At 44.7% G+C, this 72,089-nt stretch overlaps 2 protein-coding genes and 1 long non-coding RNA gene across 4 annotated transcripts; 1 reads left to right on the top strand and 2 right to left on the bottom strand.

Moving 5' to 3' along the window:
- Positions 1–45,246: 45,246 nt before the first annotated feature.
- LOC125520406 (ribonucleoside-diphosphate reductase large subunit) lies at positions 45,247–49,990 on the top strand. The gene is made up of 17 exons (XM_048685324.1): positions 45,247–45,557; positions 45,657–45,718; positions 45,810–45,897; positions 46,152–46,415; positions 46,496–46,736; positions 46,822–46,898; positions 47,232–47,402; positions 47,480–47,572; positions 47,671–47,820; positions 47,901–47,987; positions 48,061–48,225; positions 48,305–48,424; positions 48,633–48,835; positions 48,912–49,061; positions 49,146–49,293; positions 49,401–49,493; positions 49,592–49,990. The coding sequence occupies exons 1-17, from the start codon at positions 45,330–45,332 to the stop codon at positions 49,709–49,711; spliced, it is 2,460 nt and encodes an 819-aa protein (XP_048541281.1). The 5' UTR covers positions 45,247–45,329; the 3' UTR covers positions 49,712–49,990.
- A 2,962-nt stretch (positions 49,991–52,952) lies between these two features.
- Positions 52,953–60,860, bottom strand: LOC125523143. 2 transcript variants are annotated; one of them, XR_007290115.1, is made up of 8 exons: positions 60,481–60,860; positions 60,248–60,410; positions 55,920–56,260; positions 54,826–54,942; positions 54,602–54,710; positions 53,971–54,061; positions 53,425–53,557; positions 52,953–53,331 (listed from the first exon to the last, which is right to left on the bottom strand). It is a non-coding gene; the product is annotated as an uncharacterized LOC125523143 (long non-coding RNA). The 2 variants fall into 2 exon arrangements; XR_007290116.1 differs by having other exon boundaries at positions 53,971–54,056.
- A 1,112-nt stretch (positions 60,861–61,972) lies between these two features.
- LOC125522308 (CASP-like protein 1C1) lies at positions 61,973–62,796 on the bottom strand. The gene is made up of 2 exons (XM_048687378.1): positions 62,549–62,796; positions 61,973–62,470 (listed from the first exon to the last, which is right to left on the bottom strand). The coding sequence occupies exons 1-2, from the start codon at positions 62,701–62,703 to the stop codon at positions 62,137–62,139; spliced, it is 489 nt and encodes a 162-aa protein (XP_048543335.1). The 5' UTR covers positions 62,704–62,796; the 3' UTR covers positions 61,973–62,136.
- Between the last annotated feature and the right edge of the window lie 9,293 nt (positions 62,797–72,089).

Genomic DNA, 72,089 nt, shown 5'->3' with positions numbered 1-72,089 from the left:
AAGATCACCATGACTCTTATGCAATGTAGGAGATAAAAGTAAAAGATAGGCCCTTCGCAGAGGGAAGTAGAGGTTGTCATGCGCTTTTATAGTTGGATGCACAAAATCTTAATGCGAAAGAACGTCACTTTATATTGCCACTTGTGATATGGACCTTTATTATGCAATCTGTCGCTTTTATTTCTTCCGTATCACACGATCGTACAAAGCTTATTTCTTCCACACTAATAAGTCATACATATTTAGAGAGCAATTTTTATTGATTGCACCGATGACAACTTACTTGGAGGGTCTTACTCAATCCATAGGTAGGTATGGTGGATTCTTATGGCAAAACTGGTTTAAGGGTATTTGGAAGCACAAGTAGTATCTCTACTTGGTGCGATGAATTTGGCTAGCATGAGGGAGAAAGGCAAGCTCAACCATGTTGGATGATCCATGACAATATAATTTATCTCAGATGTAAGAAAACATAACCCATTACGTTGTTTTCCTTGTCCAACGTCAACTCTTTAGCATGTCATATTTTAATGAGTGCTCACAATCATAAAAGATGTCCAAGATAGTATATTTATATGTGAAGACCTCTCTTTCTTTATTACTTCCTATTAATTGCAACGATGACCAAAGCTATGTTTGTCAACCCTCAACAACTTTTATTCATCATACCTTTTTCTATGTGAGCTCATTACTCTCCATAAGACTCACATGATCTCTTTGTTTCTTTTTCTTTCTTTCTCTTTTCTTTTATTCCCTTAGGATCATGGCAAAATAATCAAGCCCTTGACTCAACACTAATCTTTATTATATAGCTCATGGACTCGATTACATAGAAGGATTATAAAGTAAAACTCACAACTAGATCATACTAAGAACTTTTATTCTACTGGATCAAGATATTACCAAAAGGATCGAACTAAGAAAAACGGTAAAGATAAAAGTGATGGTGATACGATACCGGGGCACTCCCCCAAGCTTGGCAGTTGCCAAGGGGAGTGCCCATACGACCATACCCATGTGATTATGTCTCCTTTGTTGGCGAAGAAGGTGGAGTTTTTGATGATGGATAGTCGCACATCGAGCATAGGAGGTCTTCTAACTTGCGGATAATACCCTTGAGTGCGATGATATGCTCCTTCAACAAAATATTTTCACGTGTGAGATACTTATTTTGTATACGAGCTAACTCGATCATCTTGAAAGCTTTGATCTCAGTTGGGGTAAGAAGATTATGATCAAGTTGAAGGATATCTTCTATGGCCAGAGCTTGGTCCTCCGTGGCCTTCTTGATCCCTCCATCCTTGTGGGTCTCCATGGGTTTTTCTCTCTTCAGCTCTATCTTCATTAGCCAAGCATCGTTGCCCTCATTGTTGGAGGAGGAGGGAGACGACATGATGTTTAGCTTCGGTAACCCTGGCAGAAAATAGCTCGAAACAAGAACGAGAGATTTTTGCGTGATACGGTGGTCAAAACCCCTGGGAGATTATATAATGAATTTTAACCGACCAAAATACGTGTCGTGTACGAAAACGGAGTCCGGGGAGCGCACAAGGTGCCCACGAGGTAGGGGGGCGCGCCCTCCACCCTCGTGGAGCCCTCATGTCCTTCCCGGACTGCTTCTTATTTTCTATTTTTCTAAATATTCCAAAACAGAGAAATATTGCCTTAAAAACTGTTTTGGAGTCGGTTTACTTACCGTACCACATACCTATTCCTTTTCGGAGTCTGAAACGTTCCGGAAAGTGTCCCTTATGTATTCTCCGGGGTTACGGTTTCAATAACATTGGTTTCAACATTTATGGGATTACCCGAGATATAATGTTTGATTCTTTGACCGTTCACCACCTTCGGATTTGTGCCTTTGAAGTTGTTGATTTTTATGGCACCGGAACGTTAGACCTCCTCGATAACGTAAGGACCTTCCCATTTAGAGAGAAGTTTTCCTGCAAAAAATCTTAAACGAGAGTTGTATAGCAATACATAATCACCTATATTAAACTCACGCTTTTGTATCCTTTTGTCATGCCATCTTTGAACTTTTTCTTTAAACAACTTGGCATTTTCGTAGGCTTGGGTTCTCCATTCATCGAGTGAGCTAATATCAAATAACCTCTTCTCAACGGCAAGTTTGAAATCATAATTGAGTTCTTTAATAGCCCAATATGCCTTATGTTCTAGTTCTAGAGGTAAGTGACATGCTTTTCCATAAACCATTTTATACGGAGACATACCCATAGGATTTTTATATGCAGTTCTATAGGCCCATAATGCATCATCAAGTTTCTTGGACCAATTTTTTCTAGATCTATTAACAGTCTTTTGCAAAATTAATTTGAGCTCTCTATTACTCAATTCTACTTGACCACTAGACTGTGGGTGATAAGGAGATGCAATTCTATGATTAACATCATATTTAGCAAGCATTTTACGGAAGGGTTAATTATCATTTTGTCCTTAGTGGTGTCCATGTACTCAGTTTTGCCCTCAGATGCGAATTATGCTCAGTTTTGCCCCTAGTCCGTGCGCACCGACTCGTTCCGTGAACTCTTCCGTCTCCGTCGGGTCAACCTTTTGACTCGGCCCTTACAGGTGGGACCAGGCGGCAGAGACGGCCAATTTTATTCAGACCGTTGCACGCCTGGCTTGTGGGACCCAGCAGAGAGCCATTGAGTAGAGAGCCGTTGGCGGGTGTGCTATATAAGCGGGCGACAGCGGCGGTGACCACGGCGACAGAGAGCACGGCGGTGACCACGGCGAGAGAGAGAGAGAGAGCACGGCGGTGGGAACTAATACGTCTCCAACGTATCTATAATTTTTGATTGCTCCATGCTATGTTATCTACTGTTTTGGGCAAAATTGGGCTTTATTATCCACTTTTATATTATTTTTGGGACTAACCTATTAACCGGAGGCCCAACCCAGAATTGCTGTTTTTTGCCTATTTCAGTGTTTCGAAGAAAAGGAATATCGAACGGAGTCGAAACGGAACGAAATCAACTGGAGAAGTTATTTTTGGAAGGAAAGCTACCGGATGGACTTGGACCCCACGTCAGGATCCAAGGGAGGTGCTCACGAGGGTGGGGGGCGCCCCCCCCCCTAGGGCACGCCCCCTGCCTCGTGGGGCCCCCGTAGCTCCACCGACGTACTTCCTACACCCATATATACCTACGTATCCTAAAACTTCCAGAACAGACAATAGATCAGGAGTTCCGCCGCCAGAAGTCTCTGTAGCCACTGAAAACCAATCTAGACCCGTTCTGGCACCCTGCCAAAGGGGGCAATCATTCTCCGGTGGCCATCTCATCATCCCGGTGCTCTCCATGACAAGGAGGGAGTAGTTCTCCCTCGGGGCTGAGGGTATGTACCAGTAGCTATGTGTTTGATCTCTCTCTCTCGTGTTCTTGAGGTGATATGATCTTGATGTATCGCGAGCTTTGCTATTACATTTGGATCCTATGATGTTTCTTCCCCCCTCTACTCTCTTGTAATGAATTGAGTTTCTCCTTTGAAGTTATCTTATCGGATTGAGTCTTTAAAGATTTGAGAACACTTGATGTATGTATTGCCGTGCGTATCTATGGTGACAATGGGATACCACATGATTCACTTGATGTATGTTTTGGTGATCAACTTGCGGATTCCGCCCATGAACCTATTGTTGGGGAACGTAGTAATTTCAAAAAAATTCCTACGCACACGCAAGATCATGGTGATGCATAGCAATGAGAGGGGAGAGTGTGATCTACGTACCCTTGTAGATCGACAACGGAAGCGTTTGGTTGATATAGTCGTACGTCTTCACGGCCCGACCGATCAATCACCGAAACTACGGCACCTCTGAGTTCTAGCACACGTTCAGCTCGATGACGATCCCCGGACTCCGATCCAGCAAAGTGTCAGGGAAGAGTTCCGTCATCACGACGGCGTGGTGACGATCTTGATGCACTACCATCGCAGGGCTTCGCCTAAGCACCGCTACAATATTATCGAGGACTATGGTGGAAGGGGGCACCGCACACGGCTAAGAATATGATCACGTGGATCAACTTGTGTGTCAAGGGGTGCCCCCTGCCCCGTATATAAAGGATCAAGGGGAGGAGGCCGGCCGTCCCTCTATGGCGCGCCAAGGAGGAGTCCTCCTCCTAGTAGGAGTAGGACTCCTACTAGGAGGGGGAAAGAAGTGGGGAGGGAGAGGGAAAGGGGGGCGCCGCCCCCCTCTCCTAGTCCAATTCGGACCAGGGGGGAGGAGGCGCGCGGACCACCTTTGGCTGCCCCTCTCTCTCTCCACTAAGGCCCATATGGCCCATTACTTCTCCCGGGGGGTTCCGGTAACCCTCCGGCTCTCCGGTTTTCTCCGAAATCACCCGGAACACTTCCGGTGTCCGAATAAAGCCGTCCAATATATCAATCTTTATGTCTCGACCATTTCGAGACTCCTCGTCATGTCCGTGATCACATCCAGGACTCCGAACTAACTTCGGTACATCAAAACTCATAAACTCATAATATAACTGTCATCGAAACCTTAAGCGTGCGGACCCTACGGGTTCGAGAACAATGTAGACATGACCGAGACACGTCTCCGGTCAATAACCAATAGCGGAACCTGGATGCTCATATTGGCTCCTACATATTCTACAAAGATCTTTATCGGTCAGACCGCATAACAACATGCGTTGTTCCCTTTGTCATCGGTATGTTACTTGCCCGAGATTCGATCGTCGGTATCTCAATACCTAGTTCAATCTCGTTACCGGCAAGTCTCTTTACTCGTTCCGTAATACATCATCTCGCAACTAACTCATTAGTTGCAATGCTTGCAAGGCTTATGTGATGTGCATTACCGAGAGGGCCCAGAGATACCTCTCCGACAATCGGAGTGACAAATCCTAATCTCGAAATACGCCAACCTAAAATGTACCTTTGGAGACACCTGTAGAGCACCTTTATAATCACCCATTTACGTTGTGACGTTTGGTAGCACACAAAGTGTCCCTCCGGCAAACGGGAGTTGCATAATCTCATAGTCACAGGAACATGTATAAGTCATGAAGAAAGCAATAGCAACATACTAAACGATCGGGTGCTAAGCTAATGGAATGGGTCATGTCAATCAGATCATTCACCTAATGATGTGATCCCGTTAATCAAATAACAACTCCTTGTTCATGGTTAGGAAACATAACCATCTTTGATTAACGAGCTAGTCAAGTAGAGGCATACTAGTGACACTCTGTTTGTCTATGTATTCACACATGTATTACGTTTCCGGTTAATACAATTCTAGCATGAATAATAAACATTTATCATGATATAAGGAAATAAATAATAACTTTATTATTGCCTCTAGGGCATATTTCCTTCAGTCTCCCACTTGCACTAGAGTCAATAATCTAGATTACACAGTAATGATTCTAACACCCATGGAGCCTTGGTGTTGATCATGTTTTGCTTGTGGAAGAGGCTTAGTCAACGGGTCTGCAACATTCAGATCCGTATGTATCTTGCAAATCTCTATGTCTCCCACCTTGACTATATCCCGGATGGAATTGAAGCGTCTCTTGATGTGCTTGGTTCTCTTGTGAAATCTGGATTCCTTTGCCAAGGCAATTGCACCAGTATTGTCACAAAAGATTTTCATTGGACCCGATGCACTAGGTATGACACCTAGATCGGATATGAAATCCTTCATCCAGACTCCTTCATTTGCTGCTTCCGAAGCAGCTATGTACTCCGCTTCACATGTAGATCCCGCCACAACGCTTTGTTTAGAACTGCACCAACTGACAGCTCCATCATTTAATGTAAACACGTATCCACCTTTTACGATGAGCTCTTTGTCACCTCCATATATGAGAAACATATCCTTAGTCCTTTTCAGGTATTTCAGGATGTTCTTGACCGCTGTCCAGTGATCCACTCCTGGATCACTTTGGTACCTCCCCGCTAGACTTATAGCAAGGCACACATCAGGTCTGGTACACAGCATTGCATACATGATAGAGCCTATGGCCGAAGCATAGGGAACATCTTTCATTTTCTCTCTATCTTCTGCAGTGGTCGCGCATTGAGTCTTGCTCAACTTCACACCTTGTAACACAGGCAAGAACCCTTTCTTTGCTTGATCCATTTTGAACTTCTTCAAAACTTTGTCAAGGTATGTGCTTTGTGAAAGTCCAATTAAGCGTCTTGATCTATCTCTATAGATCTTAATGCCTAATATGTAAGCAGCTTCACCGAGGTCTTTCATTGAAAAACTCTTATTCAAGTATCCCTTTATGCTATCCAGAAATTCTATATCATTTCCAATTAGTAATATGTCATCCACATATAATATTAGAAATGCTACAGAGATCCCACTCACTTTCTTGTAAATACATGCTTCTCCAAAAGTCTGTATAAAACCAAATGCTTTGATCACACTATCAAAGCGTTTATTCCAACTCCGAGAGGCTTGCACCAGTCCATAAATGGATCGCTGGAGCTTGCACACTTTGTTAGCTCCCTTTGGATCGACAAAACCTTCTGGTTGCATCATATACAACTCTTCTTCCAGAAATCCATTCAGGAATGCAGTTTTGACATCCATCTGCCAAATTTCATAATCATAAAATGCGGCAATTGCTAACATGATTCGGACAAACTTAAGCATCTCTACGGGTGAGAAGGTCTCATCGTAGTCAATTCCTTGAACTTGCCGAAAACCTTTTGCGACAAGTCGAGCTTTGTAGACAGTAATATTACTGTCAGTGTCAGTCTTCTTCTTGAAGATCCATTTATTCTCAATTGCTTGCCGATCATCGGGCAAGTCAACCAAAGTCCATACTTTGTTCTCATACATGGATCCCATCTCAGATTTCATGGCTTCAAGCCATTTTGCGGAATCTGGGCTCACCATCGCTTCTTCATGGTTCGTAGGTTCATCATGATCTAGTAGCATGACTTCCAGAACAGGATTACCGTACCACTCTGGCACGGATCTCACTCTAGTTGATCTACGAGGTTCAGTAGTATCTTGTTCTGAAGTTTCATGATCATCATCATTAGCTTCCTCACTGACTGGTGTAGGTGTCACTGAAACAGTTTTCTGTGATGCACTACTTTCCAATAAGGGAGCAGGTACAGTTACCTCGTCAAGTTCTACTTTCCTCCCACTCACTTCTTTCGAGAGAAACTCCTTCTCCAGAAAGTTTCCGAACTTAGCAACAAAAGTCTTGCCTTCGGATCTGTGATAGAAGGTGTATCCAATAGTCTCCTTTGGATATCCTATGAAGACACACTTCTCCGATTTGGGTTCGAGCTTATCAGGTTGAAGCTTTTTCACATAAGCATCGCAGCCCCAAACTTTCAGAAACGACAACTTTGGTTTCTTGCCAAACCATAGTTCATAAGGCATCGTCTCAACGGATTTTGATGGTGCCCTATTTAACGTGAATGCGGCCGTCTCCAAAGCATAACCCCAAAACGATAGCGGTAAATCAGTAAGAGACATCATAGATCGCACCATATCTAGTAAAGTACGATTACGACGTTCGGACACACCATTGTGCTGTGGTGTTCCGGGTGGCGTGAGTTGCGAAACTATTCCGCATTGTTTCAAATGTACACCAAACTCGTAACTCAAATATTCTCCTCCACGATCAGATCGTAGAAACTTTATTTTCTTGTTACGATGATTTTCAACTTCACTCTGAAATTCTTTGAACTTTTCAAACGTTTCAGACTTATGTTTCATTAAGTAGATATACCCATATCTGCTTAAGTCATCTGTGAAGGTGAGAAAATAACGATATCTGCCACGAGCCTCAATATTCATCGGACCACATACATCTGTATGTATGATTTCCAATAAATCTGTTGCTCTCTCCATAGTACCGGAGAACGGTGTTTTAGTCATCTTGCCCATGAGGCACGGTTCGCAAGTACCAAGTGATTCATAATCAAGTGGTTCCAAAAGTCCATCAGTATGGAGTTTCTTCATGCGCTTTACACCGATATGACCTAAACGGCAGTGCCACAAATAAGTTGCACTATCATTATCAACTCTGCATCTTTTGGCTTCGACACTATGAATATGTGTGTCACTACTATCGAGATTCAACAAAAATAGACCACTCTTTAAGGGTGCATGACCATAAAAGATATTACTCATATAAATAGAACAACCATTATTCTCTGATTTAAATGAATAACCGTCTCGCATCAAACAAGATCCAGATATAATGTTCATGCTTAACGCTGGCACCAAATAACAATTATTTAGGTCTAATATTAATCCCAAGGTAGATGTAGAGGTAGTGTGCCGACTGCGATCATATTGACTTTGGAACCGTTTCCCACGCGCATCGTCACCTCGTCCTTAGCCAATCTTCGCTTAATCCGTAGTCCCTGTTTCGAGTTGCAAATATTAGCAACAGAACTAGTATCAAATACCCAGGTGCTACTGCGAGCATTAGTAAGGTACACATCAATAACATGTATATCACATATACCTTTGTTCACCTTGCCATCCTTCTTATCCGCCAAATACTTGGGGCAGTTCCGCTTCCAGTGACCAGTCTGCTTGCAGTAGAAGCACTCAGTTTCAGGCTTAGGTCCAGGTTTGGGTTTCTTCTCTTGAGCGGCAACTTGCTTGCCGTTCTTTTTGAAGTTCCCCTTCTTCTTCCCTTTGCCCTTTTTCTTGAAACTAGTGGTCTTGTTGACCATCAACACTTGATGCTCCTTCCTGATTTCTACCTCCGCAGCTTTCAGCATTGCGAAGAGCTCGGGAATAGTCTTATTCATCCCTTGCATATTATAGTTCATCACGAAGCTCTTGTAGATTGGTGGCAGTGATTGGAGAATTCTATCAATGACGCAATCATCTGGAAGATTAACTCCCAATTGAATCAAGTGATTATTATACCCAGACATTTTGAGTATATGCTCACTGACAGAACTGTTCTCCTCCATCTTGCAGCTATAGAACTTATTGGAGACTTCATATCTCTCAATCCGGGCATTTGCTTGAAATATTAACTTCAACTCTTGAAACATCTCATATGCTCCATGACGTTCAAAACGTCGTTGAAGTCCCGATTCTAAGCCGTAAAGCATGGCACACTGAACTATCGAGTAGTCATCAGCTTTGCTCTGCCAGATGTTCATAACATCTGGTGTTGCTCCAGCAGCAGGCCTGGCACCCAGCGGTGCTTCCAGGACGTAATTCTTCTGTGCAGCAATGAGGATAATCCTCAAGTTACGGACCCAGTCCGTGTAATTGCTACCATCATCTTTCAACTTTGCTTTCTCAAGGAACGCATTAAAATTCAATGGAACAACAGCACGAGCCATCTATCTACAATCAAGCATAAACAAGCAAGATACTATCAGGTACTAAGTTTCATGATAAATTTAGGTTCAATTAATTTACTTAAAGAACTCCCACTTAGATAGACATCCCTCTAATCCTCTAAGTGATTACGTGATCCAAATCAACTAAACCATGTCCGATCATCACGTGAGACGGAGTAGTTTCATTGGTGAACATCACTATGTTGATCATATCTACTATATGATTCACGTTCGACCTTTCGGTCTCCGTGTTCCGAGGCCATATCTGTATATGCTTGGCTCGTCAAGTATAACCTGAATATTCCGCGTGTGCAACTGTTTTGCACCCGTTGTATTTGAACGTAGAGCCTATCACACCCGATCATCACGTGGTGTCTCAGCACGAAGAACTTTCGCAACGGTGCATACTCAGGGAGAACACTTCTTGATAATTAGTGAGAGATCATCTTATAATGCTACCGTCAATCAAAGCAAGATAAGATGCATAAAAGATAAACATCACATGCAATCAATATAAGTGATATGATATGGCCATCATCATCTTGTGCTTGTGATCTCCATCTTCGAAGCATCGTCGTGATCACCATCGTCACCGGCGCGACACCTTGATCTCCATCGTAGCATCGTTGTCGTCTCGCCAATCTTATGCTTCCACGACTATCGCTACCGCTTAGTTGATAAAGTAAAGCATTACAGCGCGATTGCATTGCATACAATAAAGCGACAACCATATGGCTCCTGCCAGTTGCCGATAACTCGGTTACAAAACATGATCATCTCATACAATAAAATTTAGCATCATGTCTTGACCATATCACATCACAACATGCCCTGCAAAAACAAGTTAGACGTCCTCTACTTGTTGTTGCAAGTACGTGGCTGCTACGGGCTTAAGCAAGAACCAATCTTACCTACGCATCAAAACCACAACGATAGTTTGTCAAGTTGGTGCTGTTTTAACCTTCGCAAGGACCGGGCGTAGCCACACTCGGTTCAACTAAAGTTGGAGAAACAGTCACCCGCAAGCCACCTGTGTGCAAAGCACGTCGGGAGAACCGGTCTCGCGTAAGCGTACGCGTAATGTCGGTCCGGGCCGCTTCGTCCAACAATCCGCCGAACCAAAGTATGACATGCTGGTAAGCAGTATGACTTATATCGCCCACAACTCACTTGTGTTCTACTCGTGCATATAACATCAACATATAAAACCTAGGCTCGGATGCCACTGTTGGGGAACGTAGTAATTTCAAAAAATTTCCTACGCACACGCAAGATCATGGTGATGCATAGCAACGAGAGGGGAGAGTGTGATCTACGTACCCTTGTAGATCGACAACGGTAAGCTGTTTGGTTGATGTAGTCGTACGTCTCCACGGTCCGACCGATCAAGCACCGAAACTACGGCACCTCCGAGTTCTAGCACACGTTCAGCTCGATGACGATCCCCGGACTCTGATCCATCAAAGTGCTGGGGAAGAGTTCCGTTAGCACGACAGCGTGGTGACGATCTTGATGTACTACCGTCGCAGGGCTTCGCCTAAGCACCGCTACAATATTATTGAGGACTATGGTGGAAGGGGGCACTGCACACGGCTAAGAATATGATCACGTGGATCAACTTGTGTGTCTAGGGGTGCCCCCTGCCCCCATATATAAAGGAGCAAGGGGAGGAGGCCGGCCGGCCCTATAGGCGTGCCAAGGAGGAGTCCTCCTCCTAGTTGGAGTAGGACTCCTACTAGGAGGGGGAAGGAAGTGGGGAGGGAGAGGGAAAAGGGGGCGCCGCCCCCCTCTCCTAGTCCAATTCGGACCGGGGGGAGGAGGCGCGCGGCTCACCATTGGCTGCCCCTCTATCTCTCCATTAAGGCCAATATGGCCCATTACTTCTCCCGGGGGGTTCCGGTAACCCTCCGGCTCTCCGGTTTTCTCCGAAATCACCCGGAACACTTCCGGTGTCCGAATATAGCCGTCCAATATATCAATCTTTATGTCTCGACCATTTTGAGACTCCTCGTCATGTCCGTGATCACATCCGGGACTCCGAACTAACTTTGGTACATCAAAACTCATAAACTCATAATATAACTGTCATCGAAACCTTAAGCGTGCGGACCCTACGGGTTCGAGAACAATGTAGACATGACCGAGACACGTCTCCGGTCAATAACCAATAGCGGAACCTGGATGCTCATATTGGCTCCTACATATTCTACGAAGATCTTTATCGGTCAGACCGCATAACAACATACGTTGTTCCCTTTGTCATCGGTATGTTACTTGCCCGAGATTCGATCGTCGGTATCTCAATACCTAGTTCAATCTCGTTACCAGCAAGTCTCTTTACTCGTTCCGTAATACATCATCTTGCAACTAACTCATTAGTTGCAATGCTTGCAAGGCTTATGTGATGTGCATTACTGAGAGGGCCCAGAGATACCTCTCCGACAATCGGAGTGACAAATCCTAATCTCGAAATACGCCAACCCAACATGTACCTTTGGAGACACCTGTAGAGCACATTTATAATCACCCATTTACGTTGTGACGTTTGGTAGCACACAAAGTGTTCCTCCGACAAACGGGAGTTGCATAATCTCATAGTCACAGGAACATGTATAAGTCATGAAGAAAGCAATAGCAGCATACTAAACGATCGGGTGCTAAGCTAATGGAATGGGTCATGTCAATCAGATCATTCACCTAATGATGTGATCCCGTTAATCAAATAACAACTCCTTGTTCATGGTTAGGAAACATAACCATCTTTGATTAACGAGCTAGTCAAGTAGAGGCATACTAGTGACACTCTGTTTGTCTATGTATTCACACATGTATTATGTTTCCGGTTAATACAATTCTAGCATGAATAATAAACATTTATCATGATATAAGGAAATAAATAATAACTTTATTATTGCCTCTAGGGCATATTTCCTTCACCTATGCATTGGGGTTAGCACACGTTTTTGTCGTGATTCTCCGGTAGAAACTTTGGGGCACTCTTTGAGGTTCTATGTGTTGGTTGAATAGATGAATCTGAGATTGTGTGATGCATATCATATAATCATACCCATGGATACTTGAGGTGACATTGGAGTATCGAGGTGACATTAGGGTTTTGGTTGATGTGTGTCTTAAGGTGTTATTCTAGTACGAACTCTAGGGTTGTTTGTGACACTTATAGGAATAGCCCAACGGATTGATTGGAAAGAATAACTTTGAGGTGGTTTCGTACCCTACCATAATCTCTTTGTTTGTTCTCCGCTATTAGTGACTTTGGAGTGACTATTTGTTGCATGTTGAGGGATAGTTATGTGATCCAATTATGTTATTATTGTTGAGGGAACTTAAACTAGCGAAAGTATGAACCCTGGGCTTTATTTCCTATCATTGCAATACCGTTTACGCTCACTTTTATCACTTGCTACCTTGCTGTTTTTATTATTTCAGATTACAAAAACTATTATCTACTATCCATATACCACTTGTATCACCATCTCTTTGCCGAACTAGTGCACCTATACAATTTACCATTGTATTGAGTGTGTTGGGGACACAAGAGACTCTTTGTTATTTGGTTGCAGGGTTGCTTGAGAGAGACCATCTTCATCCTACGCCTCCTACGGATTGATAAACCTTAGGTCATCCACTTGAGGGAAATTTGCTACTGTCCCACAAACCTCTGCACTTGGAGGCCCAACAACGTCTACAAGAAGAAGGTTGTGTAGTAGACATCAGGAAGCTAGCTGTGGAGGGCGCGGCGGTGGGAAGCTAGCTTTGGAGGGCGCGGCGGCGTTGAGATCCCCTTCGGCTCCGAGCTCCATGTCTTCCTCAAGCTCCCACACCACCTCGCGGATGCAGAGCCGGGCGCGTGTGGACATGCCTGTCTTCGTCTGTCCGCGGTGCCGGGCGAGCGTTGATCGGAGGGTTTCTCACACACCGATGAACCAGAATCGTCCGTTCTACGTGTGCAGCGAGAATGGGGTAAGAATCGGGGCAATTGCACCATTTTCGTGGTCGGGATCTTTGAGCAATGGGTTGATCTGTTTTGGTGTTCATGCAGGTGACATGCTTCTTTCTTTGGGTCGATGCTCTGGCCAAGACTCTGATGAATGAACTGCAAGAAGAGCATGAAGAATGGTTGCGCATGCTGCCACGAAGAAGAGATGGAGGGTGAAGCACACACTGACAGAGAGCTAGCTGTTGAGCTTAGGATGTTGAAGAAGAAGGTTAGGAAGCTTGAAGATCAAACACTACCAATACCCATTTACAAATACTTTTGTGCATTTGTAGGTATGGTAATCGCACTGGTTGTAATGTTGAAAATGTATGGAAAGACATGAATTATGGAGGAATTTGTAATCTTGAAATTGTATGAGAAATTCACCTAGTTTAAATATTGGTCAGAGTTGTTTAAATGTTGAAAAAAAGAGAAGAAGTGACCAACATTTAAATATGTTGAAAAAAGGAGAAGAAATGAGGAATTCAGAAACTTTTGATCAATGAAATGCAGCTCTCTGCTCTGCCTTTCTGTCAAAAAAAAGGTTGCTCTTGGGCCATATTCATAGCGTAGAGCCAAGTGCAAGCTAGACTAATGGGCCAACTGCATCCAATTAGGCCAATTCGGGGGTTCTCTTGCGTATTTTTCTGTTTTCTGTTCTGATTTAATTTAGGCAGTAAATCATAATGCTGAAACTTTTTGTGGAAGCTAATTGAATTATTCCAGAGCCAAACAATTAAGGTTAGAAATTTTTTGGAGTTGTTAATTAATCCAATTCAAATACACCGTGATTTAAATCAAAGACCAAAATGTCATGGAAAATGTGCCTCAGCTCTGGTAGAGGTTTACACCTGGTGCCAAAATAAATGAACATTTTTTAAGGGCATTACATTGAGAAAAAAAATAATTTGTCTAAAAAATGAAGGTGGAAAATGCACAAAAAATTGGTGCGGCTGGGGACTCGAACCCAGGACCGCCGTGTGGGTTTGTGGTGTTTAGGGCTGCGCTGGTAATCGCTAGGATAGATGGCAAGACTTTGACATGGGTAGGGAAGGAAGGTATACATAGTGAGACTGTGAAATTTGTCAAAAAATAGTGAGACCGTGAATGTTTGCACACGCGTGAGAGTGGTTTTCCTTTGTTTTGCACTGAAATTTTGGAGGGTTGGAAGGTTGAAAACGTATGTTTGCACTGCCACATGATTTTGGTTAGAGTGGCACTTGGTTTAGGATTTAAGGGAATAAATTTGCATGTTAGTTCATGATTTATGTTTTTTTGAATGAAACAGAGGGCTTCTCACCCCCTCCGATTTTCATTAGGGTTTTCATTAATGAAAACCACAAGTTCTCGAACTTCATGACTTGGTTTAGGGAAGAAATGATATGTTTGAGCACGGACATTTTTAACACACATAATAAACCCTAATAACTTAGATAAGATGCAACACACCGTACCATTACAATAAAAAGTTCACGGACAGTTCACAGACACATGACGGAACATGACACGACACGACATAGAAAAGCAACAAAATAAAAAACGAAACATGACGAGCTTGACTCCGGGCTTAAACATCTTCTTCTTGACCTCCTTCTCCACCTTGGCCGCGCGCGCCCCTTCAACACCATCTTCATCTTCAAACCTCCTCCTCCTCGTCGTAGGGAAGGGAGTGCATCTGGCCTGGAGTGGGGAAGATGCTCTCATAGTTGGTGTAGATGTTGTAGATGGTGAAGAAGATGGCCTCGCAGCCGCACCAAAAGACTTGCCGAGGAGCTCGCGCGCGTCAAACGGGTTGGTGAAGGTGACCGTGAGCAGTAGGAGGATGTCGCCGCAGTCACGAACCTCGTTGAGGGTGAACATCCTCGGCGAGCCTCGTGGGAGGTGGGCATAGCCGGCTCTGAGGAAGGCGCGGGTGAGTTCGACGGAACCCCTCCACCTTGAAATAGCCCACACACAGAGCTCCCTCTCCATGAGCACGCCCGGTGGGTAGCGCAGCTCCGGCACGACAGGCGGACGGTTGAAGGTCGGCCCGTTGAACTGCATCTTCACTTGGTCTCACTTGGGGAGGGCTCGGTCGCTTGGGTGTTTGAAGTTGGAGAGAATGGATTGGATCTGGCTTGTGGGTGGGAGAGGAAGAGAGAAAGGATGAGAATGGTGCGTGTGTGAATCTGGATGCGTGTGTGTATCCGGACGTGTGTGTGTATCCGTTACGTTTTGCACTCTTAAATTTTTGCACGAAAACGATGCATGGGGCGCGTGCGTGCATCTGAATCACTGCATAACTCTTTGACCAGGCGGTGCATCTGACTCGCTACCCTGAACCACTACCCTGAACCACCTAGCTCGCTTGGCTAGCCTAGCTCGCCTCGCTCGCATGCATGCACATCGCCGCCTCCCGCGCATGCAAACCCACGTCGTCGCCTCCCATGCATGCAAGGCCTGGAAAGACTGAGACGGGCTATTTACTGCGTTCTCAGGCCCAAACAACGAGACGGCCCAACGGTCCATCCAGCGCGCCCGATATTTGTTTTAAAAAAACAATCTCCCAGCCAATCAGATTGCATCTCGCGGATCGCCCCCCTCCTCCCCGCAGATTCCTTCTAGAAGGGTTAGATCGACGACCCTTGATCGCCGCTAGGGTTAGATGAACGGTCCTTGTTCAGCGCTAGGGTTAGCGTGGTTTGGGAGGGGTTTGGAGCAGTCAAAGCTATGTTTGACCAGATTTCAAATGAGCATAATAAATTAAATAAAAATCAAAAAAATAAAAAACCTGCGCACATAGTCTTCTTATGTCATATACTAACGGTTTAAGTTGATAACACAAGGTTTACATACATTTAAACGATAAGTTCATGTGTATTGTGTGATATCTCGAGTATTTCAAACTCTCTTGTATGAAGTGAAGAGAAGTGTTTTGGGGAAATGAACATGACAAATTCAAAAAACTCACTACAGCTTCATTTTGGAGTAACTAAGAAGGATCCAGGCTTAGTTTTTCATTTTGATGTTTTACACTTGTTTAAATCTTGGTCAAAGTTAAGTTTGACCAAAATTCGAATGAGCAAAACAAAATTAAAAAAATTAAAAAATGGAAAAACCAGCGCACATAGTCTGTATATATAGAATATATGTGTAGGAAAGTTATTTGGCTGATTTAGACAAGGTCGAAAAAAACCTTGCTTACAAATGATGTCGTGTACCCTACCTTTGGACCCCTCTTTTTAGCACATTTTTCATGAAAATTTCAAAAACCTCACCACAGCTTCATTTTGGATTGACTAAGAAGGATCCATGTTTAGTTTTTCATTTTGATGTTTTAGACTTGTTTAAATCTTGGACAAAGTTAGGTTTGACCAGAATTCAAATGAGCAAAACAAAATTCAAAAAAAATAAAAAAAGGGAAAACCATGTGCTCATTCAAAAATCATCCAACAGATTTAAACATCATGTCAAACATACTTCTAACACAGGTCCAACATCATCCAACAGAAATACAACATGTCAAGTGATAAATGTTTCATAATGTTTCATAATACAACATCATCCGTTATTCATAATGCTTCATAATTATTCATATATAGCGTTGGGGCTTCTTTCTGTTCCTTGAGCTTCTTGCCATCACTTTGCTCCTCGTGCACCTTGTGCTCATTGCTTCTTCTCTTCTCCTCTTGGTTGTCGGTACCTTGCGCGTCTGATACGTCTCCAACGTATCTATAATTTGTGATTGCTCCATGCTATATTATCTACTGTTTTGGACTATATTGGGCTTTATTTTCCACTTTTATATTATTTTTGGGACTAACCTATTAACCGGAGGCCCAGCCCAGAATTGCTGTTTTTTTGCCTATTTCAGTGTTTCGGATAAACAGAATATCAAACGGAGTCCAAACAGAATAAAATCTTCGGGAACATGATTTTCTCACCGAACGTGATCCAGGAGACTTGGACCCTGCTCCAAGGAACAAAAGAGGCGGTCACGAGGGTGGGGGCGCCCCCCTAGGGCGCGCCCCCTGCCTCGTGGGCCCCTCGTTGCTCCTCCGGCGTACTTCTTCCTCCTATATATACACACGTACCCCCAAACGATCAGAACAGGAGCCAAAAACCTAATTCCACCGCCGCAGCTTTCTGTATCCACGAGATCCCATCTTGGGGCCTGTTCCGGAGCTCTGCCGGAAGAGGGCCGTCATCACGGAGGGCTTCTACATCATCCTAGCCCCTCCGATGAAGTGTGAGTAGTTTACCTCAGACCTTTGGGTCCATAGTTAGTAGCTAGATGGCTTCTTCTCTCTCTTTGAATCTCAATACAAAGTTCTCCCCCTCTCTTGTGGAGATTTATTTGATGTAATCTTCTTTTTGCGGTGTGTTTGTTGAGACCGATGAATTGTGGGTTTATGATCAAGTCTATCTATGAATAATATTTGAATCTTCTCTGAATTCTTTTATGTATGATTGGTTATCTTTGCAAGTCTCTTCGAATTATCTGTTTGGTTTGGCCAACTAGATTGGTAGTTCTTGCCATGGGAGAAGTGCTTAGCTTTGGGTTCGATCTTGCGGTGTCCTTACCCAATGACAGAAGGGGCAGCAGGCACGTATTGTATCATTGCCATCGAGGATAACAAGATGGGGTTTATTTCATATTGCATGAATTTATCTCTCTACATCATGTCATCTTGCTTAAGGCGTTACTCTATTTTAACTTAATACTCTAGATGCATGCTGGATAGCGGTCGATGAGTGGAGTAATAATAGTAGATGCAGAATCGTTTCGATCTACTTGTCACGGACGTGATGCCTATATACATGATCATGCCTAGATATTCTCATAACTATGCTCAATTCTGTCAATTGCTCAATAGTAATTTGTTCACCCACCGTAGAATACTTATGCTCTTGAGAGAAGCCACTAGTGAAACCTATGGCCCCCGGGTCTATTCTCATCATATCAATCTCCATCACTTTAATCTTGCTTTGTTTTTACTTTGCTTTTACTTTTTACTTTGCATCTTTATACCAAAAATACCAAAAATATTATATCTATCAGATCTCACTCTTGTAAGTGACCGTGAAGGGCTTGACAACCCCTAATCGCGTTGGTTGCGAGTAGCTATCGCTTTGTGCAGGTACGAGGGATTTGAGCGTGGGCTCCTACTGGATTGATACCTTGGTTCTCAAAAACTGAGGGAAATACTTACGCTACTCTGCTGCATCATCCCTTCCTCTTCAGGGAAAACCAACGCAAGCTCAAGATGTAGCAAGAAGGATTTCTGGCGCCGTTGCCGGGGAGTCTACGCAAAAAGTCAACATACCAAGTACCCATCACAATCCCTATCTCTCGCATTACATTATTTGCCATTTGCCTCTCGTTTTCCTCTCCCCCCAATTCACCCTTTCCGTTTTATTCGCCCTCTCTCTCCCTATCCTCCCTCTCTATTTGCCTCTTTTTGCCCGTTTGCTTTTGTTTGCTCGTGTGTTAGATTGCTTGCTTGTCGCGATGGCTCAAGATACTACTAAATTGTCTGACTTCACCAATACCAACAATAATGATTTCCTTAGCACTCCGATTGCTCCTCTTACCGATGTTGAATCTTGTGAAGTTAATACTTCTTTGTTGAATCTTGTTATGAAATATCAATTCGCCGACCTTCCTAGTGAAGATGCCGCTACTCATCTGAATAGCTTCGTTGATTTATGTGATATGCAAAAGAAAAAAGATGTCAATAATGATGTCGTTAAATTGAAGCTATTTCCTTTTTCGCTTAGAGATCATGCTAAAGCTTGGTTTTCGTCTTTGCCTAAGAATAGTATTGATTCATGGAACAAGTGCAAAGATGCTTTTATCTCTAAGTATTTTCCTCCCGCTAAGATCATCTCTCTTAGAAACGATATTATGAACTTTAAACAACTTGATCATGAACATGTTGCACAAGGTTGGGAGAGAATGAAATTAATGATACGTAATTGCCCTACTCATGGTTTGAATTTGTGGATGATTATACAAAAAATTATGCCGGATTGAATTTTGCTTCTAGAAATCTTTTAGATTCGGCCGCGGGAGGCACTTTTATGGAAATCACTTTAGGAGATGCTACTAAACTCCTAGATAATATTATGGTTAATTATTCTCAATGGCATACGGAAAGATCTTCTAATAGAAAAGTGCATGCGATAGAAGAAATTAATGTGTTGAGTGGAAAGATGGATGAACTTATGAAATTATTTGCTACTAAGAGTGTTTCTTCTGATCCTAATGATATGCCTTTGTCTACTTTGATTGAGAATAACAATGAATCTATGGATGTGAATTTTGTTGGTAGGAATAATTTTGGTAACAACGCTTATAGAGGGAATTTTAATCCTAGGCCATATCCTAGTAATCCTTCTAATAATTATGGTAATTCCTACAACAACTCTTATGGAAATTATAATAAGATGCCCTCTTAATTTGAGAATAGTGTTAAAGAGTTTATGAATTTACAAAAGAATTTTAATGCTTTGCTTGAGGACAAATTGCTTAAAGTTGATGATTTGGCTAGAAACGTTGATAGAATTTCTCTTGAGGTTGATTCTTTAAAGCTTAGATCTATTCCTCCTAAGCATGATATCAATGAGTCTCTCAAAGCCATGAGAATTTCCATTGATGAGTGCAAGGAAAGAACCGCTAGGATGCATGCTTCCAAAGATGCCTTTATTAAAGCGTGTTCTTCCAATACCTATGAAAATCAAGATGAAGATCTAAAAGTTATTGATGTGTCTCCTATTAAATCTTTATTTTGCAATATGAATCTTGATGAAACTGAATATGATCTTCCTTTACCTAGAAGGCGTTCTAAAAATTCGGAGTATTTAGATCTTAATGATGAAATTGATGAAAGTGGGATTGAAAGAAATAAAAATTTAGATGTTGCTAAACCCACTATATTGGACTTCAAGGAATTTAATTATGAAAGTTGCTCTTTAATTGATTGTATTTCCTTGTTGCAATCTGTGCTAAATTCTCCACATGCTTATAGTCAAAATAAAGCCTTCACCGAACATATTGTTGATGCCTTGATGCAATCTTATGAAGAAAAACTTGAGTTGAAAGTTTCCATCCCTAGAAAACTCTATGATGAGTGGGAACCAACTGTTAAAATTAAAATTAAAGATCATGAGTTTTATGCTTTATGTGATTTGAGTGCTAGTGTCTCTACTATTCCCAAGACTTTGTGTGATTTACTAGATTTCCGTAATTTTGATGATTGCTCTCTAAACTTGCATCTTGCGGATTCCACTATTAAGAAACCTATGGTAAGGATTAATGATGTTCTTATTGTTGCAAATAGGAATTATGTGCCCGTAGATTTCATTGTTCTTGATATAGATTGCAATCCTTCTTGCCCTATTATTCTTGGTAGACCTTTCCTTAGAACGGTTGGTGCGATTATTGATATGAAGGAAGGGAATATTAGATTTCAATTTCCATTAAAAAAGGGCATGAAACACTTTCCAAGAAATAAAATAATATTACCATATGAAACTATCACGAGAGCCACTTATGGATTGCCTACCAAAGATGGCAATACCTAGATCTATCCTCGCTTTTATGCCTAGCTAGGGGCGTTAAACGATAGCGCTTGTTGGGAGGCAACCCAATTTTATTTTTATTCCTTGCTTTTTGATCCTGTTTAGTAATAAATAAATTATTTATCCTCTGTTTTGGTTGTGTTTTTTGTGTTTAATTAGTGTTTGTGCCAAGTAGAACCGTTGGGAAGACTTGGGGAAAGTCTTGTTGAACTTGCTGTAAAAAACAGAAACTTTAGCGCTCACGAGAACTGCTGTCATTTTTATTTGAAGAGTGATATTTAGTTAATTATTTTTTAAGATGATTAATATATAAATTACTCACGTCCATAAATTTATTTTAGAATTTTTGGGGTTCTAGATCTTGCGCTATCTACATATTACTACAGACTGTTCTGTTTTTGACAGATTCTGTTTTTCGTGTGTTGTTTGCTTATTTTGATGAATCTATGGCTAGTAAAATAGTTTATAATCCATAGAGAAGTTGGAATACAGTAGGTTTAACACCAATATAAATAAATAATGAGTTCATTACAGTACCTTGAAGTGGTCTTTTGTTTTCTTTCGCTAACGGAGCTCACGAGTTTTCTATTTTGAGTTTTGTGTTGTGAAGTTTTCAAGTTTTGGGTGAATTCTTTTGATGGATCATGGAACAAGGATTAGCAAGAGCCTAAGCTTGGGGATGCCCATGGCACCCCCAGTATATAATCCAAGGACACCAAGAAGTCAAAGCTTTGGGATGCCCCGGAAGGCATCCCCTCTTTCGTCCACTTCCATCGGTAATTTACTTGGAGCTATATTTTTATTCACCAACATGATATGTGTTTTGCTTGGAGCGTCTTGTATTATTTGTGTATTTGTGTCTTAGTATGCCACAATCATCCTTGCTGTACACACCTTTTGAGAGATCCATACATGAATTAAATTTGATAAAATACTCTATGTGCTTCACTTATATCTTTTGAGCTAAGTAGTTTTGCTCTATGTGCTTCACTTATATCTTTTGAGCTAGATAATTTTGCTCTATGTGCTTCACTTAGATCTTTTAGAGCACGGTGGTGGATTTGTTTTAAAGAAACTATTGATCTCTCATGCTTCACTTAAACTATTTTGAGAGTCTCTTAATAGCATGGTAATTTTCTTGATAATAATATGCTTGGTATTCAAGATTTGTGAAACTTTCTTTTGAGTGTGTTGAATACTAAGAAAATATTGAAGCATGATAAATGTTTTGAGATATGGAGGTGATAATATTAAAGTCATGCTAGTTGAGTAGTTGTGAATTTAAAGAATACTTGTGTTAAAGTTTGTGATTCCCGTAGCATGCACGTATGGTGAACCGTTATGTAACAAAGTCAGAGCATGATTTATTTATTGATTGTCTTCCTTATGAGTGGCGGTCGGGGACGAGCGATGGTCTTTTCCTACCAATCTATCCCCCTAGGCGCATGCGCGTAATACTTTGCTTTGATAACTTTTAGATTTTTGCAATAAGTATATGAGTTCTTTATGACTAATATTGAGTCCATGGATTATACGCACTCTCACCCTTCCACCCTTGCTAGCCTCTCTAATACCGCGCACCTTTCGCCGGTATCATACACCTACCATTTACCTTCCTCAAAACAGCCACCATACCTACCTATTATGGCATTTCCATAGCCATTCCGAGATATATTGCCATGCAACTTTCCACCACCTAGTTCATCATGACACATTCATCATTGTCATATTGCTTAGCATGATCATGTAGTTGACATAGTATTTGTGGCAAAGCCACCGTTCATAATTTCTTCATACTTGTCACTCTTGATTCATTGCATATCCCGGTACACCGCCGGAGGCATTCATATAGAGTCATACTTTGTTTTAGAATCGAGTTGTAATCCTTGAGTTGTAAATAAATAAAAGTGTGATTATCATCATTCAATAGAGCATTGTCCCAATAAAAAAAGAAGAAGAGAAAGGCCAAAGAAAAAAAGAAGCCCCCCCCCCCCAAAAGGAAAATAAATAAAAAAGGGCAATGCTACTATCCTTTTTTTCCACACTTGTGCTTCAAATTAGCACCATGATACAGCAAGTCTCATATATTGTGCTTCAAAGTAGCACCATGTTCTTCATATAGAGAGTCTCATATGTTGTCACTTTCATATACTAGTGGGAATTTTACATTATAGAACTTGGCTTGTATATTCCAATAATGGGCTTCCTCAAATTGCCATAGGTCTTCGTGAGCAAGCAAGTTGGATGCACACCCACTAGTTTCTTTTGTTGAGCTTCCATACATTTATAGCTCTAGTGCATCCGTTGCATGGCAATCCCTAATCACTCACATTGATATCTATTGATGGCCATCTCCATAGCCCGTTGATACGCCTAGTTGATGTGAGACTATCTTCCCCTCCTTCTTGTCTTCTCCACAACCACCATTCTATTCCACCTATAGTGCTATATCCATGGCTCACGCTCATGTATTGCGTGAAGATTGAAAAAGTTTTGAAAAAGTTAGAGTATGAAACAATTGCTTGGCTTGTCATCGGGGTTGTGCATGATATAAATACTTTGTGTGGTGAAGATGGAGCATAGCCATACTATATGATTTTGTAGGGATAACTTTCTTTGGCCATGTTATTTTGAGACATAATTGCTTTATTAGTATGCTTGAAGTATTATTATTTTTATATCAATATAAACTTTTGTCTTGAATCTTTCTAATCTGAATATTCATACCACAATTAAGAAGATTTGCATTGAAATTATGCCAAGTAGCACTCCGCATCAAAAATTCTCTTTTTATCATTTACCTACTCGAGGACAAGCAGGAATTAAACTTGGGGATGCCTGATACGTCTCCAACGTATCTATAATTTTTGATTTCTCCATGCTATATTATCTACTGTTTTGGACTATATTGGGCTTTATTTTACACTTTTATATTATTTTTGGGACTAACCTATTAACCGGAGGCCCAGCCCAGAATTGTTGTTTTTTTGCCTATTTCAGTGTTTCGAAGAAACGGAATATCAAACGGAGTCCAAACGGAATAAAATCTTTGGGAACGTGATTTTCTCACCGAACGTGATCCAGGAGACTTGGACCCTGCTCCAAGGAACAAAAGAGGCGGTCACGAGGGTGGGGGGCGCCCCCCTAGGGCGCGCCCCCCTGCCTCGTGGGCCCCTCGTTGCTCCTCCGACGTACTTCTTCCTCCTATATATACACACGTACCCCCAAACGATCAGAACAGAAGCCAAAAACCTAATTCCACCGCCGTAAATTTCTGTATCCACGAGATCCCATCTTGGGGCCTGTTCCGGAGCTCCGCCGGAAGAGGGCAGTCATCACGGAGGGCTTCTACATCATCATAGCCTCTCCGATGAAGTGTGAGTAGTTTACCTCAGATCTTTGGGTCCATAGTTTTTTGTGTTTAATTAGTGTTTGTGCCAAGTAGAACCGTTGGGAAGACTTGGGGAAAGTCTTGTTGAACTTGCTGTAAAAAACAGAAACTTTAGCGCTCACGAGAACTGCTGTCATTTTTATTTGAAGAGTGCTATTTAGTTAATTATTTTTGAAGATGATTAATAGATAAACTCCTCACGTCCAGCAATTTATTTTAGAATTTTTGGGGTTCCAGATCTTGCGCTAGCTACAGATTACTACAGACTGTTCTGTTTTTAACAGATTCTGTTTTTCGTGTGTTGTTTGCTTATTTTGATGAATCTATGGCTAGTAAAATAGTTTATAATCCATAGAGAAGTTGGAATACAGTAGGTTTAACACCAATATAAATAAAGAATGAGTTCATTACAGTACCTTGAAGTGGTCTTTTGTTTTCTTTCGCTAACGGAGCTCACGAGTTTTCTATTTTGAGTTTTGTGTTGTGAAGTTTTCAAGTTTTGGGTGAATTCTTTTGATGGATCATGGAACAAGGAGTGGAAAGAGCCTAAGCTTGGGTATGTCCATGGCACCCCCAAGATAATCCAAGGACACCAAAAAGTCAAAGCTTGGGGATGCCCCGGAAGGCATCCCCTCTTTCGTCCACTTCCATCGGTAATTTACTTGGAGCTATATTTTTATTCACCAACATGATATGTGTTTTGCTTGGAGCGTCTTGTATTATTTGTGTCTTTGTGTCTTAGTATGCCACAATCATCCTTGCTGTACACACCTTTTGAGAGAGACATACATGAATTAAAATTTGATAGAATACTCTATGTGCTTCACTTATATCTTTTGAGCTAAGTAGTCTTGCTCTATGTGCTTCACTTATATCTTTTGAGCGTTATAATTTTGCTCTATGTGCTTCACCTAGATCTTTTAGAGCACAGTGGTGCTTCACTTAAATTATTTCGAGAGTCTCTTAATAGCATGGTAATTTGCTTAATAATAATATGCTTGGTATTCAAGATTTGTGAAACTTTCTTTTGAGTGTGTTGAATACTAAGAAAAGATTGAAGCATGCTAATTTTTTTGAGATATGGAGGTGATAATATTAAAGTCATGCTAGTTGAGTAGTTATGAATTTAAAGAATACTTGTGTTAAAGTTTGTGATTCCCGTAGCATGCACGTATGGTGAACCGTTATGTGATGAAGTCGGAGCATGATTTATTTATTTATTATCTTCCTTATGAGTGGCGGTCGGGGACGAGCGATGGTCTTTTCCTACCAATCTATCCCCCTAGGAGCATGCGTGTAATACTTTGCTTTGATAACTTCTAGATTTTTGCAATAAGTATATGAGTTCTTTATGACTAATGTTGAGTCCATTGATTATACGCACTCTCACCCTTCCACCTTTGCTAGCCTCTCTAATACCGCGCACCTTTTGCCGGTATCATACACCTACCATATACCTTCCTAAAAACAGCCACCATACCTACCTATTATGGCATTTCCATAGCCATTCCGAGATATATTGCCATGCAACTTTCCACCGTTCCATTTATCATGACACACTCCATCATTGTCATATTGCATATCCCGGTACACCGCCGGATGCATTCTCATATAGTCATATTTTGTTCTAAGTATCGAGTTGTAATCGTTGAGTTATAAGAAAAATAAAAGTGTGATGATCATCATTATTAGAGCATTGTCCCAGTGAGGAAAGAATGATGGAGACTATGGTTCCCCCATAAGTTGGGATGAGACTCCGGACGAAAAATAAAAAAAATAAAAAAAAGAGGCCAAAGAAGCCCAAATAAAAAGAGGCCATAAAAAAGGCCCAAATAAAAAAATGATGAGAGAAAAAGAGAGAAGGGACAATGTTACTATCCTTTTACCACACTTGTGCTTCAAAGTAGCACCATGATCTTCATAGTAGAGAGTCTCTCATGTTATCACTTTCATATACTAGTGGGAATTTTTCATTATAGAACTTGGCTTGTATATTCCAATGATGGGCTTCCTCAAATTGCCCTAGGTCTTCATGAGCAAGCAAGTTGGATGCACACCCACTTAGTTTCTTTTTGAGCTTTCATATACTTATAGCTCTAGTTCATCCATTGCATGGCAATCCCTACTCACTCACATTGATATCTATTGATGGGCATCTCCATAGCCCGTTGATACACCTAGTTGATGTGAGACTATCTTCTCCTCCTTTTTGTCTTCTCCACAACCACCATTCTATTCCACCTATAGTGATATATCCATGGCTCACGCTCATGTATTGCATGAAGATTGAAAAAGTTAGAGTATGAAACAATTGATTGGCTTGTCATCGGGGTTGTGCATGATTTAAATACTTTGTGTGGTGAAGATGGAGCATAGCCAGACTATATGATTTTGTAGGGATAACTTTCTTTGGCCATGTTATTTTGAGAAGACATCATTGCTTTATTAGTATGCTTGAAGTATTATTATTTTTATGTCAATATAAACTTTTGTCTTGAATATTTCTAATCTGAATATTCATACCACAATTAAGAAGATTTGCATTGAAATTATGCCAAGTAGCACTCCACATCAAAAATTCTCCTTTTATCATTTACCTACTCGAGGACGAGCAGGAATTAAGCTTCGGGATGCCTGATACGTCTCCAACGTATCTATAATTTTTTATTGCTCCATGCTATATTATCTACTGTTTTGGACTATATTGGGCTTTATTTTCCACTTTTATATTATTTTTGGGACTAACTTATTAACCGGAGGCTCGACCCAGAATTGCTGTTTTTTTCCTATTTCAGTGTTTCGGATAAACGGAATATCAAACGGAGTCCAAACGGAATAAAATCTTCGGGAACGTGATTTTCTCACCGAACGTGATCCAGGAGACTTGGACCGTGCTCCAAGGAACAAAAGAGGCGGTCACGAGGGTGGGGGCGCCTCCCTAGGACATGCCCCCTACCTCATGGGCCCCTCGTTACTCCTCCGGCGTACTTCTTCCTCCTATATATACACACGTACCCCCAAACGATCAAAACAGGAGCCAAAAACCTAATTCCACCGCCGCAACTTTCTGTATCCACGAGATCCCATCTTGGGGCCTGTTCCGGAGCTCTGCCGGAAGAGGGCCGTCATCACGGAGGGCTTCTACATCATCCTAGCCCCTCCGATGAAGTGTGAGTAGTTTACCTCAGACCTTTGGGTCCATAGTTAGTAGCTAGATGGCTTCTTCTCTCTCTTTGAATCTCAATACAAAGTTCTCCCCCTCTCTTGTGGAGATTTATTTGATGTAATCTTCTTTTTGCGGTGTGTTTGTTGAGACCGATGAATTGTGGGTTTATGATCAAGTCTATCTATGAATAATATTTGAATCTTCTCTGAATTCTTTTATGTATTATTGGTTATCTTTGCAAGTCTCTTCGAATTATCCATTTGGTTTGGCCAACTAGATTGGTAGTTCTTGCCATGGGAGAAGTGCTTAGCTTTGGGTTCGATCTTGCGGTGTCCTTACCCAATGACAGAAGGGGCAGCAAGGCACGTATTGTATCATTGCCATCGAGGATAACAAGATGGGGTTTATTTCATATTGCATCAATTTATCTCTCTACATCATGTCATCTTGCTTAAGGCGTTACTCTATTTTTAACTTAATACTCTAGATGCATGCTGGATAGCGGTCGATGAGTGGAGTAGTAGTAGTAGATGGAGAATCGTTTCGATTTACTTGTCACGAATGTGATGCCTATATACATGGTCATGCCTAGATATTCTCATAACTATGCTCAATTCTGTCAATTGCTCAACAGTAATTTGTTCACCCATCGTAGAATACTTATACTCTTGAGAGAAGCCACTAGTGAAACCTATGCCCCCCGGGTGTATTCTCATCATATCAATCTCCACCACTTTAATCTTGCTTTGTTTTTACTTTGCTTTTACTTTTTACTTTGCATCTTTATACCAAAAATATTATATCTATCAGATCTCACTCTCATAAGTGACCGTGAAGGGCTTGACAGCCCCTAATCGCGTTGGTTGCGAGTAGTTGTCGCTTTGTGCAGGTACGAGGGACTTGAGCATGGGCTCCTAATGGATTGATACCTTGGTTCTCAAAAACTGAGGGAAATACTTACGCTACTCTGCTGCATCATCCCTTCCTCTTCGGGGAAAACCAACGCAAGCTCAAGACGTAGCAGCGTCTTCTTCAAACCTATCATAGAGCTGTGCAAAACATAAAGGGTACCCAAACACAAAGGGTAATGAGAACATGTCAAGTGATACATGTACAGTAGTATTTGACCCTTGCAAGATTTACATACCTAGCATAACTCACAACAACAAAAGGTTGGTCACCATTTGGAGCCTCACTTGGATCATCATTTAGAGCCTCACTTGGATCACCATGATCACCATTTGGAGCCTCAGTTGGATCACCATGATCACTATTTGAAGCCTCACTTGGATCACCATTTGGAGCCTCACTTGAATCATTATTTGGAGGATATTTTGGATCATCGTCAAAATCATGCGGCTGTTGACCATCATCATTTGGAACTCGTCAAAATCCTCATGTGATGCAACCGGCTGTTGACCATCATTTTCATCATCCGTTGAGGCAACCGGCTGCTGGCCAACATTTTCATCGAAGCCTTCATCGAAACTCTCTCCGAACGCTGGATCTACTGTGTTATCACAATACTTACCAAAATTACCAGACCCACCACACCTTGTGCACTTACGCTTCCTCGCTCCAAGTCCAGCTCCTTCGCTGCGAGGTCTGATTCGATTCTTCCTTGGTCTACCTGCTGCTCTCTTCAGAACTGGAGCGCAAAGCTTGAATCCAGGGTCCACCATGTCCCATTGTTGTTTTCCCTCCATAGCAGGCAAGACATAAGCATATGTGGCTTTGAACCTTGCAACAGAGTAGTAATCATGCACATACTGTTGTATGTTCCCTGCTGGACCTGGGAGAGAAGTGATGAAAAACAAGGCATGAATGCATGGCAGCCCAGTTATCTGCCATTGCCTACAACTACAAGTTCTAGCTTCTAAATCCACTGGATATCTCCATTCCCTCTTCTCTTTATCCAAATATGATATCTCTGCTGTGGTACCCGAGCAAAGAGTCATGTTCATTTCCAAGACTGTTGTCTTCTGCTTCAGTTCATTCATCACGGCAGGGATGATAATGTGGCCCATGAATTTTGCCTCAGCTATTCCTGCACGATAATGAAATTTCTGCATGTATTCTATCCTTATCCTGTCAAGCAAATCCACCACATAATGACCCTTTAGTTTCCAGATCGTTGAGTTGAAAGACTCTGCTAGATTATTGTGCACATAGTCAACTTTGCTCACTTCACTGAATTGGCTTCTGGCCCATAACTTGGAGTGGTGTGTTTCCAAGTATTCTTTCACTTTGGGATTCATGTATAACTCTCTCAAGTGGCAGTTGTGCTTCTTCACACTGCGAGTCAAAGATGTTGGCCATAAATTATCGGTATACACCTTTCCTTTGAATTTCTTCATGAAATTTGCAGCAAGGTGATGCATGCATTCCCTATGCTCTACTCTAGGGAACACATTGTCCACGGCCACTTCCAAACCTTTCCAGGCATCTGTATGAATGACCAACCCATTGGGACGTGCAATAACCCGGCGCAGATTATGCAAAAACCAAGTCCAGCTCTCCTCAGACTCTGTCTCCAGCACACCGTAGGCAACTGGAAATACAAAACTGTGTGCATCAACTGCACAAGCTGCTACTAACTGTCCTTTAAACCTCCTTGTGAGAAAAGTGGCATCAATAGCCAAATAAGGCCTGCAGCCTGCCAAAAAAACCCGGCGACAAGCCTCAAAGCAAACAAAAGCCCTCCTAAAGCATTCCTTGGTCTTTGTCACTCCCCTGAATGTGTACTCCATGGTGTGGTGATCAATATCTACAATACTACCTGGGCTTGTCCTCTCCACTTCACCTTTGAATGAATACAACAATTGAAAACTTTCCTTCCAGTTACCATAAATAGAATCCATAGCATGTTGTTTACCATTGAACAACCTCATGTATGGTAAATCTATCTTGAACTTATATTTGATGTTCTTCTGCAATTCCTTTGGACCCACTTCCTGGTTTTCTTTCACCCACTTCTTTACTTCTTCTGCCACCCATCTTGACTTGGCTCTACTGATTGTATCCTTCCTAAGGGTTGATTCCTGGCATGTGTGCTTAAAAGGGTTCACTTTGACCTGAAAATTAGTGCTATTTCGCATTTTAGATGCGAGCAGCCTCCATGGACAACCCTCAGTCGGACAGTGCACTCTGTAACGTACTTGATCGCTCTTGTCAACTTTGAAAGTACGTTCTACCTTGATGCAGTATGTCACAAGTGCATTTCTACACTCATTCATGGATGCAAAAACTGTACCTTCTTCCATATGAGGGTTCAAAGGGTCCCATTCAACAGCTGCAAGGTCTTCGTCCTCACCCACCACGTCATCATCCACACGGACTGCATTGTGAGCCTCATCTTGGTTTTCAGTCTGAGGTGCCCGTCGTAAATTCTGAATAACATCAGAATATAGCTTCTCTTCATCAACCCCAAAATTGTAGTCATCAGGCTCCACTTCAAGGGGGACCCTACTGCTGTTGCCCACACTTGTCGAGCCAACACGTCGTCGTGCACCAACTGAACTATTCTGGCTAGAGATGCCATTACGACGACTTGGTTCTCCCCGAGATGTTGCACCTGTCATCCTAGGTCCAAATGCCTGCTCAAGCACATCAACTTGCAGCCTCACATGAAAATTATCTTTCTCTTTATGCCTAACAAACATGGTAGCTAGATCTTCATCATTACTAACTGTCACCCATTTCTTTTCCACATCATAGTATTTGTATACCACTTCATCAAGCAAACCCCAAGGATATTGGCTACAAATTACCTCCCCAAATTGTCTGAAACTCCAATTACTAGCCATTGGCAACCGATAATCAAAACCTCCTTGGTATTTCTTCTTATCCTTTGCATCGAACATGTACCGGTCCCTTCTAATGTGCACCATGAAAGCAAACCGCAACTCCATCCTAACCGGCGAAAAACAGAGATGCAATCAGCACACTAATTGGGCAAACCTACTCGAATTGAGTGTTCAAATGCACAACTAAGCTCAATCTAAACAAGAGGCGAGACTTACCCCTCGGGAACCCAGTTGTGGACACGACAGATCTCTGACCCGATGCCTGCCTCTCCGAATACTCTAGGGTCGCCGATGCTCGCCATTTTGCCCTAGGGTTCTTCCTCCTAGTTCAAATAGCTCCAGCAGCCCCCACCTTTGAGCGCTCCGGCCGGGTGCACGGAAGGAGGCCGCGCCGCGGGTCGAGCAGGTGGTGGGCGCCCCACCCGTGGCGTCGCAGGAAGGTGGCAGGCGTCGCAGGTAGCCGTGGAGCGTAGGCGCAGGACGGTAGCGGCAGAGCAGTCCGTGCAGCTGGTGGCGGGGCAGGTGCTGGCCGCGGCGCAGGTGGCGGCGGCGCAGGACAGCCGGCCGGCGGATGGGCAGAGTGAGCTAGAATGATTTGGGGATTTAGTTGCACGGGCCTACATATCAGCTCCGGACCCACATCCACGCGGTCCCACGTGTAAGCTCCGGACCCACAACCACTAACACCGGCGGACGGAATGGACTCAAATATGGACGTTTGGCCTCGTCATAGTTGTTGTGCATGGACTAGGGGCAAAACTGAGGACAATTCGCATCTGAGGGCAAAACTGAGCACATGGACACCACTGAGGGCAAAAGGATAATTAACCCTTTACGGAAAGCACCATGAATAAAGTGTGAACCACCATCAGTCATTAAATATCTAGGGACTCCAAACCTTGGAAAAATAACTTCTTTAAGCATTTTAATAGAGGTTTTATGATCATCACTACTAGTTGGAATAGCTTCTACCCACTTAGTAACATAATCAACAGCAACTAAAATATGTGTGTATCCATTAGAGGAAGGAAAAGGTCCCATATAGTCAAGGCCCCAAACATCAAATGGTTCAATAACAAGTGAATAGTTCATAGGCATTTCTTGACGTCTACTAATATTACCAATTCTTTGCCATTCATCACGACAAACTTACGGGAATCCTTGAAGAGAGTAGGCCAATAAAACCAGATTGCAATACCTTATGTGAAGTTCTATCTCCAGCATGGTGTCCTCCATAAGCTTCGGAGTGACACTTGCGTAAGATCTGTTCCTGTTCATGCTCAGGTACACAACGTCTAATAACACCATCTACTCCTTCTTTATAAAGATGTGGGTCATCCCAAAAGTAATGCCTCAAATCATAGAAGAACTTTTTCTTTTGCTGGTATGTGAAACTAGGTGGTATAAACTTAGCAACAATGTAATTAGCATAATCAGCATACCATGGAGCAGTATGAGAAGCATTTATGACATTTAATTGCTCATCAAGGAAGCTATCATCAATAGGAAGTGGGTCATCAAGCACATTTTCTAACCTAGACAAGTTGTCTGCAACGGGGTTCTCAGCTCCTTTTCTATCAACAATATGTAAGTCAAATTCTTGTAGCAAGAGAACCCATCTAATAAGCCTAGGTTTAGCATCTTTCTTTTCCATGAGATATTTAATAGCAGCATGGTCAGTGTGAATAGTTACTTTAGAATCAACAATATAAGGTCTGAACTTATCACAAGCAAATACAACTGCTAAGAATTCTTTTTTAGTGGTAGCATAATTTCTTTGAGCATTGTCTAGGGTTTTACTAGCATATTGAATAACATTTAATTTCTTATCAACTCTTTGCCCTAGAACAACACCTACAGCATAATCACTAGCATCACACATAATTTCAAAGGGTAAATTCCAATCAGGTGGCTGAACAATAGGTGCAGAGATCAATGCTTTCTTAAGTATTTCAAATGCTTCTACACAATCATCATAAAAAACAAATGGTATATCTTTTTGTAATAAATTAGTCAAAGGCCGAGAAATTTTTGAGAAGTCCTTAATGAACCTCCTATAAAACCCGGCATAACCAAGGAAACTTCTTATACCTTTGATGTCCTTGGGACATGGCATCTTCTCAATAGCATCAACCTTGGCTTTATCAACCTCAATACCTCTTTCAGAAACTTTGTGCCCCAAGACAATACCTTCATTAACCATAAAGTGGCACTTTTCCCAATTCAAGACAAGATTAGTCTCTTCACATCTCTGCAAAACTCGATCAAGGTTGCTCAAGCAATCATCAAAAGAAGATCCATAGATGGAGAAACCGTCCATGAAAACCTCACAAATCTTTTCACAAAAGTCAGAGAATATAGCCATCATGCATCTTTGAAAGGTAGCAGGTGCATTACATAAACCAAAAGGCATACGTCTATAAGCAAAAGTACCAAAAGGGCAAGTAAAAGTAGTCTTTGATTGACCCTTAGCTGACACAGGTATTTGAGAGAAACCAGAATAACCATCTAGAAAGCAAAAATGTGTATGTTTAGATAATCTTTCTAGCATTTGATCGATAAAAGGTAATGGGTAATGATCTTTTTTGGTGGCCTTATTTAATTTGCGGAAATCAATTACCATCCTATAACCTGTAATAATTCTTTGAGGAATCAATTCATCTTTATCATTAGGAACGACAGTAATACCTCCCTTCTTAGGGACACAATGGACAGGACTTACCCACTGACTATCAGCAACGGGATAGATTATACCTGCCTCAAGGAGCTTTAGTATTTCCTTTCTTACCACTTCTTTCATTTTAGGATTCAGCCGTCGTTGATGATCACGAACTAGTTTAGCATCTTCTTCCAAAATTATTTTATGTTGACATAGAGTGGGACTAATGCCCTTAAGATCATCAAGAGTATACCCAATAGCAGCACGGTGCTTCTTCAGAGTTTTCAATAATCTCTCTTCCTCATGCTCTGAAAGGTTAGCACTAATAATAACAGGATATATCTTTTTCTCATCAAGATAAGCATATTTAAGAGTATCGGGCAACGGTTTAAGCTCAAACACGGGATCACCCTTGGGTGGAGGAGGATCCCCTAGGATTTCAACATGCAAATTGTGTTTCGGAATAGGTTCCTGTTTAAAGAATACTTCATCTATTTCCCTTCTTTCATTCATAAACACATCATTTTTCATGGTCTAGCAAATATTGTTCTAAAGGATCACTAGGAGGTACGACAATAGAAGCAAGACCAATAAGTTCATCCTTACTAGGTAATTCTTCTTCACGGTGTTGTCTGCTAAATTTAGAGAAATTAAATTCATGAGTAACGTTAACAGTCTTTAAGAAGGGTCTACCAAATATAATGGTACAATATCTCTTTTGCAATCTATGGTAGCATTAACAGTGTTTAAGAAGGGTCTACCAAATATAATGGGACAAAAGCTATCTTGTGGGGAACCAAGAACAAGAAAATCAGCAGGATATTTAGTTTTCCCACACAAGACTTCAACATCTCTAACAATTCCCATTGGTGAAATAGTATCTCTATTGGCAAGTTTAATTGTGACATCAATATCTTCTAACTCAACAGGTGCAATATCATGCATGATTTCTCTATATAGGCCAATAGGTATTGCACTAGCACTGGCACCCATATCACATAATCCATGATAACAATGATCTCCTATTTTAACAGAAATAACAGACATGCCTACCACAGGTCTAGGTTTATCTTTAGCACAAGGTTTAGCAATTCTAGCAGTTTCATCACAGAAATAAATAACATGCCCATCAATATTATCAGACAAGAGATCTTTAGTAATAGCAGTATTAGGTTCAACTTTAATTTGCTCAGGAGGTGCATAAGTTTTAATATTGCTTTTACGAACCACAGTTGAAGATTTAGCATGATCCTTTATCCTAACAGGAAAATATGGTTTCTCAACATAAGAAGTAGGAACAATAGGATCATTATAAGTGACAATCTTTTCTTCAACTTTAATAGGTGCAGCTACTTTTACTTCTATGGGAGGATGATATTTAAACCACTTCTCCTTGGGGAGATCAACATAAGTAGCAAAAGATTCACAGAAAGAAGCTACTATCTCAGAGTCAAGTCCATATTTAGTGCTAAATTTACGGAAAACATCGGTATCCATAAAAGATTTAACACAATCAAACCTAGGTGTCATACCTGACTCCTTACCTTTGTCGAGGTCCCAATATTCAGAGTTGCATTTAATTCTTTCCAATAAATCCCATTTGAATTCAATAGTCTTCATCATAAAAGAGCCAGCACAAGAAGTATCAAGCATGGTGCGATTGCTATCAGAAAGCCGAGCATAAAATTTTTGAATAATCATTTCTCTTGAGAGCTCATGATTGGGGCATGAATATAACATTGATTTAAGCCTCCCCCAAGCTTGAGCGATGCTTTCTCCCTCGCGAGGCCAAAAAATTATATATATATAATTGCGATCACGATGAACAAGATGCATAGGATAAAACTTTTGATGAAATTCCAATTTCAATCATTTGTAGTTCCATGACCCCATATCATCACATAGCCTATACCATGTCGATGCATCTCCCTTCAAAGATAAAGGGAAGACCTTCTTCTTAACAACATCTCCGGGTACACCTGCAAGCTTAAATAATCCACAAACTTCATCCACATATATTAGATGCTCATCAGGATGTTTTGTTCCATCTCCTAAAAAAGGATTAGCTAGCAGTTTTTCTATCATACCCGAAGGAATTTCAAAGCAGACATTTTCATTTTCAGTAGGTTCAGTAGGTTGAGGAGCAACTCTTTGCTCTACTGGTCGGGGTGAAGATACCCCGAACAAGCCCCTCAGAGGATTACTTTCCATAGTAACAAGTGACAGTAAATTTCAGCACACTATATAAATTTTTCCTTACCAAATTCCACCTACAAAGGCACTTCACTCCCCGGCAACGGCGCCAGAAAAGAGTCTTGATGACCCACAAGTATAGGGGATCTATCGTAGTCCTTTCGATAAGTAAGAGTGTCGAACCCAACGAGGAGCAGAAGGAAATGATAAGCGGTTTCCAGCAAGGTATTCTCTGCAAGTACTGAAACAAGTGGTAACAGATAGTTTTGTGATAGGATAATTTGTAACGAGCAACAAGTAACAAAAGTAAATAAAGTGCAGCAAGGTGGCCCAATCCTTTTTGTAACAAAGTACAAGCCTGGACAAACTCTTATATAGAGAAAAGCGCTCCCGAGGACACATGGGAATATCATCAAGCTGGTTTTCATCACAATCATATGATTCACGTTCGGTACTTTGATAATTTGGTATGTGGGTGGACCGGTGCTTGGGTACTGTCCTTACTTGGACAAGCATCCCACTTATGATTAACCTCTATTGCAAGCATCCACAACTACAACAAAAGTATTAAGGTAAACCTAACCATAGCATGAAACATATGGATCCAAATCAAGCCCTTACGAAGCAACGCATAAACTAGGGTTTAAGCTTCTGTCACTCTAGCAACCCATCATCTACTTATTACTTCCCAATGCCTTCCTCTAGGCCCAAATAATGGTGAAGTGTCATGTAGTCGACGTTCACATAACACCACTAGAGGAGAGACAACATACATCTCATCAAAATATCGAACGAATACCAAATTCACATGACTACTAATAGCAAGACTTCTCCCATGTCCTCAGGAACAAACGTAACTACTCACAAAGCATATTCAAGTTCATAATCAGAGGGGTATTAATATGCATATAGGATCTGAAGATATGATCTTCCACCAAATAAACCAACTAGCATCAACTACAAGGAGTAATTAACACTACTAGCAACCCATAGGTACCAATCCCGGACTTAGAGACAAGCATTGGATTCAAGAGATGAACTAGGGTTTTGAGAGGAGATGGTGTTGATGAAGATGTTGATGGAGATTGCCCTCTCCCGATGAGAGGAGCGTTGGTGATGACGATGCCGATGATTTCCCCCTCCGGGAGGGAAGTTTCCCTGGCAGAACAGCTCCGCCAGAGCCCTAGATTGGTTCCGCCAAGGTTCCGCCTCGTGGCGGCGGAGTTTCGTCCGAGAAAATGGATTCTTATTTTTTCCCATCGAAAGACTTCATATAGTAGAAGATGGCCACCGGAGGGCCACCAGGGGGCCCACGAGGTAGGGGGCACGCCTAGGGGGTAGGGCGCGCCCCCACCTTCGTGGGCAGGGTGTGCCCCCCCTGGTGAATCTCCTCCGCTGAGTATTTTTTATATATTCTGAAAACGTCTTCCGTGAAGTTTCAGGACTTTTGGAGCTGTGCAAAATAGGTCTCTAATATTTGCTCCTTTTCCAACCCAGAATCCCAGCTGCCGACATTCTCCCTCTTCATGTAAACCTTGTAAAATAAGAGAGAATATGCATAAGTATTGTGACATAATGTCTAATAACAACCCATAATGCAATAAATATTGATATAAAAGCATGATTCAAAATGGACGTATCACGACCCCAAACGGACGTCCGTTTTGTCTGGATTTTGTCCGTTTGGGTAGGGTTTTGGGGTCGTGTCCGGGCGTGTTCTGGGATGCGGTGGCCGTGCGCCCAGTGCGCGGCCGCATCCATTTGCCCCATCCTGTCCGCGTCTATTTAAAAAACCAGAAGCAACGCTTGAAATGCCAAGCCCTAGTTCAGGCCAGCGGCCCCGGTTCATCACGTCGGCAACAGAGCCAGCGGCCTACACGTCCATCGCCGGCATTAGCCAGCCTCCAAAATTAATAGTTGTCGTCGCCGGCAACACAGCCAGCGGCCGGCAACACAGCCGGCCACCAAAATGAATGTTTTCTCGCCGGCACACAGCCAGCGGCCCAGCGGGCGGCACCCATGCCAGCCTCCAAAAAGAACGGCCACGGCCGATCGGACGACCTAGTTCAGGCCTTCGGCGTCGAGCATCTCCTTCTGATTGGCCTCGAACCAGGCCCTCGTCTTGTCGCTCATCTTCGACAAGTCCACGCTCATGATCGCAAGGGCCACCTCCTTCACTTTGGTGGCGGCATTCGTGGCCTCGATGTCGAGCTGTCTCTTCCTGGCCTTGACGTTGTCGGCCTCGATGTCGAGCTGCCTTTGCCGGGCCGCCTCCTCCATGTCTATCTTCCTCCTCTTAGCCGCCTTCTCCATCTCAAGTTTCTTTCTTTAAAGGTCTAGGTATTGCTTCATTTGCTCCTCCTTGCTTTGCCACTTCTTCTCGTCCCTCACATCCTTTTGGACATCATGCCATGCAAAGTGTCATGCAATGCCATGGATGAGGCAACACGTATGTCATCAACCTTGGAGTTGGTCTTGCCCCTCGGCCTCTTCAACGCCTCGCCATCTCCACCTCCGGCGAACTTGGCCGTCTTCGTCCTCCCTTCCTTTGTAGTTCACGGTATTGGTCCTTAAACTTAGGGCAATTATTGATGATCGTCCAACAGTGCGTTAGAGTGAATGGCTTGTCATTGTGCTGGGCCTTGAATGCCTCCAAGGATTGAAATGCCTACACCACATGATCAACAACAAGTGAACATGCAAACATATACACGGCCGAAGTCTCATGGTCGTAGCAAGGAAAGGGCTAGGAAGAGGAGAGCATACCATGTCCCCAACGCCGAGACCACTCACGGGCCGTGCTTCAACGCTCTCAAATGTGGCGCAATACTTGTTGCACTCTTGTTGGATGAACAACCATCTCTTTTGAATCGAGCCGATGCCACGATTGCTTGTAATTTGGCAGGGCTCAAACATCTTCCTTTCATGGAATAATTTGTGGACTCTCATCCACAAAACAATGCCCTTTTGTTGCGCGCCGGTCCTCGGATCTTGGCTAATCTCCATCCAAGCTTGGCAAATCAACTTGTCCTCATCTTGTGTGTATGAACCCATGCGAATGCTCTTCCTCTTCTTTTGTGCTTCTGCTGCAGGGAACCCGACCGGACGGCCCATGCCAAGCATGAGGATGGCGTGCGCTTTGTTGATGAGGTCCTCCTTCTCGTCGGTCGCGGCCTTGCGCCGCGTGGCCTCCAGCTCATCGCGCTGGGCGGTGAACTTGGCCGCGGCGGCATTGACCTTGATGACCGCTCTCCGTTCCCTCCTCTTCGCCAATTCCGGGTCCAACTTGGCGATCTCCTCCGGCGTGCACTCCGATCGCGGCTTCCTTGGTGCCTTCTTCTTCACCTTTGCGGGTGGGTCGACGGCCAGGCCGTCGAAACTCGGCGGGGCTTCGGCCGTGGATGGGGGAGAGAGGGGCAGCGGGAGGGACGTGGGGGGTTTGGGGGAAATGGCGCCAAATGGGCGTGGGGGGTTGGTTTCTCCCACCGACAGGCGGGCCAGGGGAGGACAAGCGCGCGTGTTCCGCCCGTTCGTGCGCTGTCCGTTTCACCCCAAAACCGGCGCAAACTTGGGCCGGGGATGGGTCGAAAGCGGACACAAAGCGGACAAAAGTCCGTTTGCGCCCCCGCGCTGGGCCGTCTCGTTTGTCCCTTTTACCCCAAACGGATGGGGGCGGACAGGATAGAGTCGCGCGGTGGAGTTGGCCTTAGCCATCAGTAGGTTTCAGTTTGTGGCTCCTGAATTTGATTCCAACGACGATGGTTAATGATAAGGTGGAGATGTTTTTAGAGAAACTCCAAAGGGCCGACCAATTTCGTCCGCCTGCGTCCGTTTGGGTCGGCGCGGACAAAAGTGGCGGCCCAACGCGCCGACCCAAGCCCAAATCACGTCCGCGTCGCGTCTGCGCCAACGCATTTGCGGCCCAAATTCGCGCCCCAAATGCGTCGGCGCGGACGCCGAACGGACGCTTCGCGTGCCTTCCCGCTGTCCGCCGCGTCCTCACATGGCGGCCGTCCAACTACCCGCTGCCCACGCGGTCAGCTTAATTTATGACGACGGGCCCACGCGTCAGCGACGGCGCTCGTCCTTTTTAAGCCGACCGTGAGGCGGGGCCGTCCTCATCCAAACTCGCCGTCCACATCTGCCATTCTTTGCTCCCTCGTCGCCGGCAAACCCTAGCCACCACAACCACATCAAAGATGGGCCTCTTCTCCGGCGCCAGCGGCAGCAAGGCCAAGGGCAAGTCCCCGCCCACCCCTTTCCTCCCGCCTCCGCCGGCGCCGGCGCCTCGCCAGCAGAGGCAACACGAGAACGTGCCAGTGCACCAGGCGGAGTGGAACTGGTAGCACCGCCAACCTCTATCGTATCCCGACGTGACGCTGCCGCACGACTGACATCTAGATCCAGAGAGGATCCCAATGCCCGCGGCGCCGCGGTCGGCTCGTGCTCACGCGGAGGAGGTGCGGCGCCGGCGAGCGCTGCTGACGCCGGAGCAGCGCCGCGAGGCCGCCTACGCAACCGACTCGCCCAACTGGGTGAGGTGTTCGCCTTCGAGCATGAGGAGGCGAGGCGACGGGGCGTGCGCGAGGTCGACCGGAGGTCGCCGCCACCGGCGCTCGTCGTCCGCGAGGAGGACCAGGCGTCGGAGGACGCCTGCCAGGCGGCACTTGCGGCCGTCTCCCGGGAGAGCGAGGAGGACGAGCGGCGCAGGGCGGAGGCGGCGGAGGCGGAAGAAGAGGCTCGGTACGAGGTGGCAATGGCGCAGGCCCTTGCCCTCTCCGTGGCGGGCGACAGCATGGTGCCGCCGGTGGGCCCGCCGTCCCCCATCAAGCCGGAGGCGGAGCCCGAGCCGTCCTCATCGAGCGCTACTCCTGGACGGGAGTAGTGCGCGAATGGGTACGCGCACCGCCGGTCTGGATGGGAGTGACGCCGGCGCAGGAGCAGGCGTACCTCGAGCACTGACGCATCATCAGGGTGGCCGAGGAGCGCCGCGACGGCGAGTACCTCAAGATGCTCGAGCGTGACCTCGAGGAGGAGCAGCGCGAGGTCGAGGAGGAGGCGCGCCAGGCCACGGCTGCACAGGCGGCCGCACAACCCCCCGCGCCGGCACTGCCTGCGCCGGCACTGCCCGACATGACGGCGCTCTGGAACACGGTGTTCGCCTGGGCTGGGCCGGCGCCAACGTTCATCGACCTCACGGACCCCGAGGACGACAACGAGGACGCTAGGGCAGCGCACCGTCTCGTAATTTAAGCTGTTTTTTTAATGCAAATGTGGACACGTAGACTCTCACTGGCCTTCGTGGCTGGCTTTAATGTTTAATTAATGCCGTTTTTTAATATGCATGCGTTCATTTTTTTTGCGCCGTCAAAAATGGGTTCAGCCAGCGTTGGACGCACGCGCCGACCCAAATGCGAAAGCGGACATCCGTGTCCGTCTAGCCGACCAAACAGATAAAAAACGGACAAAATCGCCGTCCATTTGGGTCGGCCCGTTAGAGTTGCTCTTAAGATTTGCTCGTTCAAATTCTCTCTCCCAGGAGACGATCTCAGTAAAAAGGAGACGATGGCAGTAAATCTCTCGCGTGAATCTGAACTTTCGTAAAGGAGGTAAAAACACCCCATGTACCCTAACTTGCATGGAATGTGATGATTTAGTCCTAAACTTACAAAATGCAACTCCACCATACCCCAACTTGCACTGGATGTGACGATTTGGTCCTGGGCCTATCACAACGCAACAATTGGCAGACACGTGGCCAGACCGGTCCCCGCCTGGACTTTTACAAAAAACACCCTGCCGTCTTGTCTAATTAACTCGTGGATCTGAAACTATGTATTCATAAAATTCCCCACTGTAACTATGCCAACAGGAAGCATGACTGACTATGACTTATGTGTAGCTTCGAGTCTATTTAGGGTCTGACTTTTCTGCGCTGATAGATTAATTGTACTGCGTTGGCTGCAAAATCCCAGTTCTTAACATCAACTGAATCATTCCCATTGTGCAGATCAAGGGCCGGTGCGGATTGTCTGATCAACTTGCATCTCAAATCTTCAGCGTACCGGTCTCCAGTGTTAGGATTTTCTCTTTTACTCTATAGTTCCTCTTTGGCCGTGGCCAGAGACAAACCGTGACCATTCATGCATTTCGCTCAAGTGAGACAATATATCGTCTTTTGTTTTGAGGATCAACTACTGCCACTTTATTGACTAATTAAAGGAGATTAGGAATCTCGTCCGACACAGTGTCCAGAATACAATCTGGGGGAACAGCAAACCAAACCTTACACAGTCTATCGCTTAACCCTACTTTAGCTAACTTATCCGCGGCAGCATTAACACTATGCCTAACCCAAGACACTTTCACTTCTTGGAATATTTTCATCCTCTCCTTGATCTCCTCCACCAGGGGTCCAACTACAGAGAGAGTTTTCTCTTGCGCACACACCACCTTTGCTAGATTAGCACAGTCTGTCTCCAACAGCAGCTTGGATGTGTTGAGTTCGGCCGCCACCTGTAGAGCTCGTTTGCAAGCATAAATTTCAGCAACCTCCGGATCGGCGATTCCATCAAAGAGATGACAAGTAACAGCTCTAAAAGCTCCTGAATGATCCCGTAGGACAGCACCTACACCACACATTGCTCCTTGTTTGTAAACAGCTCCATCAAAATTTGCCTTAACCCAACCCTCCTCCGGTGGCACCCATCTTTCCTTGATCTCCGGCTTCTGCAGCTTTTCTTTCCCTCCATGAAACGCCTTCCATTCATATGGTAACAACATTAGGTAAAGTTTAATTTGGAAAAAGCGGCCAATAATCCAGCCCATTATCATCATACGGAGTTCAAGCAGGCCTACGATTGATTGCTTGCCAGATGTCCAATCGCTATTTCTCCAGTAGGTTTTATTTGCGGCTCTGATCGCCTGCCTACCGCCCACACCAATCGCTATGTCTGCCCGCAGTACATGTTCGGCTCGCTTCCTATACGAGGGTACGGACGATCTCACCGGCCGGTGCACCGATCTGAGTACAAACACAGTACACAGGCCAATTACTTGTTCATCCACCGGCTACCGCCTGCTCCGTTTGTCAGTTTTGCCGTTCTGTTAGATTTGGTAAGCCTATGAACGGATCAATCATGTGACAAGATTTTTTCATCATGCGCTACTAGATTTTTTTTCCCGTTAGTTGTAGCCAGCGCTCCTATTCCTAATTACCACGATAGATTTTCTAGTAGTACTAGTTGTCTACAATGCGCAAACTGTAGCAGAATTGATACTAGCCGGATGATGCTTTTATATATATATATATAGGTATAAGACCAACATGAGATCAGTTTGGTACGTTCACTTTTTGGCATTGATATTAGGTGTATTTCTAAATATGGACACATCTCAAATTCTACAATTAAGGGAGAGTTACTTGACCATGAAACTTTTTAAAAAGAAGGTCATATCTGCATTTCATCCCGGGCCCCCAAATTCTTGGAGACGGCCCTGCCAAACGATAGGGATGGCATAACAAGGTCTCATCTCTGCGATAAAAAAAAAGCAAGATCAACTGGCTGAAGAAGGTACGAAACTGGGAGGACATGAAACAACAAACCAAAGCATAAGGATGATGGTGGAGCTAACCAAGCTAGAAATAATGACACACACGCCAAACTGGAAGTTAAGACCTGGTTCAGTGGAAATCAACTAAACAACTACTCCCTCTGTCCCAAAATGTAGAACGTTTTTTTGCCACTATTATAGTGTCAAAAATGCCTTACATTTTGAGACGGAGAGAATAGTTAGAATCATGACACAAACGCCAAACTGCCCATGGCCTTGCCACCGACTGGTGGTTCATAGGTGTGTGAGAGTCAAAAAGCAGAAGGCGAGTCTCCTGTTATAATAGAATTATTTTATGTCACATGGGCTTCCAAGCACGTCTCAACTCAGCTCTGACTACCCCCTGCCCTGAGAAGTGAAATAAAATTCTTCACACAAAAGGGTGAAGTGAAATAAAAAAAGCTTACTGTAACTCTGAACATTTTCCTTCTACAAAGAAAAAGTGATGTTCCCACCGTTTACTTTAGATCGAGAGGAGTCAATATTTACCAACCACTTCCTCCGTTTCAGATCCAGTGTGAAACTTCAGACAGATTTGTATTGCGGATTAACTACAAAAGATGGCAGGGTGTTTTTTGCAAAAGTGCCGGCCACGATCGGGCCGGCCACGTGGCTGCCAATTGTCGCGCTATGATGGGTCCGGGACCAAATCGTTACATCTAGTGCAAGTTGGGGTATGATGGAATTGCATTTTACAAGTTTGAGACTAAATCATCACGTTCCATGCAAGTTAAGGTACCTGGAGTGTTTTTACCTCTTCGTAAAGGGCGTGCTCATCCAACGCTCAAAAAAAGGGGGGAAAAGTGACAGCATTCCGTTTGGCGATGCAGCCTCAACCTTTTTCTGCAAAGGCCAGAACAGATCAACGCATTTTTACCACTGGCCACGGCATCAGCATCTGCGTACGTCGGCACTGGTTCCTTCCCTCGCACACACTTGCAACCGAATTCGATTCGCAACACCCCTCTGGACCGAGCACTCCTCCAGATCTCAACGGTCGCCGCGCCACCTTCTCCGGGAAGAAACAGCTGCTCGACCGAGAAAACAAAGCCGAAAATCATACCGGCGGTTCCCCAAAGTCCACGCCGCCGTGCCCAAAATCAGCGGCCGGCCCAAAAACAAACCATCCTTATTCCTTCCCCTCCACGCTCCCCCCTCCGCCTCGGTTTCCCGCCCTCTCCCACGCGCACCACTGACACCCCAGGACCACCCGTCAGCCCCCACTCAGAGGGACACGCCAGGCCCCAGAGGAGCCCACCGACGCGTGGGCCCGAACGGCCTCCGGTCCACACACCAGTGCCGTGCGTGGCCTACTTGTTGCGCCGGGAGGCCCGTGAGGCAGCGCCAAAACCCGCGCGGGAAACGGCTCCCCGCTCTCGCGCCAAGCCGCGTCCAAACCCAAACATTTTCGCGGAATTTTTCGCCGGCGTATAATTATTGGCGGCCTGGGCGCGCCAGGAAGGCATTTAAACCGGCCCGCGCGAGGCCCCAAACCCTACGACGGCACCACCAACCGCCCCCCCCCCCCCCCCCCCCCCCACCCCCCCCCCCCCCCGCGGCGGCGGCGCGCGCAACCTGCTCGACGGAAGGCCCCCGAGGCGGCCGATATGTACGTCGTGAAGCGGGACGGGCGGACGGAGACGGTGCACTTCGACAAGATCACGGCGCGGCTCAAGAAGCTCAGCTACGGGCTCAGCCAGGAGCACTGCGACCCGGTGCTGGTCGCGCAGAAGGTCTGCGCGGGGGTATACAAGGGCGTCACCACCAGCCAGCTCGACGAGCTCGCCGCCGAGACCGCCGCCGCGCTCACCGCCTCCCACCCCGACTATGCCTCCGTACGTCCCCCCTCCCGATCTATCTCTTCCCTTCCGTTCCGCTTCCGTCCCCCCCTCTCGGTGTCTCCTCACTGACGTTTGTTTATCGCTCTTCTGAAGCTCGCGGCGAGGATTGCGGTGTCCAACCTCCACAAGAACACCAAGAAGTCCTTCTCCGAGACGTAAGTCACCACGCCTGTTTCTGCCATGGTTCGTTCGGTTGGATTTCGTGGATTTGGGCGGGTATTGATAAATTGTGGGCTGTGGGTGCAGGATTAAGGACATGTACCTGCACTACAACGAGAGATCTGGGCTGCTGTCTCCGCTGATTGCCGAGGATATCTACGAAGTCATCATGAAGGTGAGGCCCATTTCTGACACGAAATCCCTCAAGATAACTGTTTTATACTGTAGATCAATATGCGGGGGACAGTCGAATATACTAATATTTTTGCTCTGAATTCACTGTTCCTTTACAATTATTTAATCTCCATAGGAATAGGATGATGTGATGTATTCTAGTATGCCCTGCTCTGCTCTACTCTGTTTGTTCCACGATGCACGTTGTTTTAACATGTGCCGTGCTGCTTCTGATGTTGTGACATTTGCTTCCAGAACGCTGCTCGCTTGGACAGCGAGATAATTTACGACAGGGACTTTGATTATGACTACTTCGGTTTCAAGACTCTGGAGAGGTCTTACCTCCTGAAGCTCGGTGGAGTTGTTGTTGAAAGGCCGCAGCACATGTTAATGAGAGTTTCAGTAGGGATCCACAAGGATGACATTGACTCTGCCATCAGAACTTACCATCTCATGTCCCAGCGCTGGTTTACTCATGCTTCGCCAACCCTTTTCAATGCTGGCACCCCGAGACCTCAGGTAATGTGTGATCTGCCAACAAAAATCCTCAATGCGGACCATGAATTTGTTTACTTACAGTTTCATTCTTCATGATGCAGTTGAGCAGCTGTTTCCTTATCTGCATGAAAGATGATAGCATCGAGGGAATCTATGATACTCTGAAGGAATGTGCTGTCATCAGCAAATCTGCTGGAGGGATTGGTGTCTCTGTTCACAACATTCGTGCTACTGGGAGTTACATCCGAGGAACAAATGGAACATCCAATGGAATTGTTCCTATGTTACGTGTCTTCAATGATACTGCTCGTTATGTAGATCAAGGTGGAGGCAAGAGAAAGGGTGCGCATTACTCTTCTGTTAATAGTTTTTATGAGCAACTCTATTTCCATAGTCTTCTGAAATTCATACATTTTTCAAAATTCAGGTGCCTTTGCTGTATACCTGGAGCCCTGGCATGCTGATATTTTCGAGTTCCTTGATTTGAGGAAGAACCATGGGAAGGTAAAATGTTAGCCCAGCATTATCTAATTACTGTTTTCGTTTTGCAACTGAAGTCCATAACCATTCAAATCTTCTGTGCTTTCTATGGCATTCAACTTTACCTTGTACATTTAAAGAGCATCCCATCCCACAGATGCCTTTCAAGTCTTAGTTTGCTGCAATTTATGCCCATGCAAGAGAATAGTGGATTTTAACATAATATTGATGTAGTACTTTTTTCTGTTTAAATAGTTATCTGCTTACTGTGATCCAAACCTATGTGCTTTGTTTGTGATCTGTTTTTCTGCCATATGCCATCTCTAGAAGGAGTTCTGATGAATGCCAATTTAACAGGAGGAGAACCGCGCAAGGGATCTTTTCTTTGCTCTCTGGGTTCCTGATCTATTCATGCAAAGAGTACAAAATAATGAGGATTGGTCCCTGTTTTGTCCAAATGAAGCTCCGGGGTTGGCTGATTGCTGGGGTGAGAAGTTTGAGGAATTGTACAAGAAATATGAGAAAGCAGTAAGTTCAAAACTCTATCTATATAGTACATTGAGTTAAAAAGGAACGCTCTTCAGTAACCCACTTTCTGGTTTCAGGGCAAAGCAAAAAAGGTTATTCCAGCACAGACCCTCTGGTTTGACATTTTGAAGGCACAGATAGAAACTGGCACACCTTATATGCTCTATAAGGTACAATTCAATGTCAAAACATTAGATTGTATTCCAAGTTTTGATGCTGTCAATGATCTGGTTCCAATGATTTATTAATGCTCTTAATTTATCTGCAGGATTCATGCAATAGGAAAAGTAACCAGCAGAATCTGGGCACAATCAAATCTTCAAACTTGTGCACTGAGATAATTGAGTTCACAAGTCCTGAGGAAACTGCTGTCTGCAACCTAGCATCTATTGCTTTACCACGTTTTGTAAGGGAAAAGGTATACATTCTCAGGGCCCTGGATTCTATAATTGTGATGGAGGTTGTATTCTTATGCCTTACAATAAACTTCTGTTGCAGGGTGTCCCAATAGAGTCCCATCCATCTAAGCTTGCTGGTAGCAATGGATCAAAAAATAGATACTTTGACTTTGACAAGCTAGGCGAGGTTTGCTCGGATCCCACTGTAGATCCTCATTTCTGGCCTGCCAATTAATGTTCTAACATACTGTTTTTGCCAGGTTACTTCAACTGTTACTTTCAATCTAAACAAAATAATCGATATGAATTATTATCCGGTTGAAACTGCAAGGAGGTCTAATATGCGACACAGGCCAATTGGTATTGGGGTTCAGGGCTTGGCAGACACATTCATGTTACTTGGCATGGCATTTGATTCACCTGAGGTACCTTTCCCAGTTAAAACTATGGCATCTGTTCCTTTCTGGCTTAGCCAATATGTAACAAATGCATTCTCCTTTTCAGGCTCAGCAATTGAATAAGGATATTTTTGAAACTATTTACTACCATGCTCTGAAAGCTTCTGCTGAACTGGCAGCTAAAGAAGGCCCTTATGAAACATATGAAGGGAGCCCTGTCAGCAAGGTTTGCCTCTCACCTCTACAGATCTCTCTTACTTAGTGAAAGGAGTCCAATTTTTAAAACAGAACAGTCTAATGTTGCCTTTCCTGGTGTAGTTTTTTGTCCAATTTTCCCATAATTTGCATCCACTCACCTTAGTGACTGAATCACTGGTTAGAAAGTAACAAGTAATCTTCTTCCTAACTTTTGTTCTCTACCAACTTCCTTCCAGGGTATTATCCAACCTGACATGTGGAATGTAGTGCCATCGACCAGATGGAACTGGCCAACTTTGAGGGAAACTATTTCCAAAGTTGGAGTAAGAAACTCTCTTCTGGTGGCTCCAATGCCCACAGCTTCCACTAGTCAGATTCTTGGCAACAATGAGTGCTTTGAACCCTACACATCTAACATATACAGTCGGCGGGTTCTAAGGTTTGTAAATACAGTCTTACTGCACACATTCTGAATTCCATGTGCATATCATTGATTTTCTTGTCATTTTTTGCAGTGGGGAGTTTGTTGTGGTTAACAAGCATCTTCTCCATGACTTGACTGAGATGGGTATCTGGACACCTGCTCTGAAAAATAAGATAATTTATGAAGATGGTTCTATTCAGAAGATGGAAGAAATCCCTGATGATCTTAAAGCAATTTACAAGTATGTGGTTCACCCTCCTCTCATTACATTCTACTGGATGCGGTCGATATATGTATCTGAAAGTTTACTCAATTATTGTATCAGGACTGTTTGGGAGATTAAGCAGAAAACTCTGGTTGACATGGCTGTTGATCGTGGATGCTACATCGACCAGAGCCAGAGCCTTAATGTCCACATGGATCAACCAAACTTTGCAAAGCTAACTTCGTTGCATTTCCATGCTTGGTCCAAGGTAACTCATCATGGGGATTCTGAAGCTTTTTTTCTTTAACCCTCAACATTTTGTATCAAATCTTAAAACTGCAAGCAATGGTGTGTTTAATCTTTGGTTGGTGTCAGGGCCTGAAAACTGGGATGTACTATTTGAGAACAAGGGCAGCTGCTGATGCAATCAAGTTTACTGTGGATACTGGCTTTCTGAAGGTCAATGGGGTACGTGTTCTAGACCTTGGCTCCATCTGTTTTGCTCTCTTTCCAACCCAGCTGCTCAAAACATTACCACTCATAACGAATACGCATGTTTTTTGCAGGATGCTAATGGCACTAATGGAACCAATGGCAAACTAGCAGAGGAAGACGACGAAGCCAAAATGGCGCAAGTTGTTTGCTCCTTGAACAACCGGGAAGAGTGCCTGGCATGCGGGAGTTAGATGCATCCGTTGCATCTATTTTTCTCTTAACCAAGGCAGCATTACACAACCAAACGGTCTGATCATTGGCGCTTAATAATGTGAGAAGTGAGTCGTTTATGTAGGTGTGGTTGGGTTTAAGATCTGATGAGTTCCTTTGCTGGGCAGCCCGTGATAGCTGAGTTGCCAACGTTGGCTTGTGTTGTATTTGTACTATCTAAAAACATGGGTTGCTGCAGCTGTGTATATATGTATCATTGTTTGTGTTATTGATTTGTCCTGTTGGTGTTGTTATACTTACATCCATTAATGTGCAATCGTTTTTGATGGTTTTGATTTTTCCTGTCAATTTGTCTTTGGGTTCAAACTAGAACTGGTGCTGCTTGTTAATAAATGAGTATTAGCCCTTGTACGCTGGGAGAGATATGCACTAATAATGTGACTTAGTTGTTAAGCTAATATTAGCACTAATAAATGAATCTAAGAGATACTCCCTCTATTAGCTCTTTGTAGATAAATTCCTCTATTCTTCCAATTGGATGAATAGTGTGACAATTTATTTTCTTTATGTTACTATGTTTTCCCTTACCTTTTCTATGAATTTAAGAGGTACTCCCTCTGTAAACTAATATAAGAGAAAATTCACTACTTGTGATATAAACGTGTTTACGGAGGGAGTACTTATCAAGCCCAATGTGGAGAGTGGATTTTCTGTTCTCAGGAGCAGATGGTCCCTTTACTTCAGAAATTTTAAATATTGAGTTGGAAACTTTGAAAATTCCGAAAACATTTTGATGAGTAGATATTGGAGGGAGTCATGTGCCACTGAAATTTTAGGGTTGCTGTTTCTATCTTGTCTTACATTCCCTAGTCATCACAAATATTATTTTGGAATTTGAACCATTTAAATCATGATTAGCTAGATTTTTTGGTTAGAAATTCAATCTCTGTTGTTTTAATGCTCAACGTCATAGTTCAGCATGTTGTATCTTTTTTATACCGAGCAATGTCAGTGCCTCCTAAGTGGACACTTTCGTCTTCTCCAGAGGCTATGCTAGTCAGATCATCCCCAACTAACCAGCACATGAATCACTTGCATCATTGACGCCTCTATAGTCGCCGTTACCACCCCACAGTACACTACCCCCTCATTTGTTATTGCCACTAGTATAACGCCCGTGCGTTGCCACGGGCTTTTAAAAATTTACTTGGTGCATATATAACATAATGCATGTCAGATTTCATGTGTAGAAAAATGAACTTTACTTTACTTGCAATGTATATTTAGATAAAAAAATGCAATTCAACGACGTAGACTAACTCAGCTGATACACAAAATAAAAGGAAGTTGTTTAAAAATATAGAACAACTTTATCATGCACTCCATTACAAACGATAGATAACACCTGAACGCCTTTTTATGCAGTTTCTATCTAGGATTCTAGATAACACCTGGACGCCTTTTTATGCAGGTGCTATCTATCAAATGATGGGTCGTCTAACGGAGCATTTCCATTGTTATTATCCATTATTTAAAGACAAAACATGGAGGATTTTGTTCCTTAAAATTAATGTTCCAAGATGCTGCAACCAGAAACTTGATTGCGTTACACAATTGTGTGGAAAACTATTACATATGAAATTAGGCATTTGGAACCATACATGTTACCATTAGGAAATACTGCAGCAAAAGACATACGCAACGTAACATCCCAACCCTACAGGATCACTAAGAGTACATACGTAGGGGCAGATACTCCCAATCATGGTTATAATAAGTTATAAAAAAGATTATTTCATATTATTGAAAAAAAGTACATAAAATCAGGCGATCGAGCAGCTAAGAAATCTCACTGAAAAATATAAAAACAAAGTATTTTAACTCTTGAATAGATTTAGTGAATCCAGTGCTTGATTTATTGAAGATGCAAGGACAAATTCAAGTATTACCAAGGTGTTGGAATCTATGCCGAAAGGAATTTCAACTTCTGACAAGCTGTGACAAAAAGAATGATGGGAAATTAGGGGCACATGGCAAAGGCGCTTGGCTAACTTCAAGAAATTAAACAAATATCACAGGGTGGGGAAATTGATCTGATCTTGTCAGGGAAGATATTTACCTAATCAAACTAATATAATCCATTTTCAAAGAGAATTAGGCAAATCCTAGACTACTTTCATCAACCAAATCAAGAACTGCATGTTTGCAAGAGGACACATACGAAGGGAAGAAGAATATCATACCTTGTAAGGGAAGAGCAATAAATCGACAAGTCGCCGGCGGGCTTGGAGGAGGCCCAGAGCACACTGTCTTCTCCACTCATTCGTGAGGCTGCGCCTCACCCTCCCAGAAACAAAACGACCTACATGCTCCCCTTTAATAGTATAGATTAAACTGTTGATTATTCCAAAAAGTAATAACCATAATTAAAAATACAGACAAGGAAAAACAACAAAAATAATCTTATACTCCCTCGGTTTCTAAATATTTGTCTTTTTAGAGATTTCAAATGGACTATCACATACGGATGTATATACACATATTTTAGAGTGTAGATTCACTTATTTTGCTTCGTATGTAGTCACTTGTTGAAATCTCTAAAAAGACAAATATTTAGGAACGGAGGGAGTATAATGCATTGCATACCTAGTTGGTATAGAGGTGTTGGCAAGAACAGTCTGAGAATTATGATATTTAGTTTTCACTCACATAAAACCTATAGGCTGACAAATAATAAGCTAATACATCATGTCCAAAATAATTGGCAAAGCATGTTAATTTCAAAAGGGAGCATCGTCAATACAATACGAACATTTGCATTTGTGCTCCATATGCATGACTGGCATGCCACGTAACGTCCATCAAACTTTGGTAATTATATTCAACCCTTTTCATATAAAGCACACTGTCATTGTAGGGAATTTATCATTAATGTCAGGTTCCATTGGATGTACTAATCTGACAACACAGTCAAAGAGAAGAAGTTTAGAATGGGTAGCCTCTATTAAGTAACAATATAACTTCCAGCACATAGTAGTGGGCTAGTTGGTGAAATAACCGTACCAAACTGCATGGAGAGTAGCCATAATTCATAAGTATTATTAGGCGTGGTCAAAACTCAAGAAGGCCCATCTTCGCATTCCTTTAATCATTTTGAAGGTAATTCGCCGGTACTCAATCAAGTCGCCCTAATAGAAGCCATATATTGAAATGTGTTCTTACAGATATGAGAAGAATAACTCGTTAGTAGTTGTAGCTCATTTCAAGAGGGAGATTTATTAAAAAAACAGAATAAATGTACTAAGTTTTTGCCCTTCAGATATCTTGACATACAAATCCAGCATGTGTTATGGAACCTTGTAATGGGAGTGGTTTGCCAAGTCTTGAATTCATGGAAGAATCTTACGAAATAGGCTTTCGCCCCGCTATATAGATATAGCAACAACCCAATACAACCAAGAGTCCAATGCTGGGGCAAACAGCACAAGCACGCCCAAAAGAAAAAAAAAGAGAAAGAAGAGAGAAAATAATGTCGACAGCGTCGGATCGACGAAAATGATGATGACCCGCAACCGCTGCGCCCACCGGAGATTTACCACCTCGCTCCTAGCACCTTGAACCTCCGCATGCCAAGCAACACCTTCAAGAAAGAACACGACAACAATGACGCTACTGCCCGGACAAGTCCTAGGGTTTCCCCCGGTACGCGGACGGGCATGGGGAAGGGGAATACCCGATGCCCTTCAGGAAGGAACGGTGGCGCCCACGGGCGTCACCGCGTCGGTGCGGACATTTGGGGCCAAACAGGTTGCTTGACGGAAAGATTGAACAACATTATTTAACCTTCTTATTATCATTTCACTTATCTACATGTTCACAGGAAGAAGAAAATTAAGCTTAGCCAGTATAGCAAGTAGCACACTGCCGATATGAAATGTCACTAAAGAGTAAGTCATGTAGCTTAGCCAGTATAGCAAGTAGCACACTGCAGTTTACAAGAATCTTCCTATTTATCATTGATTAAATAGACCAATTATTTTCAGCAATTCCGCAAACAGACACCTAACATTATGCCCTGCTTGCTAATTCTGAAGGATGCAATGTTAATGCATCAACAGTAAGTAGTATGCAGGCTTCTTGCAAATCTCAAATGAGTGTTTTCAGTGTGGAAGATTACATTGATGTAGGCAATTACGGAAGCCAGCAAACATTTAGTTATATTTATGATGCTTGCTAATGTGGCTTCAGAAATAAAAAATCATGACAAGCGTTGCCTAACCTCTGAATTAGCTCACCAATTGCTTCTTGTAAACTGCATCAGAAGCCTTCACAATGTCCTGGATAAGGATACACAAACCCCACAGTCTTTCCTTGATAAAATGAAATGAAAAGGTAAGAGTTGTGGGTAAGGTCAGTTCAGGGAGGGATGGAACGACGAAACGAACGAAATGATAATTAAATAGAACATGATCAAATGCCCGTCTTTCATTAGACTCACTCTGGTTTCAAGCGGTGCACATCATAGTTACTTCATGGTTCTAATCTAAAATGCAGCCCTAATTCACTGGCAAATGGCAGACCGAATACAAAATTTTACAAATATCATTTTACATATAAAAATAAAATCACAACAAAGGGTCATTTTTTCGTTAGTTGGAACAGAGGGCCAGTTCAGGGTCAAACATTCCAAATACTACACTAAGAAACCTAGCGTGGCCTTCTAGTTTATAAAAGGATAGGAAATGAATGCTCAAATAGACTTCTACACTGATAATTTAATTTGTGAATGACAAAAAAATTATGGATTGATATTTTAATTTGGAAAGGACAAAAAATGATATACCATTTTTCAGTGTTGAACACAACTGAATGGAAAACAATCCACCAATTCCTTGCCACGGCTAACATACCTATAGTATACTTTCCACCCTTATTTTACCAGGTTCGCCTCCCCATGGTATCCCCCTCCTCGGCAGGTCCTTGCTCCAATATAATGCATGAATGCACCCCATCCAAATCCTACATATGTAAGAAGAACATAGCCCATTGTAGAAGTCCTCGGTGATCCACTCAAGTGGTGAATCAGTCCACCAAACAAACGGAATTAACCGATGAAAGGGGCAAGAGAAATCACCTCTGATAAATGGCAAGTTTGAAAATGAGAATGATGATCAGGGGCGTAATCTTCTACTGCAACGATTACCTGAGATCCTCAACAATAATTTAGTACGTAACCAAGCTCATTTGGATCCTGCAAGGGACATCGAAAAATGTTTGAGCACAAAAAGGGTGTCAAAGAGTGGCAGCCCATAAGGAGCAGAAAGTGATGAAACAATACAATAGCAGAGGAAACGCAGAAATGTACAGCTTTTTTATATCACTACTAAACCCGAGATCATCCTAGAAGCGGAGGAACTAAATAATTACAGTAACATAGGCGCATCAACGACAAAGGAGCATAGATAAACCCACAGGAACACAAATTAGTTTCTTATAATCAAAGTTTGCATAATGATTTACCAGAGTACATGAACTGACAATCCAATCGAGCAGAACTGGGGAGAACACTGTGTGCTGCATAACTAAAAATAATCAATCTGGAGGTTTAGTAATACAATCTTGATTAATAGACAGATCCATTATGTCAGTCAATGAATTTTTTGCTGGAGTCAAGGATGCGAGACATTTATTATATTTGTTGCTTGTGTTGGGAAGGAAATCAAATCAAACGTTCATTGTTTTTAGTTGTTATTCCTAATAGAGTAGCACATGAAAACTCAAACAAAATAGGAAAGTGTTGTGGCCATTTAATACTGAAACCAACAGGGTACTAAGAAACTGATGGATATAAACTTGTTATTGTCATGCTTGCTGGAGAGAAACAAAAATAGAAACACAATTAATAATATGCAGTGCTAAATTAACCCATGAAACTAATACTCCATGTGACTGCACGCTGAGCACTGTCCACCTCATTTTGAGTTTGGTTACCCAACTCTTTTAGGCTGAGTTGCAAAAACTTCAAAATATGTAACTCTTTCAGAGCAGATAAAAGTTGTGTTTAAGGCGAAACTTCCTCCGTCCTCAAAGAACATGTAAGCTAAGTGTTGTCCACCTCATTTTGGGAATTGAGAGAGTTGTGCTCCGTCCTCATCCTTATGATAGCTAAGTGTTGTCAAGGAGTGAGCCTGAAGCATGTAAAAGTTCAGAAAAGTTAGCAATGCATACCTGGATTGTTTGTGTTCCTCAAAGAATACGGTGACCCTGTTGACAGTCGTGGTCCGGCTGAGCTTCAGTATGATAGTGTCTGCCCCCGGAGATCTAGACATAATCATCAATTTATCTAACACAAAAGAGTTCTCGCAGATGCCATCCTTGACGTTGTCGCCCTGTTAACACAGAAGTCTATGTGCCAATGAACCTTCTCCCTGAGTGTAACGAACATCAAATGGTTGTGATTCTTTATGTGCTCAGTTATGAACCAACTATTTATTAGCTGCATGTAGCAATCTGATCAGCACGGGACACTCATACATGCATGATCGGCTATTCTCGGCCTTAGGCTTTCCCTGAAAAAATTCAAAAAAAAGTGATGTCACATCAGCTCACTCCATGATGCCTTTTTTCAAACCAAAACTCCATGAGCCATCTGCATTGATTTTCCTCACGAACCCAACACCGTCTTTCCTAGGGTTTCGGTTCAGAATCTGCTTCTTAAGGACATCACATAATGTTTGATGCCCTTTCAGAATTTTGTACATCCCTGTTTCAAGCAATGTCTTCAACCTAGCATTCTCATCAGCAATAGCAGTGGTATCCTCAGCAGAGGGGTTAGTTGCCACATCAACAGTTGAAGATATTAGAACAGTAGTAGCAGTGGAACATTCAGCAACAGAATTAGCATTATTACGCTCAATGCATTTAAGACATGGTGGTTCAAATCCTTCCTGAGCGGGACTGATCTGTTCGGCGCGAAGTGACTCGTTTTTCTTTTGAAGATCTTCATGAGCCACCCTCAATTTCTCGAGTTCTTGCTTCCTTTGAAGATAGTCATAGGAAAGCTTTTCATGAGTTGTTGAGAGAGTATCATGACGATCTTCAAGTTCCTGATACTTAACGTGAAGGTTTTTTATGTCTTCAATTAAGGATTCAGATCGAGTCATTTCAGCACCCAACAGATCATCGCTTCTGTCTAACAGTTTTTGAATATGTTCCATAGCTTTCTGTTGTTCAGTTGCAATTTTAGCAAGTGTTTTGTAGCTAGGTTTTGAATCACATTCAGAGTCATCGTCACTGGATGTTTCATAGCGAGTGGTGCGTGTGTTTACCTTGGCACCGCGTGCCATGAAGCAGTAGGTAGGAGTGGAGTCGTTCTTGTCATTTGCGTCGGTGTCGGTGATGCAATTATTGACTTCAGTGTTGAAGATGGACTTGGCGACGTATGCTGTAGCCAGACTCGCAGTGCCAGAATCAGACTCCTCCTCAGATTCCACCTCTGCCTCCTTAGATGCGGATTCCTCCTCTGAATCCATCTCCTTGCCTACAAACGCACGCGCCTTACCAGATGAGCTCTTCTTGTGTGATGAAGACTTTGATGAAGACTTGGAAGAAGACTTTGAGTGTTTCTTCTTCTTCTTGTCGTCAGAATCATATTCCTTGCTCTTCTTCTTCCTTCTGTTCTCATTGTCCCACTGTGGACACTCAGAGATGAAGTGCCCAGTTTTCTTGCACTTGTGACATGTTTTCTTCTTGTAGTCATGAGCAGAAGCTTCATCATTCCTTGAGCTTGATCGTGAAGATTTTCTGAAGCCTTTCTTCTTGGTGAATTTTTGAAACTTCTTCACTAGCATTGCAAGTTCTTTTCCAATGTCTTCAGGATCATCAGAACTGCAGTCAGATTCTTCTTCAGATGAGGATACAGCTTTTGCCTTCAAGGCACGAGTTCGCCCATAGTTTGGACCGTAGATATCTCTTTTCTCAGAAAGCTAAAACTCATGTGTGTTGAGCCTCTCAAGTATGTCAGACGGATCGAGTGTCTTGAAATCAGGACGTTCTTGAATCATCAGGGCCAGAATGTCAAACGAACTATCAAGTGATCTCAGCAGCGTCTTGACGATTTCATGTTTGGTGATCTCAGTAGCGCCGAGGGCTTGAAGCTCATTTGTGATGTCAGTGAGCCGATCAAAGGTGTGCTGGACATTCTCATTGTCATTTCATTTGAAGCGGTTGAAGAGATTGCGAAGGACACTGATTCTTTGATCTCTCTGGGTTGATATGCCTTCATTAACTTTGGAGAGCCAATCCCAGACCAGTTTGGATGTCTTCAAGGCACTCACACGGCCATACTGTCCTTTGGTCAGATGACCACAGATGATATTCTTGGCAGTAGAGTCCAGTTGAACGAACTTCTTGACATCAGCAGCAGTGACACCTTCTCCAGCCTTGGGAACGCCGTTTTCGACGACATACCATAGGTCGACGTCAATGGCTTCAAGATGCATGCGCATCTTATTCTTCCAGTAGGGATATTCAGTTCCATCGAAGACGGGACAAGCAGCGGAGACTTTGATTATCCCTGCAGTTGACATAGCTAAAACTCCAGGTGGTTAAACCGAATCACACAGAACAAGGGAGCACCTCGCTCTGATACCAATTGAAAGTGCGTTATATCGACTAGAGGGGGGGTGAATAGGCGATTTTTATGAAAGTCTTCAAAACGTGAGAGTTGTGAAGACAAACAGTGAAGATCATGCCTATTACTATGCAGCGGAAGTTAGATTACACTAGGCCAGCCATGGTCATGTGTTCAATAGAGTGAAAGCGCAATGACAAACAGCTTCAGTGTAATAAGGATCAGGTAGGAAGAAGTTATGAAGCCGAACAGATCACACATTCATGTTGTGAAGACAAAAGATAAAGCAAGCATGCAATGGCTTCACAATGAATAACTGTAAGTGAAAGGAAGTGAAGATGAAACCAGTGACGCGTTGAAGACAATGATTTGTTGGACCAGTTCCAGTTGCTGTGACAACTGTACGTCTGGTTGGAGCGGCTAGGTATTTAAACCAAAGGACACACAGTCCCGGACACCCAGTCAAGGACACTTAGTCCAAGACACCCAGTCCTCATCGTTTTCTCCTTGAGCTAAGGTCACACAGACCTCGCCCAATCACTCAGGTAAGTCTTCAAGGTAGACTCCCAAACCTTCACAGACTTCGTTCACTGTCAATCCACAATTTCTCTTGGATGCTCAGAACGCGACGCCTAACCGTCTGGAGGATGCACAGTCCTCAAGTGTAATAAGTCTTCAAATCACACAGACACGAAGACTTAAGTGATGCCCAATTTACTCTGGCTCTGGGTGGTTAGGGCTTTTCTCCTCACTGGGAATTTTTCTTTCAAAGGCTTTGAGGTGGGTTGCTCTCAAACGACAAAAGCCGTGCACTGAAATCTGAGCAGCCAACCGTTTATGGTTGTGGGGGGTGGACTATTTATAGCCACTTGGCAACCCGACCTGATCTGTCCGAAATGACCCTGGGTCACTAAGGAACTGACACGTGTACCAACGGTCGAATTTTGAACTCACACGGCAACTTTACTTGGGCGACAAGTAAAGCTGACTTGTCTGACTCTGGACAAGATTTTCTCTTAAAGTCTTCACTCGAAGACATAGGATTTGAATTAGGCATCACTTAAGTCATTCTGACTGGTTCTCTTCGACCCCACTTAACAGTACGGTGGTTCATATGACACAACATGAATGAAATAAAACTACGAAGGATCTAGGTCTTCGAGTTCCAAAAGCTTCATAGGGAGTCTTCTTATGTCATTGTCTTCAATATGAATATCTTCATAAACCACCATTGTCTTCAATGTCTTCGTACATTTTTAGGGGTCATCTCTGGTAGTAAAACCGAATCAATGAGGGACTTCTACCTGTGTTTTCCTGCAATTCTCACAAACACATTAGTCCCTCAGCTAGGTTTGTCGTCAATACTCCAAAACCAACTAGGGGTGGCACTAGATGCACTTACACAACTGCACTCTATCTTCTGCATTTAGTCGGCTTTCCCCATATCTAATACCGAATCCAACTTCCCATGAATACAGGTTGTAGAAGTCGTATGCCTCGCCCAACGAATCGAAACTTGTTCCTATTTCTGGTTTAATCATACTATTCGTCGGTTCCTCGGCAAACATCCTTATCGATTGCTCCAGTGTGCTCATCCGTGAAGCGCACAGAGTTCTGTCCGGTGGTGTGTTGCAGATAGTAGTGTTTTCTCAGGAAATTATGAACTGGTTTGTCAAAACATTTAATCCACGGACTCCTGATATGCAGCCTGGTTCGCAACGTTTCTCTTTATCTGAAATTCTAAACACCTTACGACATCTAACTACCTAAAACACGCCGAAACCAAATTCCTGCTCCCATGATTTCAAATTAACTAAATATATTGTTTGGCGAATCACCATCAAGAGACCTTGAACTTAAATAGCTGTCTATAAATGCGCTCATATTAAATATACAATCAGACCACGGGGACGAGATGGCTCACCTTTTCGTCCATCCAGGTGCCTCCCGATTAACCTCAGGGTGCAGCCAGATTCACCAATTGAATCCTCCGTGCCAAGAGCGCCAGCCTCCCCCTGGGTGGCAGCCTTAGCGGCATCGGATCGGAGTGCTTAAGGTCATCGGCGAACTCTTGCCGAAGTGGGAACCTGCGGGCACCGGATTTCAAGGAAAGGTTTGTAAAAATCAATAGAGGGGTGGCGGACAAAAAGAGCTTACCTGACCACCAGATCGAGCACGAACTTCAGGCCGTTCTCCTCCATCCTTAAGCACTGGAGCGGAGGTGGAGGCGACCAGAGCCGGCGGCGGCGCGGCGCCGAGGTTGGTGCGACGGCGAGCTTGGGCGGTGAGGCGGCGGGGCAGAAGCTGCAGGAGACGGCGGCGGGGACCTCGAGGCCGAGCTCAGGCCATGGCTTCCCTGGCTCCAGAGGCCGTGGCGGCGCCGGACGCAGCAGCGGGGCGAGGAGGAGGCCGGCCGTCGGGGAGGCAGGAGCTCCTCGTCCCCTCGATCCAGATCGGGATCGAGGAGGGAGCAACAGGGGCGCGAGGGAGCGGGCGACCCGCGGGCGGCGGTCGTGGCGTAGGTCTTTCTTCGTAGGTTAACCGTCGTAGATTTATTTTTTTAGAACGAACCATAGTGTTTCACAACGGGCCTCGTGATAGCATACCGTTTTTTTTATCGGTTTTGAGGGCGGAAAGGGGGAATCGCTGGGTTACGGGAGGTGGGATCCAGGACGAAAATTAACCATCTCTGATGGGACGAAAATTAACCGACAAAGACTACCAACTACTCCATTAGTAGTAGAGATTGCAGCAGAGCTATGTTGAGAAGGGGGGGGGGCACTGCCCCCCTGCCTTGGGATATTCTTTGAAGATTTATTTTTCTATAGCTGCATGGATCGAAGAAAATGCAGACTTTTACCCCTCCAAAAGTTTATATTTTTCCATCGGCTCCCCCAATCACCCCAAGCTAGCTCCGCCACTGTGCCATTGGATCCGCTTCGCAAGCGCACGCTAGCTTGTCCATGTCAGACGTTAGCTCCATTCCGATTTATCGGTTGGTTCTCTACTAGCAACGTTCACATAACCTTCACGGGGCACCTTCTATTCCAAAATGTACATAGCTTGTTAGTATTTTTTTTTTAAGAAAAGAATTACAGTCTACTTCCTCTATTCCTAAATATAAGTCTTTTTAGAGATTCCAACAAGGGACCACATACGAAGCAAAGTGAGTGAATCTACACTTTAAAATATGTCCATATATATCCGCATGTTGTAGTTCATCTGAAATCTCTAAAAAGAATTATATTTAGGAACGGAGGGAGTACTTTAAAGAAATAAGTATAACCAAATTAGAGATGCCTTAACGCCCATAACCTAGTAGGTGCGAATAGCTCACCAAACAGCCTTGTCATATGGGAAAATGGCGTCAAGTCCCTTTTATCTGTCCAACTGACCTTAATTGTTTTTTTTCCTCGCAGGTTAGTTTCTTCGAGAAAGAGATTCTGTTGGACAACATCGTTGATTTTTTCTTTTCTTTTGAGGGTGACATCCTTGAAAACCAGTAGGCCAGACAAGTTCCATTTCCATACAAGTGCTAGTAAATGCGAACTACTACCAAGGACTGACACCTCTTCACCTTGCCTAGAAATACGAGTTCAAGAATATTGTTCATTTCAAATCTCCAACATCAATAGTAACATGATCGGCATAACGAACAAAATATTTTCTTTTCAAACATCTCGCCACATTTCGCCCTTGGTCCGTCAGACTAAATGAAGAAGATGACCAAAACAAATCACTGAACAACACAATGTTTTTTTTGCGCGACCACCCGGTACATAGATCATCGACGGTACAGCACTATAATGGTAGCTAATGGCACGGACACATGGTATCAGTGACGGCGTGGAGGGAGTGCATGATGATGAGGAAGTAGACGACCAGCGCGACGAACCCGGCGATGAGGGCTCCCATGACCTGGTTGCAGTAGCCGTGCACCTGCTCGCAGATCGGCAGCCACCCGGCGTGCTCGTTGCCGTTCCTCCCGACCTCCGCGATCGCGCCTGTGGCCGCCACGGCGCCGGTGAGCACCATCCCCATTGCCACGTCGGCCATGACGACCAATCTCGAGGCGGCGCCCCCGGGCGGCACGAGGATGACGAGCAGGCTGTAGACGCATGCCACGGCGTATGCCACCACGAAGAAGCTGCATATATGCCAAATCAAACAATGAAAATGCGCAACGACCTCCACAGATAAGTTTTTTTTGAGAAACATTACTTACATAAATGACGGAATGTGAGAGAACTTGGCCTCGATTTCCAGGCCGAACAAGCTGGTGGTCTCGCGGCTGGTCACCATGATTATCGCCGCGGCGGCCGCGGTGACGGCCGCGACGAGCCTGAGCACGACGGAGACGAGCCGGTGCAGCTTGGCCATGGCGGTGCGTTGATACTACGGGGTGTTGTGTATATGGTCGCTACCTTGCCTAGCCAGTGTCAGTGCTGATCAAGGGGAGAACAAGATCCTTTACACTTGGGGGACGGTGCCGATTAAATAGATACACGTAGTCCGGTTTCGTGGGGTAGTTTTGGTTGTTCAGCTACGTTGGAACTTGGAAGAGTAGGAATAACTATATGTGCATAGGTGGGCAGATTTGTTGGTAAGCAACTTCAGCGTAACTTGTCTCGCCATGTGGAAGATCCTGTATCTCTATGATCATTATTCGGTAGTCAGATCCATTCCCAGCGCCAAGATTTTCTTCTCATGAAACGAATTCAAGTGTGGTGACAACAGCAGAAATGTCGCACAATTTTCTCACGTTGCCCTACTATCATGGTAGAGATGTTGACATCCCAACAAGAGGAAGGCTTGCGAATCAACCTGTGGTTGAGTTGGTTAGGTGGACAGTGGTATCCCCAACCCACTAGGGTTCAAATCTTGGTGCTCGCATTATTCCTGAATTTATTTCAGGATTTCCGGCGATGCGCTTTCATAGGGGTAGGGTGTGCGTGTGTGCGTTCATAGGGGTGAGTGTATGCGCGTGTATATGAGCGCTTGTGTCTGCACTGATGCTCAAAAAAAAAAAACAAGAGGAAGGCTTGCTCTTGGCCAACAAACGCAGTTAGGTGTCGCTTTTACCTTTCAGATTTGTATTCGGTTGTTGCTTATTATTATTATTATTATTATTATTATTATTATTATTATTATTATTATTTAGTTTTATTTAAATTATGAATGGTGTCTGTTTTGTGAATCCTACGCTAAAGGTTAGCTGGCAGACTTAGGGCAACTCCAACACGGTTCACCAATACGAACATCACCAAATGCTTGTGGATAAGTTTAGACGTGTCCACGGTCAGGAATAGTGGCGAAGGCCATTTAACGGGAGTCACCAAATGCCCGCCACTTTTCTTAAAAAAAAAATAAAACAGACCAAATGACTGCCTCTGGTCACTTTAACAGATGCGTCACTTTGACAAATATATCCAAATCAACAGCAACTCAACCATCCATTTAAATTCAAAAGCACTCCTTGAAAGATGTTCAAGAAGTTTTCAAATTTCATCGATGCCCAAAGCAGGCTTCGTCTCAAGCTTGAACTTCTTCATAGGTAATTGATCTAGTTTGCCATGGGCATTGAGCTTCACCCAACAATGCATCATTGTAGCTTCCACTTTGTCCTATGTGTCGGTGTCAAAATCGGCGGATCTCGGGTAGGGGGTCCCGAACTGTGCGTCTAGGTCGGATGGTAACAGGAGACAGGGGACACTTTGTTTTACCCAGGTTCGGGCCCTCTCGATGGAGGTAAAACCCTACTCCTGCTTGATTAATATTGAAGATATGGGTAGTACAAGAGTAGATCTACCACGAGATCAAGGAGGCTAAACCCTAGAAGCTAGCCTATGGTATGATTGTGTATGGAGTTGATCCTCTACGGGCTACAACCCTCCGGTTTATATAGACACCGGATAGGGTTAGGGTTACACAGAGTCGGTTACAATGGTAGGAGATCTTGAATATCACATCGCCAAGCTTGCCTTCCACGCCAAGGAAAGTCCCATCCGGACACGGGACGAAGTCTTCAATCTTATATCTTCATAGTCCGGGAGTCCGGCTGAAGGTATAGTCCGGCTATCCGAACACCCCCTAATCCAGGACTCCCTCAGTAGCCCCTGAACTAGGCTTCAATGACGACGAGTTCGGCGCGCAAATTGTCTTCGGCATTGCAAGGCGGGTTCCTCCTCCAAGTCCTTCATAGAAGATTGTAATCACCAAGAGTAGTGTCCGGCTCTGTAAAATAAGTTTCCACATATTGCTATAGAGAGAATAATATTAACACAAATCAAATCTGCTGACGTATTCTGCAGTGCGCCATCACACTACAGCCAAGTCCTTTACTCGAATCATTTTTACTTTTCCACCTCAGCATGTTTTGCGAGGTGGTTTCCTTGGCACGTCTTGTCAAAGCAGAGATCGTGTACCCTTTTTACGGGATTCTCATTAATACGGATGTGGGTAACCCAACCGCGCCATTTATCACGGCGCTCGGGAGGCAAGCGGGTTTTACTAGGCAAGTGGGGACGCATAACCGCATCCGCCTATATAAGGGGATAAGGATCCACCCTATTTACCTACGCCTTCTTCCTCCCTTGCCTACCCATCTCTCGCGCACCCGAGCTCCAGCGCCCAAGCCCGCACTTCCCACCTCAACCTTCTCCAGCAATGTCCGGAGCGGGAGGCAAATGGATGGTCTCCACCGTTACGGAGGACAAAATCAAGAAGCTAAGGAAGGCCGGGTATCTGTCCAAGGACATCGCGCACCGGCTTCCCGAGAAGGGACAGCTTATCCCCACCCCAAGGCCCCATGAGAGGGTGGTATTTCTCCTCCACTTCCTCCGCGGACTGGGTTTTCCACTCCACCCATTTGTCCGGAGGCTCATGTTCTACTACGGCCTGGATTTCCACGATCTAGCTCTGAACTTCATCCTCAACATCTCGGCGTTTATCGTCGTGTGCGAGGCCTTTCTCCGCGTCCGCCCCCATTTCGGCCTCTGGCTCAAGACTTTCAACGTCAAGCCCAAGGTGGTGAGCGGCAGCCAGGCGGAGTGCGGAGGCGCCATGGCGGGCAAGATGGCCAACGCCCTATGGTTCGAGGGCTCTTTTGTGGAGACCCTAAAGGGATGGCAATCCGGGTGGTTTTACATCACTGAGCCACGCGATCCGGAATGGACCGCGGTCCCTGAGTTCCGATCCGGACCCCCCACGCGGCTTGTGTTCTGGAAAGAGACGGGCCTGTCGTGGGGCGACGAGAAAGAGGTGACCGGATTGCAAACATGCATCCGGTCCCTGGTGAACAAGCCAATCCGGCTTGTCAACATAATCCAGGTTATGCTCGTCTGCCGGATCCTCCCGTGCCAACACCGGGATTTCAATCTGTGGGAGTTCGACTCGGCGCAGCATCAAACCCTCAGCAGGCTCTTCGACACAACGTACGAAGATGCCTGGAAGATGCTATTCAAGGGCGCCGAGGCTCCCGCATCCGCTTCCGAGGACCGCGGATACAGCTCACAGCGTCACGCTAGCAAGGTATGCTATCTACACCTGTTACAGGATGTTCAAGCTTTTTTCATAGTTTGACTCTATGCGGGATCTAAACTCCCTTGCCTTTGACAGGCTTGGCGGGCGATGGCCGAACCGATTAACTGTCCGGCTCCGCTGCCCGAAGACCCAGCCCCAGCTCTACTGGTGAAGCTGCTGACTCCGGCGCCTTATGTGGTGCCGGAGAAGAAGGCTAAGAAGAAGAAGACCACAGGGACTCGAAAGAGTACCCATAATGTGGTGTTGTCGGACTCGTCATCCGGCGAGTCCGAGACGCCCTCCTCCCATGAAAACGAGGAGGAGGAAGAAGAAACCTCTCCCCCTCCAGCGGGAGGAGGAAAGAAGAGGGAGGCCGCCCCAACTGGGGAGGTCGAGGGGTCCAGGAAGAGGAAGACCCCTCCGCCGGACTATTCCCCCGACGCCGAAGAAGACAAAGAGGAGTGGCCAGATAGGGCCAAGCGTCCGGCGAAATCGTAAGTTCGGATATCAGAGTAACTCGTGATGTTCCTTTGTTGCACAGCTTTACCTAATGTCGATGATACTTATGCAGCCCGCCCCGGGCCGAACTCAACGAGTCGTCGAGCGGCTCCCTGGATTCATCGGACGTGAACTCCGTTCCGCCCGCTGTCTCCCCCCGCACTGCGGACGACGCCGAAGTGGCGTCGCGACAAGCTTCGGGGCAGGAGGAGGTGGTCCTGAAGGAGCCGCAAGGCAACCTCCCGGACTCCAGGAGTAAAGGGGACAAGACCCCCCAGGGCTCCAAGTCCGGCCTTAAGCCGGACACCGTGCCGGAATCTTCAACGATTCCGGACCGCGGTAGGCGAGCTCCTTCCAAGAGGAGCAAGTCTTCTGAGCCGGCAACCTCCGTCCAACCAGAGGTGCCGGACAATCTGCTGGAGGTGCTTGAAGGCGCCTCCATCGACGAGGAGCACCGTACTATTATGAGTACGGTGATTCAGAAGGTCTAGTCCGCCAAGAGCGGGCTGAGTGAAGCTTGCGCTAGCCTCCTAACAGGCTTCGAGGTAAGTAAAAATATGTAAAAATATTACCGCATAGACAGTAGCCCCTGATGCTCTATTTGGCGTTCGGAAAGAAAAGCCGAATAGAGGATCTATTAAATTTTGCAGGAGTCTAACAATAAAGAGTCAATATGTGTATGCAGGCTTCACTGCTGTCCATCGCTGCACTGACTGCGGAGGTGGGTGTCCTGAAACAGGGACTCGAGCGGTCCGAGCAAGAGCTCGGCCTTGCCAAGCGGCAACTCGAGGAGAAAGAAGGTAAGAAACACCTTATAGAAATAAGTGCCTATAGAGAGGCGTGATTTCAAAAAATAATAGGATTGTACTGCTTATTGTAGGGGCCACGACTGAGGTGGCGACCCTCAAGCAGGCGCTGTCTGAGGCCGAAAAGAAAACGGCCGCGGAGCGCACCGAGCGAGAAAAACTTGGGGCTCAGGTCGGCGAGGTGCAGCAAGAGCTTCAGGCTCTCATGAGAAAACATGAGAGTTTGGAGCTTGAGTCAGAGACCCGAGCGTCCGAGCTCGCGGCGGCCCTTGAGACTGCCAAGTCTGCCAAGGCCGAAGCCCAAAAGGCCCTCCGAGAGTTGGAGGATATGAAGAAGATAGCAGCGGGTAAGGCATTCTTTATGCAAAGCAGAAATATAAAAGTAAACTACTTGTTACTTACCCGAATCTGGAGTTCTCCAGGGGCATTCGCAGATCTTCCCCGCAGCGTATCCGATGCCGCCGCATTCTACCGAGCTGAAGAGGGCAGCTCAATGGACAAGGTGTTCTAGTTTCAGTATGCTGAGGCCGGACACCCTGTGCCCTTGAGCGACCAGCTGAAACAGCTGGTCGAACTCCACAAGGCGGCCGAACAGGCCATGAAGGGCTTCATAGTTCGGCTGTGGCTCGGAGAGGCCCTGCCTGGGAGCTACTTCGGGCTGGTGCGGCGGCTGGTGGAGGCCTGTCCAAGGCTCGAGGTCCTCAAGCGCTCCGTCTGCATCGAAGGTGCCCGTAGGGCCCTTGCCCGTGTAAAGGTGCACTGGGGTAAGCTAGACGGTGAGAAGCTTGTGAAGGACGGGCCGCCGCCGGGGAAGGAGCATCGCAAGCCCGAGAACTATTACAACGATGTTCTTGTGGGTGCTTGCCTTGTGGCAGATGAATGTACCAAGGATGTAATTTTTGAATAAACTCGCTCGTTTTTATCCTGTGCGCTGAAAACTTGTTCATAAGCGCTTAAGCAATGCTTGTTGAATTTAAAATATTATTTTCTGTGCGGCCGTTTATCAAAAAATTGAGAGATGGCCAGTCGTCGGCTTCTGCCCCCATGCCACTAGTGCTGGGGTGTTCGGGGATAAACCTGAGCACTCTTTTTCCCATAGTTGGGTCCTTCGAGGGAGGCGCTCAGCACGGTGAACCAGGCAATCGGACTATAATGCTTGAACACTCTCACTTAGCCATAGAACTTTATAATTTTAAATTTCGGCGAAGCCCCTAGTTCGGAAGACCGAGTTCGGGGCGCTATCCACGCCTTGGCTGGGGTTATCCAGCTCCTCGCTCGAAGCGGCATAGGCCTTTAGGGACCCGAAAAACCTCTCGAACAGCGACCGGTCTCTCGCCTCATCATGACAGTCAGTTTTAGCTTTCTCCACTGAGGTGCTTAGCCCAGCTCAACCGGGGCACAATCGCAGTGGTTCTCCTAGTGCTACCTTAGCCGATATAGCGGAACGTAAGGCACCAAAACATAGGAGCCGGGCAAACCCAACTATTGACCCAAATCATGATTCGGAGCCGATGCATATAGTGCTATAAGTTTGGGGTGCCGCACTTGTGAAAGTGTACGGACTTCTCACACCATATTAAAGGGTACTGAAGCCCCTGGCGTACTTGTCGTACCATAGTGTACGGGTGCAACATGTCATTAATGAACATATATAAAATAGAGTAATGCAAAAAATAGACGAGAAGCTAAGCATTGTTTATAGAGAGGCTATTTATCAAAGCCGAACGATACAAATAGTGCGATAAGCAAAAGATATTGGACTATTCAGTATGTCCTAACCAGGGGCAGGCCGCGGAATTGTATTTTAAAACAGGTATACCGCTCGTAACAGAGACCACCTGGGAGTTCCATAATGCGGCATGGCTTGTCTGCCTCCCTGGATCTTGCATCGTTTGTGCGGCAGTCGAGTTGCCGAACAGGTCGTCCGAAGTATGGAGTCCTGAAAGTAAGAAAAAATTAAAAAAAGAATCCGGCAGCCCCTAGTATGTTTTAAGCCGTATGTTGGGCGTGCCGTTTATTGTGCCCCTTCCCCTGTGCCCATGGTATTTCAAGGGCGTAGTTGTGTACGCGAGGTACTGGTTTCGCTAGGTCGCGAAAGCTGGGGTTGGGGCCGCATTGCTACGCTTGCTCAAAGTGTGCCAGGCAGTCCTGCTGTAGGTTACTCCGGGCGCGCTTGGCAGTGTCTGGCTTTTTAATGGCCGGACTGGGGAATTGCCTAAGAAGGCTACTTTGTATCTCCGCTGCGAGAGCCGCCGTATGCTCCTCCGTACGGAGGGAGCGTTCGGTGTTTCCGTTGACCGTGATTACTCCTCGAGGGCCTGGCATCTTGAGTTTGAGATATGCGTAATGCGGCACCGCATTGAATTTTGCGAATGCGGTTCGTCCGAGCAGGGCGTGATAGCCACTGCGAAACGGGACTATATCGAAGATTAACTCTTCACTTCGGAAATTATCCGGGGATTCGAAGACCACGTCAAGTGTTACTAAGCCTATACAGTTGGCTTTTACACCTGGTATAACGCCTTTAAAGGTCGTTCTTGTGGGTTTGATCCTTGAGGGATTTATGCCCATTTTCCGCACTGTGTCCTGATAAAGCAGGTTCAGGCTACTGCCGCCGTCCATGAGGACTCTTGTGAGGTGAAATCCGTTGATGATTGGGTCGAGAACCAATGCGGCGAAGCCGCCATGACGGATGCTAGTGGGATGGTCCCTTTGATCAAAGGTGATCGGGTAGGAGGACCATGGGTTGAACTTTGGGGCGACTGGCTCCATCGCGTATACGTCCCGCAACCCACGCTTCCGCTCCCTCTTTGGAATGTGGGTTGCGTATATCATGTTCACCATCCGCACTTGTGGGAGAAAGCCCTTCTGTCCATTGTTGTTCGGCGGCTTGGGCTCTTCGTCGTCGCTGTGCAGCCCCTTGTCTCTGTTTTCGGCTCTTAACTTGCCTGCCTGCTTGAACACCCAACAATCCCTGTTAGTGTGATTGGCTGGCTTTTCGGGGGTGCCATGTATCTGGCACAAGCGATCGAGTATTCGGTCCAAACTGGACGGGCCCTGAGTATTCTTTTTGAATGGCTTTTTTCGCTGACCAGATTTATAGCCTCTGAATCCGGCATTGACTGCCGTCTCTTCATTGCTGTCGCTGTTAACGCAGCGTTTTTGCTTATTCCGACGTGTCCTGCCACTTTTGTCCTTGGTATCCGAATTACCAGGGTTCTTTGATAAGTTGTTACTGCGAGCTAGCCAGCTGTCTTCTCCCACGCAAAAGCGGGTCATGAGTGTCGTGAGTGCTGCCATGGATTTCGGCTTTTCCTGTCCCAGGTGCCGGGCAAGCCACTCGTCGCGGATGTTATGCTTGAAGGCTGCTAGGGCCTCTGCGTCCGGACAGTCAACTATCTGGTTTTTCTTTGTTAGGAACCGTGTCCAGAATTGTCTGGCTGATTCTTCTGGCTGCTGAATTATGTGGCTTAAGTCGCCGGCATCCGGCGGTCGTACGTAAGTGCCCTGGAAGTTATCGAGGAATGCGGCTTCCAGGTCCTCCCAAGAACCGATTGAGTCTGCTGGCAAGCTGTTAAGCCAATGCCGGGCCAGTCCTTTAAGTTTGAGCGGGAGGTACTTGATGGCGTGTAGATCATCGCCGCGTGCCATGTGGATGTGAAGGAGATAGTCCTCGATCCATACCGCCGGGTCTGTGGTGCCATCGTATGATTCGATGTTTACGGGTTTGAAGCCCTCTGGGATTTTATGATCCATTACTTCATTCGTGAAGCATAGCGGGTGTGCGGCGCCTCTGTACTGGGCTATATCACGACGCAGCTCGGAAGAGCTATGTCTGTTGTGTTCGGCCCGGCCGGATTTGTTGTATCCGGAGTGAAGATCATTGTCACATGCGGTAGGGCGCCTGCGCGATCCGTAGATCGATCTTGTTTGTCTTGCTTTATCCTCCAGTATGTCTCGCAGGTCGGGCGCATTTTCCCGTGCCTTAGTTGTGCGGCGTCGGGGCATGGCTTGGGTGGAGGGCTGAGCGGCCTCTCTGTCGCGGCCACGGGGTGGCCGGTCTGCCATGTCATGCGCTGGTGATGTAGGTGCTTCCTCCTCTGATCGGGGTAGCGGCCTGTGCTTCGGGTAACTCTTGGAGGGGCGTTCGAGTTCATACTCTTCGGCCGCAAGGACTTCAGTCCATCTGTCAGCTAGCAAATCTTGGGCAGCTCTAAGCTCTTGCTGCTTTTTCTTGAGGCTGCTTGCCGTGGCTAAAAGCCTGCGTTTAAAATGCTCTTGTTCGGCGGGGTCTGATGGTATGACGAATTCGTCGTCATCGAGGCTTGCCTCGTCTTCGGAGGGAGGCGTATAGTTATCATCCTCGACCTCTTGGTCTGCCGCTCTCTCGTGAGGGCTGGCTTCTCCATCTTCCTGTGCCGAATCTTGCTGAGGTGGGTGTTCTTCGGCGCTGTCCGGGGTAGTATTATCTCCCGTGCCGGAATCACCGTTTTTGCTTTGGCGGGATTTAGAGCGGCGCCGCTGACGCCGGCGCTTTGGCTGTTTCTTGGGGGCGTTATCCCCCATTGTTCCATCGCCATCTCCATCTTTTGGAGTATCCACCATGTATATGTCGTATGACGAGGTGGCTTTCCAGCGCCCTACAGGTGCTGGTTCCTGTTCGTCTCCTATATCGTCGTCCATGCCGTCGATGTCTTCGGAGCCGAAGTCAAGTATGTCGGTTAAGTCGTCGACAGTGGCTACAAAGTGGGTGGTGGGTGGGTTTTGAATTTCCTCACCGTCCGTATCCCACCCTTGCTGACCGTAGTCCGGCCAGGGCTCTCCTGATAAAGAGAGAGACTTAAGAGAATTCAGGATGTCGCCAAAAGGCGAATGCTGAAAGATGTCCGCTGCGGTGAACTCCATTACCGGCGCCCACTCGGATTCGATTGGCAGGGGCGC

This window comes from Triticum urartu, chromosome 7 (assembly GCF_003073215.2).
Source record: "Triticum urartu cultivar G1812 chromosome 7, Tu2.1, whole genome shotgun sequence".
Taxonomy (NCBI): domain Eukaryota; kingdom Viridiplantae; phylum Streptophyta; class Magnoliopsida; order Poales; family Poaceae; genus Triticum; species Triticum urartu.
The sequence above is the reverse complement of the archived record's forward strand: the minus strand, read 5'-3'. Positions and strand labels throughout refer to the sequence as shown.

What these genes read in the sequence shown, in the direction of transcription:
- LOC125520406 (XM_048685324.1), top strand. Translation starts at nt 45,330, where the DNA reads ATGTACGTCGTGAAGCGGGACGGGCGGACGGAGACGGTGCACTTCGAC. An exon ending in ACAAGAAATATGAGAAAGCA is followed by an intron (nt 47,403 to 47,479) that starts GTAAGTTCAAAA and finishes TTCTGGTTTCAG; the next exon opens with GGCAAAGCAAAAAAGGTTAT. An exon ending in ACTTTGACAAGCTAGGCGAG is followed by an intron (nt 47,988 to 48,060) that starts GTTTGCTCGGAT and finishes TGTTTTTGCCAG; the next exon opens with GTTACTTCAACTGTTACTTT.
- LOC125522308 (XM_048687378.1), bottom strand. Translation starts at nt 62,703, where the DNA reads ATGGCCAAGCTGCACCGGCTCGTCTCCGTCGTGCTCAGGCTCGTCGCG. An exon ending in TCTCACATTCCGTCATTTAT is followed by an intron (nt 62,471 to 62,548) that starts GTAAGTAATGTT and finishes GCATATATGCAG; the next exon opens with CTTCTTCGTGGTGGCATACG.